Here is a 71,938-nt window from a genome sequence, read left to right as displayed (position 1 = left end):
CTTATCGTGCAAGTTCGATTGCTATTGATTTGGTAAGCATGTGACTTTATTTAAGTTTTGGTTATGGAAATTGATGAATAGATTGGGGGTTTCGTTTGTGTTGTAGTGTGTTTAAAGGGTTTTCTTTTGACCATTTTCCCTTTGTTTTGTTATTTGATAATCGGTTACGAGAGAATTACGAGTCAGTGGGTGTTTCTCCGATAGAGTGATTGTTGTGGGTCGCTGTCTTCGAGGGTAAGTGAGCCTACCAAATTCTGAGTGGCTGTGGTTGTTCGGGTTTTTCAACATGTTAAGAATATCGATGATGTTGAATTAATAATTTGAGAGTTTATGTGGTATAATTTGTTAAAGTATTGATGATTATAGGTACTGGGATCATCACCTTTGGAAGTACTTCGAAATCGAACCAGATGTGTACCCTAAACAGTAAAAATTGAGGATTTGACGAAAGCCGAAAAAGGAACTGTCGACGCTACACGGGCGTGTGCCTGATCTTGTGGCTGGCCGTGTGAATGTCGTAGGTCTGGCTGTGCGCGAGACACGACTGTGCGACTATGTGAGTGTGGCTGTGTGGGCCATACGGGCTAGGCAAGATTGGGCGTGTGGGCCTACATAGGTATGCCACACGGGCTTGTGGGCCTATACGGGTATGCCACATGGGCGTGTAGGCCTACACGAGTATGCCACACGGGCGTGTGGGTTTTAGGCCAGGCCGTGTGGGCCACACGGGCATGTGAGACTAGGATTCTGAAGTTTTCCCCTAGGGTCACACGGGTCGTTCCGATCAACTATGGGCCTACCGTAGGGTTAAGGGATAACCAAACCCTAACTCATGTGATGTGATATTCTGATAGTCTGAACTAAGTAAGACACTGATAGGTATGTCTGACTGTTCTATTTGAGTATATATGATATATGAATACGAGCATGTTAAGCATGTTAATTCTATTAATTCTGTATCTGTGTTTGGGGGTGAGATTTGCATATGTGGAAAAAGTGATTATACGGTGACCTTTCACCAATATTCTAGCAGCATGACTGCATATTATTCTATTATGTGTCGCATTGACACTATATGGTGTGTTGGGATGGGTGAGAGTTTTTAACCCCACATGGTGTGATGGAATGGTCGGAGATGGTGTGTAAAGGATTGGGGTAGGATTCGTATATCTGTTCTGTTTATCTGATTTTGATATCTGTATTTGTTATGGACCTAGGTCCTAATCAGTATCTGACTGTACATAAAATTCTGTGTATATTGCATGGCTATTTTTGTTGGGTTACACACTGAGTTTACGAAAACTCATATATGTTGTTTGTTCTGTTCAGGTAATCCACAAACATAGGTAGGTTGGTGCGACGGAGGCTCAGCGGTGACCACTTGGTGGGAACTATTATTATTAATTAATGGTTTTACAGAGATTTTCAGTTTTCGTGAGGGTTTTGTAATTTTTGGACTCTCTGGACTTTTTGGACTGTTGGTTTGAACTTTTGGGTTGATTGTGTTATGATTTTTAAACTGCGATAATTTGACAAAATACCGATTTTACGCGAACAAATGTTATTTTTTGGAAACACGAGCGTGGTTTTGTTTTAAAGGATTTTCAAACTTCCGCTGCGAAATAATTGGTTAACTTTAAAAAACAACTTGTAACGGTTTCAGTAATATATATAAATGAATATGTTTTATAAAACTTGGACGTTTTATCAATTAACTAAACATTATTTTATTAAAGTACCATCGGGTTCATAACTTTTCTTTGTAATACTCCCGGATTTGGTCATACTGTTTAGGCCAAGTTTGAGGTTTTACATTTAGTGGTATCGAAGCTAGGTTACAAAACTTCGGTTGTGAATTTTGGGTTCCAAAATTGTGTTTTGAAGAAGAACTAGTTTTCAAATAATTTGGATCATTTTGAGTAAGTATGTAGTACACCGAGTCTCCGGCGCTGATCCTGTAAGTATCTCTAAATTTAGAAAACACTGTAGTTAGTACTTTTTGAAACTGTACTGAGTTAGTTAGAGACTAAAACCTCTGAAATACTTCTAAAATTCTGATAACTTGAGCATAAAATATCTGCTAATAAACATTGGAACTGATGCATAAAATTTTATAATGTAGATAAAACTGAAAATACGATGAGAACTTGTGAAACTCGTGGTCGTGGTATTCGTGGGTGCGGCAAGCGCTGTAACAGTTCATTTTTCAGTAGTGTCAAAAACAGTGGTTTCGGGGCCACTAAATTCGATGAGTAAGTTTGTAAATATTATATTTAATATTTACGAGTTAATTTTGATTTTAAAAAGGTTTTTGATATTGTAATTTTTGTTTTATAAGCGATTTATTAAGTTCAAGTGGTGTGACCCAAATGTCAAGTGGTTTTAGAAATTGAGGTATTGAGATCTCATTTTTTATAAATCGAGCCATAAATATTTTTATAAATATTTATGGAGTGTAATTATGTGGTATTAAAGTTTCGTTGGAAAATTTTATTGTTTCGATAGTTAATTAAGAAAAAAAGGATTAAATCGTAAAAGTTAAAAAAAGTCATTTGCTGTTAGTTTAAAAGTGTTAATTGAGTAAAGAATATTAATTAGGTGGCCTTATTGTCTAAATTAGCCATCCTAAAGATAGTGGGGGTGGTTGGATGCTTTGATTTCTTTTAATTATAAAGTTTTATACGTTATTTTATTAATAAATAAATAAAAGGTTAAAAAAATAAAGAAAACATGATAGTTTTCTTCCCCAATTTGTTTTGTTCTTCACCGAACCACCATAGGAGAAGCTTCAAATTTTGGTTCTTCTTGGATGATGCATGGTAAGCCATTTCTCATCCATTTTTAATAATTTTTATGTTTTTGAGATCGTTGCAACTAGGTGCAGCTAGCCCGTACCTTCGATTTTGAAATTGTCAAAGATTTTGAAGGTTTCCATTGATGAATATTGTGATTTTTGATGTTAGATGATGAATTTGGAATGTTAATTTATATTTAAAAGTATTTTGTTAAGTGATTTTGATGAAAATTTTTTATTAGGGACAAATTTTTTAAATTAATAAAAGTACAAGGATTTAATGTGAAATTGTTGCATAAATGTGTTGTTTTGGATACCATGAACATTCAGCTAAGCTCAATTCTGGGTAAAAAAGATTAATTTGCATGTTTTGGGCTCAGGGACTAAATTGAATAAAAGTAAAACTTTAGGGGTAATTTTTTAAAAATATAAAACATGACCAATTGTATGAAATGAATATTTTATTGTGTAAATTAATATATTGAATGAAATTATTAATTTAGGTCAAGATCGGGTGGAAAATTGAGGAAAATAGAAAATTATCAAAATGCACCTAAACTTTGGTATTTCTGTAATTTAGCCAGGTAAGTTCGTATGAACTGTTCTATGCATATTTTTGATTAAATTGAATGTTATTATATGAAATTTTATTGAAAATGAATTGATATATATATATATGTTATTATATAATTTATCTTATAACGAAACGAGGAAAATTCAACGACGCACGACGACTATCGAGTCCCGTTTGAACCTTAGGAATATTTAGGATACAAATGACATGTCATTAGAGGTTACCATTTTTTTAGGTGATGGTCTCGTACGTCCTACCGATGGCTGAGTTTTTGGCATTTGTTGCAGTTACTTGACAGCTTGTGTGAGCAGCACCGTGTAGCTATGTCTTGACTGATAGCTTGTGTGAGCAGACCCATTTATGACTCGAGAGAGAGCACTGAAATGAGATATGAGATAGTAGTGGTTTCGACCACTTGTTGGCACATAGTGTACGAGATTCCTGCGTATCTGATATTATTCTAGTGGTTCAACGGGAGATGTTCTGTTACGAGACGATATGAGTTCGATACGAAATAATACAGGTATATATATGTGTGAAATACACAAAAATGATGGTACATGATATATTGATATATTGAAATGGATGATATATATGAACAAATAGTAAGAGAATAATATGTATCATGACATGTACGTATATGAATATCTTTGATATGTTGATACATGACAATTATGTAAGTGGAGACGAGTAATAAACTCAAGTATGACATGTTGAGAAAATAAGGTTATCAATGTTGAATTTAGATGAAATATGTTCAAGTAAGCTAACATGTGTTATTTTTTTATGCTTAGGCAAGTGTAAAGCTGTTGGTTGAATGGTATTCTGGTTACTTATAAGTTGCATTGAAATGGTAAGTGCTCAAATGAAAATATGCTTGTGCTCATGAAAAAGTGGTAAGGTCTAAATTATGCAATTTCTTATGAAATGACTTATCATGTGATTAATTCGAAAAGGGCTATGTTTAAATGCACTAGCTTGTGACTATGGTTGAATGATATACTTATGACTTGTGTGTTATGCATATAGAATGGGTGTGGACAGTAATAAAATGCAAATGAAAATAAAGAAATTTGGAAGAGTTTAAAGTTGTGTAAAATCCTACTATGCTAGGGATAATATGTATAAGTGATGTTGTGGATTTACTCATTTTGTGAGTTGTTGAATTTGGTTTCATGAATCGTGTGGTATCGGTATATGATTATTCTTGATATGTATAAATTTCATATTGGAAATGGATTGATCTGATTAAAGTTTATACGAGCTTACTAAGCATTCATTTCTTACGTAGTTATTTCTTTTACTTTTCAGACTATCAGAAGCTCGATTGCGTTGGAAGCTCGTCGGAGATTTATCACACTATCCAACGATTATATCGGTAGATTTTGATATCTTGGTTAAGGTTATAAGGGAATGTATAGGTATTTTGGCTAATGTTGACATATGTGTTTTGGTTGTTGATATGGTTGACTTAACTTATGGCATTTTGGTACTGTAATGAATTTAGTTTTGACATGTAAATATTAGCCTTAAAATGGTGAATGTTTGATTTGCTATGTTTGAATGATGGAAGATGAAATGAAAGTATAAATATACATATTGTAAATGTCTTGTGACATATGTATATGGGGTGAGTTGGTACCTTGTTATGAATGATTTATATGATTATTGATGCTAGTGGTTGAATGGTATACTTAGTACCATTTGGTATGTTATGGTAAGTAAATTAAATGGTATGTAATGATACAAACTTAGTTAGAAGTTAATTAATTATTTTGGCCAAATTGAGTACATGGTTATACATGTTTTAATGTTATCATTTGAGGTGCCTTTAGGAATATTGGTTGGATGTTATTGTACCATATGTGTTTGCTTGATTATGCATGATTTTGGTGCATTTTGAGGGCTTATGTATATGTGCAAAAGGGATTATAGGTACATGTTGAAAAGGGTGAGAAAAATGGCTTGTAAAATAGCCTATTTTCATCTACACGGGCAGAGACATGGGCGTGTGTCTCAGCCGTGTGTGACAACTGGTTAGGCAGCACAACCATGTGTCCTCTGTAGTTTTCAAAGGGTTGTAAGTCAGGTTTTACACGGCCTAGCACATGGCCTATCACACGGGCGTGTGAGGTTATTTCGAAGGGTACACGGCTTGGCACACGGGCGTGTGGCTTGGCCGTGTAACCCAAGTCAGTGAGTTACATGGGCACAGACACGAGCTGGGACACAACCGTGTGTCTCTATTTCGAATGACCACATGGCCTAAGACACGGGCATGTCTCTTGGCCGTGTGAGTCACATGGTTTGGCCACACGGGCGTGTGATCTCTGTAGTTTGTAATTTTTTATCTTTTCCCTAAAATTTCTATATGTTTCTAATTTAGTCTCGATTTGTTTCAAATGTGTTTTTAGTGCCTCGATGGCTCGTATAAGGGACAATATGTATGTTATTGATTGGTTTTGCTGTGATTGATGATATGAATTAAATACTTTAAAATTTTTATAGCTTTGAAATGTAAACCCCGGTAATGCTCCGTAATCTTATTTTGATGACGGATACGGGTTAGGGGTGTTACAGGCGCCGTAGAGGGGCTCGAGCTGAGTCTTCCACTCTGGGTAGTATGCCAAATTTAGACATGAGTGAGACACTGATTTCACCTGCTACGGAGACTGGATCTTAAAGATGATCGGCTGGGGATAATGCATTGTCCCAAGCTATGTTAAGAGTGTTAGAGAGGGTTACTAGACCCTTTTCTGGATCTGGGGGATATGGGTCTGTAACTATTTGAGGGTTACTGTTTGAGTGGGAGTTCTTATTGCTTCTACTAGGATTCAGCTTTTTGGTGATTGTGGTAGGCACCATCTGGGTGAGTGTTGAAAGAGATTAGGGGCTTGTCTGCAGTGTGGATCATTAGAGCACCGGATTAGAGAGTGTCCACATCATGCTGATCAGATGCAAGCTTCAGGACCAGGTTCTATTCAGCCTCAGAGGGCAGTACAGCAGCCACCTAGGGGTCGTGGACCGACTAGGGGTGGTAATGGTATGAGTCGAGGACAGAGAGCATCGTGCAGAGGTGCTAATCAGACTGAGGCAAGGCAGCCTGTATTGGTTTATGCTGCTTGATGCCAAAAGGACAGAGATGCCCTTGATGTGATCATGGGTACATTCTTTATTTTTGATGCTCCATATACTGCTTTGATAGACATAGGTTCTACACACTCCTATGTAGCTAGTTATGTTTCTAAGAACTCAGGGATTATTGTTGAGTGTACTTCTAGTGAGATCTATGTGCTGAATCTGTTAGGACAATCTGTTTGGGTAAATAGGCTTTATAGGAATGTTCTATTGGATGTACAATGAGATGTGTTTCTGGCAAATCTAATAGAGCTACCTTTCGGGGAGTTTGACTTAATTCTGGGTATGGATTGGTTAGTTGAGCACCGAGTTAGTTTGGACTACGCGACTAAGAGGGTCGTTCTGAAGATCAAGGATGATAAAGAGGTGGTTGTGATTGATTAGCATCAAGATTACCTATTTAATGTGATCTCTACTCTAGTGGTTAAGAAATTGGTTCGGAAAGGGTGTGAGGCGTATTTGGCCTACGTCAGTGTTTCAGTTTCTAGGCACTCTTCTGTAAAGGATATTAGAACAGTAAGAGAATTTCTAGATGTTTTTCCTGAGGAGTTATCGGGTTTAGCTCCGAATCGAAAAGTTGAGTCCAACATTGAGCTTCTATCGGGTACAGCTCTAGTGTCCATCGTTCCATTTCGTATGGCACCGAAAGAGCTTACAGAGCTTAAGGCTCACCTTCAAGAGCTTCTAGATCATGGTTTCATCCGTCCTAGAATGTCCCTGTGTGGGGCACCGGTTCTGTTTGTGAAGAAAAAAGATGGTACCATGAGGATGTGCATTGACTACCGGCAGTTGAATAAACTGATTGTGAAGAATAAGTACCCACTTCAGAGGATGGATGACCTGTTTGATCAGTTTCATAGGGCGGCGATATTCTTGAAAATAGATCTTCGTTCTGGATAGCATCAGCTTAGGGTTAAGGAAGCTAATATTCATAAAATAGCTTTTAGGACTCGTTATGGGCAATACGAGTTCCTAGTTATGCCATTTGGTTTGACGAACACTCTGGCTGCATTCATGGATCTGATGAACTGAGTTTTTCAGCCGTATCTGAACTAGTTTATCTTAGTCTTGATCAACGATATTCTGGTGTACTCTAAAACTGAGGATGAGCATCTTAGAGTAGTGCAATACCCCAAAAATTTTTACAGTAAGATATTATTTTTGATATAGTAAGGAAATAAGGTGACAAAAAGGAGAATTTTGAGTTATGACAACATTGGGAAGTATATTATGACATATTAATTCAAGAAAGGATTAAATTGCAAAAGTGAGAAAAGTTTTATTACCCAATAGTAAATACTCAAAATTTAAAGGGTTAAAATATAAATATGAAAAAGTTGAAGAATCAATAGTGTAAATATTTTAAGGGTGGAATAATCTAGAAACTAAGGATGAAGAATTATGATGGACTAAATCATAATTTTACCAAATTAAGTGATGACTCAAGGATGGAATTTTAGAAGATCTAAAGGGAAAAATGGTCAATTAGAAGAGAGAGAAATCTAGAAAATAATGATGATGTTGGAGATATTTTAGATTAAATAAATAAATATTAGTTTATTATATTTTGATTTCATTTTTTTCTTAATGATATTTTATTATTTTATTTAGTGTATATATATATGTGGAAAGAAAGATGGAAGCCATCATCCCACCATTTTTCCATGCATCAACGTGAGAAGGAGAGAGAAAGAAAGAAAGTTTTGCTTTCTTTACAATTTGGTCATCTCACCAAAAATTCACCATTTTCACTTAGAATTCAAAGAAATGTCCATAGCCACCAAGAGAGAAAATTGATAAGGAGACTATGGGGAGCTAGAATATCAAGTTAGATTCAAGAAATGGAGGCTGGAGGGGAGAGAAAATCAAGTTAAAGATTGAAATCAATAGAGAAAGGTAAGAACATCAAGATTTCAATATATTTTTGAGTTTGATATTATTGAAAAAGTATGAAATTGATGTTAATGTAGGGTTATATTATATAAGGTTCTATCTTCCTGATATGTTAGTGAAGAAAAATAAGAGAAAGTGATGGGAAACACTATAGAGAAAGGGAATAAGGGTGTTAAAAATTTAGTAATCAACATTTTGCACTAAAATAGTTTTGAACAACAACAGTAGGTTAACTTTGAAAAATCACCATAAATCGTGGAAATTGAATTAGAGGATGAAAAACAATATGAAATTAAATCTTATTGAGTGTAGTTTCTCAAAGAAGAAACGGTGTAATCAATGGAATTGTAAATTATGAGATATAATAAATTTTGTGAGACAGGGTCAGAATGAATTCGGGTTCCCCTGTTCTGACTTTGGAAAATCATTAAAAATTGTAAAAAAATTATTATGAGTTATAATTTATATTATTAGAATCCTTAATAAGTATATTTTTAAAAGGAACAAATGAGAACATCATCTGAATCTTGTACAAGGAGATAATTAATTTTTAGTGAAGAAGGGTCAAAATTATCATACAGCAGAATATGGATGATTTTAAAAAATAAACTGTACTTAATGGATGAACAAAAAATTATGAAAATTTTATGGTAAGAATACATATGAGTCTAGTTTCAGATAAAATTTACGGATATCAATTCAGAGTTCTGTATCTTAAGATATAATTAATTTAGTGACTATGAATCAAGTGAATAGCTTGTTATGAGTAAACAAGTAAATAGTGGTAATATATATATCAAGGATGTGGAATGGAGTGGAGGAGGAAAAATAATATATGTGAATATTCAGCTAATATGAGTTTATTTTAAAATAGCTAATTTACATGTTTTAGGTTTAGGGACTAAATTGAATAAAAGTAAAATTTTAAGGGTAATTTTGTAAAAATGTCAAAAATGACCAAATTGCATGAAATGAATTTTTTTATCATTTAAATTAATAAATTGAATGAAATATTAATTTAGATCAAGATTTGGGTGGAAACTTGATAAAAATAGAAAATTACCAAAATGTCCCTAAATTTTGATATTTCTGCAATTTAGCCCAGTAAGTTCGTGTAACTTGATTTATATTCTTAAATACTTGAAATGTTTGTTATTGATGTGAATATGATTTGAATGTTCATTATATGAAAATTAATGAAACATTGTTATATTTGATAAAAAGGGGAAGAAATTCCGGTTGAATGGAAGGAAAATTTGATGGATCTCTGAAAAGGAATTGACGGTAAAAAGGATCTAGCCCGGACGGGTGATCCTCTCCTAATATAGCTCTCCTGAAGAATATGTGGAAAATTGATTTAGCCCGGACGGGTAATCTGAATTAGGGTCTGAATTTAGCCTGGACTGGTAATTCAGATCCAAGCTCATTAGAATAATTGTCATTGCAGGGGATTTAGCCTGGACTGGTAATCCCGCTGTAAGAAATGAGGTTTGCAAGAGTGTGCTCTCTGAATTGGAAAATGTGCGCACATGACTATGAATTGACGGACCCAAATTTGTACACTAAAGTGTACCCTTGAAAATCCATCGAAATTTCGAGAAATTCAACGGGATAAAAATAGAAAATGATAAGTACTTAAAATCATGAAATTAAACTTGAAATACATAAAAATGATAATTATTTGATATAGTAAAATATGACAGGGAAAATACATGTATGTGAAACTTGTCTGATAATTATGCATATTCAAGATTATGAACTGCTACTGGAATAAATATACATTGAACTTATAAAAAAAATTATGGTACATGAAATATTTTCATAATGAATTGAATAATTTATATTTAAGAAGAAACAACAAGAAAATGATATGTATCATGACATGTAAATTTGAGACTATCTTTGATACATTGATATAAGGAAAATTATGTGTATTAAGACGAGTGATAAATTTAAGTGAGACATGGCGAGAAAATAAGTTTGTCAATATTAAAGTACGCTAATCAATGTTGTTGCTTGAAGTTTAGGCAAGTGCCAAATTACTGTTGAATGGTAATATGTTTAATTATAAGGTGCATTGGAATGGTAAGTACTTAGATGAAAATATAATTGAGCTTATGAAAGAATGGAAAGGTTTCAGTTATGCAATTTCTTATGAAAAGATTTGTTATGTGATACGCCCGTATGAACCCTGCACCTAATTCGGAAATAAAAAAATTTAAAATCTATATATATATTTAGGATTTTGCGAAAAATTCTCTATGATTTCGATTTAATCCCAGTAGGTTCCTAATAAATGTTTTGGGCTTCGAGAGCCCAATAGAGGGACATTATGATTATTTTCAGAATATGAAAAATAAATGATTCAGAATTATTGAAAATGTTTACTAAACTTCGGTAATGCCTCGTGCCCTATTCCGACAATAGATACGGGTAGGGGGTGTTACAAATAGTGCTTCAGATACTTCAAGAGAAACAACTCTACGCTAAGTTGAGCAAATGTGAATTCTAGTTGTGAGATGTAACATTTCTGGGGCAAGTGGTTTCTGCTGAGGGGATCCGAGTTGATCCTAGAAAAATTGAGGTTGTGCTTGATTGGAAACAACTGAAGAGCATATCTGAGATCCTTAATTTTTTGAGACTTGCGAGTTATTATCAGAGGTTTGTTGAGGGGTTCTCGTTGATTGTAGCTCCTTTAACTAAGCTTCTGCACAAGAGTGTTCATTTCGTCTGGAGTGATACACAACAATTGAGCTTTGAGAAGCTCAAGTCTGTTTTGACTTAGGCTCCTATTTTGATATAGCCTGAGTCTGGTAAGGAGTTTATGGTGTATAGTGATACGTCACAAGTCGATTTTGGATGTGTTCTGATGTAAGATGGTAAGTTTGTGGCTTCTGTGTCCCGAAAACTTAAGTCACACGAGGAAAATTATTCGATGCATGATCTTAAGTGGTTGCCGTGGTGTTTGCATTAAAGGTCTGGATGCACTATTTATATGGTGAGAGCTGTATTATATATACTGATCACAAGACCCTCAAGTATCTTCTTACTCAGAATAAGTTGAACCTTATGCAACGTAGATGGGTTGAGCTACTTAAGGATTATGATTGTAGATAGAGTATCATCCCGATAAGGCTAATGTGGAGGCCGATGCTCTAAGTCGTAGAGTGATGTCTGACTTGAGGGCGATGTTTGCTCATCTCAGTTTGTTTGATGATGGAGATTTGTTAGCCGAGTTGCAAGTTAAACCGACTTGGATTGATCAGATTCAAGATAAACAATTAGGGGATGATTCTCTAGTTCTGCGATTCCGTCAGGTTGAGAGCGTCAGTGGATCTGATTTTGGGTTGAATAAAGATAGGGTTCTGTGTTTCCGAAGATAAGTTTGTGTACCGAACGATTTTGATTTAAGACAGTTGATTCTATGGGAAGGGCATAATAGTCTTTATGCTATGCATCCTGGTGATAATAAAATGTATCGGGATCTTCGTAAATTGTACCAGTGGCTGGGTTTGAAATTAGAGGTAACAGATTTTGTTGCTCGTTGTTTGATGTGCTAGCAAGTTAAGGCTGAGCACCAGTGACGATGGACTTCGTTAGTGGGTTGCCCTTGACACCCACTAAGAAGGATTCTGTTTGGGTTATTGTGGATCGATTGACCAAGTTTAACCATTTTATTCCGGTTTGGACGGACTATTCTCTACAAAAGTTAGCGAAACTCTATATTTTTTATATTGTGAGACTGCATAGGGTTCCAGTTTTGATAATCTCTAGTTGAGATCCTTACTTCACTTCTCAATTGTGGAAGAAACTGCATGAAGCTTTGGTTTTGCGATTGAACTTCAGTACTGCGTTCCATACTCAGACCGATGGTTTGTCTGAAAGGGTGATTCAGATATTAGAGAATATGCTTCAGAGTTGTGTGATTGATTTTTGAGGTAGTTGGGAGGATTTTTGTGGTTAGATGAGTTCGCCTACAACAATAGTTTCCAGTCTAGCATTTAGATGGTACCTTACGAGTCTTTGTATGGTTATAAGTGTCGTATTCTGGTAAGTTGGACTGATTTGGGCGAGCGCCAGATTTTGGGTCCTGAGTTGGTTTTTGAGACTAAAGATAAGGTTAGATTGATTCGAGATCGTTTGAAGGTGGTTTTTGATAGACAGAAGTCTTATGCGAATCTGAAAATGAGAGATATCGAGTACTCTGTAGGGGACTTTGTATTTCTTAAGGTATCTCCGTGGAAGAAAGTTCTTAGGTTCGGTTGTAATGGCAAGTTAAGCCTTAATTTTATTGGGCCGTATCAGATTCTGAGAAACGTGAGACCGGTTCCTTATCAGTTGGAGCTACCTCCAGAGTTGGACCGTATCCATGACGTGTTTCACTTCTTGATGTTGATGTGGTATCAATCTGATCCATCTCACGTTGTCTTTGTTGAGGAGATTGAAGTTAGACCAGATTTGACGTTTGAGGAGGAGTCGGTTCAGATTTTGGATTGAGATATTAATGTTCTGAAGAGAAAGTTCATCCCATTGGTAAATGTTCTGTGGCGGAATCATGGCACTGAGTAAGTCACGTGGGAACTTGAGGACTTGATGCGTCAGCAATATCCTCATCTGTTTGGATCAAGTAAATTTTGAGGTTGAAATTTCTTTTAAGGGGTAGAGTTGTAACACCCTGAATAATTTAAGTCTGCTTTTGGTGAAATTTGACACAAATGTGTATCTGTTTTAGTGATTAAGTGTTCTGGGTGTGTGTATGAGGTCTGGGATTCAAGTCCCACTTTTGGAAATTTTGTTATTCGTATCATAGCCTTTATCCCTGCTGGGTAGACTTATGTGATATTGTTTATAAACTCATATCAGAATGAGCTTGCTGGTTCGAGTGGTAAGGTGTTAGCTTGCCTTGAGGTCTCATGTTTGAATTCCTATGCGAGCGTGGATTTTAATTTTTGCTCCTGTGAGCGTTTCGGTGGTATAGTAGTGGTTCGGTGGAAATGGAAGTCCGTGGTAATGAATGAGAGTAGTAGGTCAATTTTAAGGGGATTTGTTAGTTAATGGGATAATGGGGAGTTGGGATAATCGATAATGGGGAGTTGGGAAAATCCTTTTGATTATTTTATTTTGTTTTTCCTCTCTTTCCAAAAAATCAATCAGTTCTTTTCACATTCTTTTTCTTTGGGTTTTCTTTCTTTTATTTTTCTTCGACTACTTTCCTGTTCAAGTATTTCAGGTTTGGTTTGGGGAAATCCTTGTGGTGCAAGTTCGATTGCTATTGTTTTGGTAAGTATGTGATTTTATTTAAGTTTTGGTTATGGAAATTGATGAATAGATTGGGGGTTTCGTTTTTGTTGTAGTGTGTTTAAGGGGTTTTCTTTTGACCATTTTCCCTTTGGTTTATTGTTTGGTAATCGATTAGAGGGTAAGTGATTGTTGTGGGTCATTGACTTCGAAGGTAAGTGAGCCCACCAAATTCTGAGTGGTTGTGGTTGTTCGGGTTTTTCAAAATGTTAAGAACATCGATGATGTTGAATAATAATTCAAGAGTTTATGTGGTTTAATTTGTTAAAGTATTAATGATTATAGGTACTAGGATCATCACCTTTGGAAGTACTTCAAAATTGAACCAGGTGTGTACCCTAAACATGAAAAATTAAGGATTCAATGAAAGCTGAAAAAGGGCACTATCTGCGCCACACGGGCATGTGCCTGACCATGTGGCTGGCCGTGTGAATATCGTAGGTGTGGCCGTGTGTGAGACATGGCTGTGTAATGGTGTGGGTGTGGCCGTGTGGGCCTACACAGGCATGCCACACGGGCATGTGGGTTTTGGGCTAGGCCGTGTGGGTGACACGGGCAAGGCTAATTTGGGCAGGTGGGCCACACGGGCATGTGAGCCCAGGATTCTAAAATTTTCCCCTAGGGTCACGCGGTCATTCTGATCAACTCTGGGCCTATCGTAGAGTTGATAAGGGCTAACCAAACCCTAACTCATTTGATATGATATTTTGATAGTCTGAACTAAGTAGGACACTGATAGGTATGTCTAACTGTTCTATTTGAGTATATATGATATCTGAATATAAGCATGTTAAGCATGTTAATTCTGTATCTTTGTTTGGGGTGGGATTTGCATATGTGGAGGAAGTGATCTGTACGGCGATCTTTCGCCTATATTCTGGCAGCATGACTGCATATTATTCTGTTATGTGTCGCATCGACACTATATGGTGTGTTGGGATGGGTGAGAGTTTTTAACCCCACATGGTGTGATGGGATGGTCGGGGATGGTGTGTAGAGAATAGGGGTAAGATTTTGTATATCTGTTATGTTTATCTAATTTTGATATCTGTATCTATTATGGACTTAGGTCCGAATTAGTATCTAACTCTACATGAAATTTTGTGTATGTTGCATGACTATTTCTATTGGGTTACATTGTAACAACCCATTTTTCAGTGGTGTCAGAAACAGTGGTTTTGGGGCCACCAAATCCGATAAGTAAGTTTGTAAATATTATAATTAATATTTACGAGTTAATTATGATTTTAAAAGGTTTTTGATATAGTGATTTTTGTTGTATAAATGATTTATTAAGTTCAAGTGGTTTTAGAAAATGAGGTAACGGGAACTCGTTTCCATAAATTGAGCCGTAAATATTTTTATAAATATTTACGGAGTTTAATTAAGGTGGAATTAAAGTTTTTTTGGAAAATTTTATCGTTTCGATAGTTAATTAAGCAAAAATGACTAAATTGCATAAAGTGCAAAAGTTGTGTTCTATAAGCTAAATGTATTAAATAGCTATAGAACTTTAATTTGGAAGTCCTTATATGGTAAATAGGCCATTAAAAGTGTTAGTGGATGTGCATGGCTAGGCAATTGAGTAATTTTTAAAGTTAGGTAAGGGTAATTTTGTAAATAGATAAAAAGGTGATAGAATAAATAAAAATTAAATGGCTTCATCTTTATTATTTCTTCACCAACCAAAAATGCGAAGAAAAGAAGCCATGGATGCTGGAAAATTTTAGCTAGTCAAATTCATTGCGTGTAAGCCCCTAAACTATCAGTTTCTTGTAATTTTTATGTTTTTGAGATCGTTGCAACTAGGTTCAGCTATCCCGTACCTTCGATTTTGAAACTGTTAAAGGTTTTGAATGTTGACATTGATGAACCTTGTGATTTTTTATGTTAGATGATGAATTTGGAATGTTGATTTATATTTAAAAGTATTTTGTTAAGTGATTTTGATGAATTTTTCAATGAAGGACTAATTTATTAAATTAATAAAAGTACAAGGATTTAATGTTAAATTGTTACATAAATGGGCTTTTTTGGATACCATGAACATTTGGCTAAGCTCAATTTTGGGTAAAAATGGTTAATTTGCATGTTTTGGACTCATGGACTAAATTGAATGAAAGTAAAACTTTAGGGACAATTTTGTAAAAATGTCAAAAAGGATCGAATTGTATGAAATGAATTGTTTTATTGTCTAAATTAATATATTGAATGAAATTATTAATTTAGATCAAGATCGGGTGAAAATCGAGGAAAACTAAAAATTACCAAAATGCCCCTAAACTTTGGTATTTCTGCAATTTAGTCAAGTAAGTTCGTATGAGCTATACTATGTATATTGTTGATTAAATTGAATGTTATTATATGAATTTTATTGAAAATGAAACGATATATATGTTATTATACCATTTAGATTATAATGAAACGAGAAAAATTCAACGACGCACGAAGAATACCGACCCCTGTTTGAACCTTAGGAACTCGTAGGATGGAAATTACATGTCATTAGGGTTACCGATTCCAGCTCTTATGAGCTTACTGATACTCAGGTTGTATGAGCTTACCGTTATTCAGCTTAGAGGAGCTTACCGTTTATAGCTCGTATGAGCATACATGTACAGGGATTAACAAATTACAGTTCGATATACCTCATGTGTACTATCCATGTATCTAACAATATTCTAAGTGGTTCAACAGGCACAATTTTGTTACAAGACGATATGAGTTCGATACGAACTAATACAGGTATATATATAATACATGGAAATGATGGTACATGATATATTGATATATTGTAATGGATGATATATGTATATGATGAAACGGTAAGATAATGATATGTATCATGACATGTACATATATGAATATCTTTAATATGTTGATACATGATAATTATGTAAGTTGAGACGAGTAATAAACCCAAGTGTGACATTTTGGCCTGTGTTGGTAAAATGATTTATATATTATAAGGTGTATATAATTAGCCTTGTAATGTTTGATATATGACTTGTTATGGTTGAATTATGGTAGATAGAAAAGTAGATGAATGTGCATATTAGATATGACATATAACTTGTGAATTGGTGTTTTGCCATAATAAGCATATATGTATTTTGATGCTAATAATTATGTGGTACAGTTGGTACCAAATGGTATGTTTTGGTTAGTGATTTACATGTTGTGTAATGATGCAAACTTAGTTAGAAGTTAATCAATTATTTTGGCCAAATTGAATACATGGTTATACATGTTTTAATGTTGTCATTTGAGGTGCTTTTGGGCATATTGGTTGGATGTTATTGTACCATATGTGTTTGGCTTGATTATGCATGGTTTTGGTGCCTTTTGAGAGCTTAGGTATATGTGAAAAATGGATTGTAGGTACATGTTGAAAAATGTGAGAAAAATGACTTGTAAAATAGACTATTTTCGTCCACACAAGAAGAGACACAGACATGTGTCTCAGCCATGTATGACACACGGCCAGGTAACACGGCCGTGTGTCCCCTGTAGTTTTCAAAGGGTTAAAGGGTTACAAGTTAGGTTTTACACGGCCCGACACAAGGGCGGTGTGGTTTTGCCGTGTGACCCAAGTTAGTGAGTTACACAGGCATGAGCACAGACACGGGCTGGGACACGGCCGTGTGTCCTTATTTCGAATGCCTACATGGCCTAAGACACGGGCGTGTCTCTTGACCGTGTGAGTCACACGGCCATGTGACCCCTGCAGTTTGTAAAATTTCATCTTTTCCTTGAAATTTCTATATGTTTCTGATTTAGTCCTGATTTGTTTCTAATGTATTTTTAGGGCATGAGTGCTTGTATAAGGGACAATATATATGCTATTGATTGGTTTTTTTGTGTTTGATGATATGAATTAAATAAATTAAAATTTTTGATAGTTCTGAAAAGTAAACTCCGGTAATACTCCGTAACCCTATTCGAACGACGGATACAGGTTAGGGGTGTTACATACACACTGAGTTTATGAAAACTCACATCTGTTGTCTATTCTGTTCAAGTAATCCACAAACATAGGTGGGTCGGTGCAACGGAGGCTCAACAGTGATCACTTGGTGGGAACTGTTTTTATTATTATTAATTAACAATTTTACTGAGATTTTCGGTTTTCATGAGGGTTTTGTAATTTTTGGAATCTCCGGAATTTTTGGACTATTGGTTTGAACTTTTGGGTTGATTGCGTTATGATTTCTAAATTGCGATGATTTGACAAAATACTGATTTTACGCGAACAAATGTTATTTTTTGAAAACACAAACGTGGTTTTGTTTTAAAGGATTTTCAAACTTCCACTGCAAAATAATTGGTTAACTTTAAATAACAACTTGTAACGGTTTCAGTAATATATATAAATGAATATGTTTTATAAAACTTGGACGTTTTATCAATTAACTAAACAGTGCTTTATCGAAGTACCATTGGGTTCATAACCCTTCTTCGTAACACTCCCGGATTCGGTCGTACCATCTAGGCCGAGTTTGGGGTGTTACATAGGAGGTCCTTGTATTATAGGTATTGTATCAAATTAGTTCCCTATTATTAAATGAACCAATTTAATCCCTATACTATTGAAAAGAATCAAATAAGTTCAAATTATAATAGAATTTAAAAAAATGTCTTAGAAATTTTTTTTCCTGAATTGCAGTTGAAAATTTTATTCCTTCCCTCTTCACTCCTCTCCCTCACCGGTACTCTCACTGCCATGCACTCAATTTCAGATTTCCAAAATTTTCTCTATTTCTTCTCAAGATCCGGTATGGATCTATGCCATATATATTTTTATGGACACTGCTACCTACTCAAATCATCCGTTTCAAAGGTCGCCATTCTTTTTGTGAAATAGGTAATCTCTGTCGAAGCATGTGTGACCGTAAGGCTATGAATTCTGAGTTACGACATGCCTACGCTGGTTCACTTGTTTCCTTCCCTCAAGTGAGATCTCTTGTGTATTACTTCCCTCAAGGAACCAAGTTGTGGCGTTACTGTCGGGTATTGGGCCAATGGCCATGCTTCTTAAATGACTGCCATGCCATTGAAGTCCGATTTAGAAGTTGGGTGTCTGCAAAGATTATTTATTTGGCTTGATCATGGGTTGAATTAAGCGTAAGTAATGGTAGCTGGCGTTGGACTATGGACTATGTAATTTATATTAACGTTATGAGACCTTAGATGGATGGCTGCTAAACATTCAACTTTGACAACCTGCTTTGCTTTATTTTGATGTTTTAATCATTTCATGAACACATTGCAGTGGATGAGTTGCATATTGACATCTTTTAATGGATTGCATCGTTTTAGTTGGTTTCTGCCATTGCAGTCCGTATCAAACTAGAGATGCTACCGCCTTTGAGTGAATTTTGTCATGTATTTAATCAAGATAGCTTTATTCTTTTAAGCAGTTAGCAATGTCCTCTCTTACATGACTCGAGATGATTGAATATGGTGATCTGTTTTTCTTTTTCGCAAAATTTTAAGATTGTTTTGGGGTCAGTGTCGATAAGCAAAAACCTTAGTTGTTGCGTTGATTTACTGAGTCATGCTGCTTCCTTTTATGTAATCTTGATATACAAAAGATGAGATGTTAATATTTTTAGTTTACCTTTTTGTTTATATACTTAACCAACTAATGTTGTTTATTTATTGATTTAACAATCAAATAGAATATTTTAGATTAATCATGGACCAGAAATTATTTTCCAGAAAAAAAAAACTTTGAATGGGCATGCCTGCATTGGTCAACCTAGATTTTGATGCCTAATGGCACCTAAAGATTGAAATCAATGAACAATGAAGCAAGGGTTAATGTACCTTAACTTGGTATGATAATTTGAAAATTGCTAGCAGCTATTAACTACCCATTAAAATGCTAATGCGGTCCATTTTCATATACAGTTTAATTTATTAGCAACATATATTATGGTTGATTGAATATTTAATAATTTAAGTATTTAATTCACATTAATTTCAAATTCGCATATAAGTTACTAAAAAACGAAGTCCCATACCAGAAGTTGAAATTGCTATGAAAGGCTTTCCACTTATTTTATTCCATCTGCTTCCAGAAAAAAAAACCAACGGTTGCTTTATTTTATTTTCATTTTAATAATTTATGAAATTCAATTCATGATAACAATCTTTTTTTTAATAATATAGAGTTGAGCTTAATTCTTTACTTTAAAATTTTAATATATTTTATCATTTCACAAAATACTTATTAATAATGATTGCATTATTATTGATTTATTGTGCATATATAAGTGGGTCAAATTTAATGTGATTTGTGTTGGTTAGAAAAAGGAATGTAGAAATATATTGAATCATAAACTTTTACTTCTACTAAATTTTTGTCGCCTCATTAACCAATTTGTATAACAAATATATTTATTAACATTTTATATAAAATTAAAATTTTTTTTGATTCAAGTGGTAAATACAAAAGTTTTATATGATGGTTTTTAGTTCAAATTTTATTATAGAAAATTTTTATTAATTTATAAAAATATATAAAAACAAAAAATAGAAATGCCTTCATAATTACATGATTTTGTAAATAAAATAATTTTTTAGTAATTTCGTAATTAGGTTGAGACCCAATTGATAGGTCACACTAATTGAATAAGAAATTTTATAGAAAAAGTATAAATTATGAGGAAAAAAAACAAAGAAAAAAAAGATTTATATAATCTTTGGGCTAGGTTTTTGTTAATGAGAGAGACAATTGCAGGTTTTGATAAATCCTTCATTATACATTGGGAAAATGTTGTTTTTCTTTTTGAAATAATCAGAGACAAATTTTAGTCGCAACTCAAAGAGAGGGCAAAATGCAATATGACAGGTCCTTGTCCACCTGTTAGTTATACCCTTATGATGAAATTTAATAAAGTAAGAAGATCAGATTAAGTAAAAGTATCATTAAGTCTTTGTACTAGGAGTCATAATGCATTTTGTCCTCTCTACTAGAAAAATGGGCAGCCTTGTACATTAGATAAAAGAGCAAATTGGTTATTTTGTTAAAAATTTTATCCATTTTACTGTTAAAAATTGGTCACTGTATGTTAGCATGAGCTACACGCGGTATGCCATATATGGTTGTCTGGTTATTCCATCAACTACAATAGTTTTTAATGGTAAAAATGGACGAATTTTTTAAACGGAAAAAACTAATTTACTCTTTGATCTAATGTAAAATGATTTGATTTGCCCAATTTTTTTAGTAGAGGGGGATAAAGTGCAATCTAACTCTTAGTATAGGAACCCTTATGGTACTTTTACCAACCAGATTATGATAATCTCAAATTTTATGAAATAAAATAGTGAAATTCGTAATTAGATTATTGAATCACAATCATTTGTTATCAATAGTGCCTTAGTCATGTGTTTTACACGTGATTTACGTGTTTATTGTAAAAATTATTAAATAATATATATTTTAAACTAATTACATGAGAAATAATCTAATTTGTAGTAAAATTCTATTAATTTTGAAATATAATTGAGAGAATAAAATAAAGTTTTAAAAGTCAAGAAAATAAAAAAAAAGTGAAAAACTGATAACTCTAATATCTTAGAGTTATTTGTATTTTATTTTAGTAGGATTTTAGGATTTTATTTTATTTATAAGTTAATTTTAGTATATTTTAGGAATTTTATTTTATTTATGTTTTAGTTAATTATATATTATTAGTGTTAAATCGAACTTATTTTCAAGTATTCTTATCCAGTGCAAGTCCAACAAAGTATGGGAGAAGGTTAGCTTGACATAAACAATTAAGGCAGATTTTCAATCCAGTAAAAGATTTTTCCACCCCAACGAAAGTAGAAAGACAACTTTCCTTTCCACCGAAAAGATTGTCCACTAGAACGGCGCACATACCTGAATAGTTTTTATGAGTTGCAATTTTTAGGGGTCATAAAAAGGGAAAAATGAGACCATAACTCAAAAGAAATGATAGGAGAAAAAAGAGGAGAAGCCCCAAAGCCTTCACGCATCAAGAATAGATGGATTTCATCAAGAAGATTGAGTTTCTCCATTAATTTTCTTCGTGTTTCCTTTTTCTATGACTAATTTTTTCTTTTATCTGAAGATGTTTTTTAGTTTTTCCATGAACTAAGTTTTCAATCTAGGATTACATGGATTCCATGTTTAGTTAATTGAATATTTTTCTATTTCCATCCCTCTTTATTCTTAATAGAGATTTGATTATTTATTCATTCTCATTTTTTATTGATAATCATCAGCCAACTACTAGTCTGACAAAACCTAAAGAAATCGGAAAAAGATTATTCGTTTTGTTCATTTTACATTTAGAATGAATAACTTTTGGTTTAAATTAGATGGGTCAATATGCAATTATTTATTAGGATAAGAATATACCTAATTACATTGAGTAGTCATACTTGAGGTTTGTTCTTAATCAATTTGATCTAAGTTATTCGCTAAATAGTTAGATTAAATTAGTTCCTTAATTGCTTAGAAAAGAATTAAGGGAATTTTAGTATCTTAGGTTAGTAATCAACTCTATTAAAGTAAATTGGGTGGAGATAGAACATTGGATGAAATTGTAATCCTAAGTTTTTATTATTGATTGATCATTTCAGTTTAATTTATGTTGCTTATTTTTATTTATTTGAGAAAATTATATTATTGATTTATTTGGATAGGTATTAGAATGATATTTGGTGATCAACTTATAATTAGTAATAGTTTTCTGTGAGATCAATATTTTTATACTACTTGTCACGATACGTATACTTGCATGTGCGATATTCAACCAATAGAAAAATATTAAGTAATTAGTTAAAATAACTTTTCATTACAAAGAATTTGTAAAGCAACAAGTCTCACGAAAACGACCATTTACAAATTTGCCTTCAGCAGGTGCACGACACCTCGAGAAGGTTGGTCAAGAAAAGTAAAATTAACATCCATATTTAAGCTCGCCTTAGCTAAATAATTTGCCATAGAATTCCTTTGTCGAGGAACATAATTTAGACGAAAACTCCAATCCCAATTCAAAAGTTCCCTAATAACCGAGACTAGACAAAACAAAGGATGCATGACACTAATGCCTAAATCATCAAAATAGACGAAAGGGAATTTGACTCAACAAAAACATCTCTATACCCTTTATTCCATGTCATAAGAATGCCTTGATAATGCCCTTAAAGTTTAGCAAAATCGATACCACAATCCCTAGATTATGCCTAAAAACTATCAAGCCAAGTACTGTCGTTGTTCCTTAGCACACCATCAACTCCTACAAGTCGACCAACACTAGAAACAGACTCAGACAACTGACAAATTCCATCCACATTGAGCTTCATGCAACAACCACTTGGCTTCTTCTACCCTAAAAAGATTTCAGTTCTCATTTTTGGGACACTACCGGTATAAGAACTATCCCAATCATGCAAACTTCAATACAAGATAATCAGCTTATCGTCAACAGTCAACATCCTACCAATAAAACAGAACTCATTCCTCTACTTTCATAAACGCTAGCAAAAAAAAAAGAAGAAAACATGAGCCTCTTTTTACTATACGTACATAAAATAAGAAGAAACCAAGACTCATGATCACATGAAAATAATTTCATACCTGAACTGTCACCAAACAAAGCTATCCATACTTCCTTAGCCATAGGGCAGTTGTGGAGAACATGCAATGTGGTCTCAATAGCCACACCACACACAATAATGTTTTCAACAAGGGCGAGGCTCCAAAATTTACGGTTAGTATTCAACATAATTCTATCCCGCCAAGCTAACCAAAGAAAGTATTGAATGTGAGGTTGTCACTAAATTTGCCAAATAGTTTTAATAAAAGAATACTCGTTACCTTTCAATTCAATAAGAGAACCATAAGATGATTTCATAGAGAAAATCACAGTCAAGCTTTTACTCCAAATAAGTTCATTAGGCTAGGCTAAAGTAAACTAGAGGCAGCATCTGCAACCTTTCCAAAATATCCTCCGGCAACTAATTCCTTAACAATGCTATATCCCATCCAGTAGACAACCAATAATCTCCAACACATTTACTAATTTTAAATGTAAGAAGCGCTCGATCATAAAAATAAAAGGGGCCAAAATCCAATAATAGATCTATCCAAAAATCTTAAACCCTAAAATGGCTTAAAGGATAAGGTAAGTTGATCTCCAAGATTCTCCAATCAGCCAAATTTAATACCATTTAAAAAGAGATATTATCCAAGATAAATCATTATGATTATAAAGTCTTCAAGTCCAAGTAAAATAGCAAGCTTGATCCTTAAGCAAAATGATAAGGATGATGTAAGTTGATTCATCCTTCTTTTTTACCCAAATTCAACCAGCGTCATTTAGGAGAAGATAAAAAATGTTCTAAAAATCATTTGCTTATAGAGAAAACAATCATGGAGGTCCAAGTAAAAAAGCCAACAACACAAACCAACAGGCTATCTTGAAATAATGTCTAGACTTCTTTCTAAAGGGTTGTCTAGACATATGTTTGAACAAGCGAGTGAATAGACAAACCAATGAATTGTTTAAATAAAGATAAAAAACATTAACGCTCAACATCAATGGTCCTAACAGAAACAACTAAAAGAAGTCAAAATATTTGACACCTGATACCTAAAACTAGTAAATTGATAGCTAACTAGAGAAAAGAAATAAAAATAATAAAAAATAATTCTTTATTCTTCCTCCCCGCCCTCATTTTCAACAATATTGAAGTTTTGAAGTTGATAAAGTGTAACACCCCTAACCTGTCTCCGTCGTCAGATTAAGGTTACAGAGTATTACAATACATATCAAAACAATTAACATTATCAAACCATTCATTTATTAATTTAAACAACAACATTCAATTCTAAATTTCATTCATAGCATAAATACATTTACGGGCCTTAAATCGAGCTTAAGGGGCCTTAAAAGTAGTTTGGAAACAATCATAGACTAACTTGAAACAAAACATAAAATTTTAGAAATAGGGGTCACACGGTCGTATGGTCAGGGCGTGTGAAAGAGCCCAAACCATGTGGCTCAAGGACTTGACCGTGTGATAGCCCGTGTCCTAGGCTGTGTGCACCTTAAAAAGCTTTGAAAAAAAAGACAAATTTTCAACCAAACCTTACATACTAAGCTAACTCAAAATCAGCCATTTCCATACTTCAAAAACATATTCAAATAGGCTTAAAACATATTGAAACCTACAACTTAAGTGCCTAACCAATGTGCCCTCATTGACACCACAATTCAATTACCAAATCTATCCATATATCACACCAACTAAGTTGCATTCAAGTTCTTAAATCCATATATAAAAATCATGTCAAATTTACCATTTCATCAAATCCATTCACATTCAATCTTACCACTTTTCAAACACTTTCATAAGGTCTCTGTCAAATAGCCAAAACAACTTTATATGGACATGTACATACACAAAGCTCAAGGTACATACACAAACAAGCTCAACCAATCTTATATCAACCAAAGATGCAACACATGAAGTCATTATCCAAAACATACACATAACACACTTAATACATGCCATATAACCCAAAAGTGAACATGACAAGACTACCAATAAGTATCTGGACAGTGTGATCTTTAGGTTGATCTGATCGCCCGATTCCACAAAACTATATCTACAAATAAATAGGAAAATGACATGAGTAAGCTATTATAGAGCTTAATAAGTTCAATGGTTGAAACAATAAACTTATTGATAACAGGTTGGATTTGTATGTTTAACGCACCCAATTTTGGTAAATTTTTGCTACTAAGCATATAATTTTTGTTTAATTTGATCAGGTACACAATTGGAGTGTCAAAATTCGAGTTAGAAAGTAAATCAGGCTAAATTGGACCACAAGCAATAAAAGGGGGTTGAATTAAAATTTTTGAGAAATTTATGGCTGATCAGATTTTATTTGACTTTGTAAATACTAGACTTAGAAAAAAATGATAAAAATCATATTTAGTGGGTTGGTTGTTAGATGAATTAGGCTAATTTTAGTATATGGAATGTATATAAATACCATGTATGGTGGCATTTGGAAAATACATTGAAAATTAAAGGAAATACAATTTGATTTCTTCTCTCCTTTTACTATTTTAACGTGTCAGTAGAAACAAAAGCATTCTACCATTTTTTTTCCAATCTATTATTTTGGTTAAATTGCTTCCCATGTCCTTTTATCCTTTCCACCATTCATCATTACCATTTAATTCCTTCCATAAACCAACAAAGCATGATTAATTTCATGCTTAACTAATTTCCTTTTAGCTTTAGCACGGTTATCGTCCCAACAAAAAAATTGTGAGATATGAACCCGCACTAAAAAACCTTTCAACATGGTATTCGTTATCTCTTTGGTATATGGTATAGTCACAATTGCCCCTTAAAGTTAATTCAATTTCAATTCAAAAAGCATGTATTGGGTTGAATTTTTTGACATACAGTTGGGAAAACGAGACGGTCGTCTGCAAAGTTTGACTTCCCGCAAACAAATTGACGTGTTCGATTGGAAAAAGCTAGTTGGATTCCGTCAAGGGAGATAATGATTGGATTTAAACGACCCACGCGATTGAGGTCATTAATTTTGAGTTGGGCTTTCTAGATCGCAAGGCTGCCGAAATCTTAAATTAAGGCACGAGTTACATGGTTAGAAATTTCGCAAAGTTTGGTTTGCAAGTTGTACCGAAACCGACTACATAAGGAAAAGTCGGTGGTTGAGGTGTCATTGATCGCTATAACCAACTTATCTTTTAGAAGGGAAATTTCCATTTCTCAAGGATCGGTTCGAGTTCGGAGTGTACCGAGGCTGAGGCTAAGCTTTAATATTTTTAATTCACCGATTTAATTTAATTCACTTAATTTTATTTTGCAATCATAATTCTGTTATTTATTTATTATATTATATATTTGTTTATTTTATTTTTCTTTATCAACTAAATTCCCTATTTTTGTTTATTTTATAGCTCTGGACGCACAGGTCGAGGGCACGGCAGCTACCTAGACTTAGAAATCTAGTTATGAAAATAGGAAAATTAGGAATCCTGGTCCTTGTGGGATCGACCCTACTACTCTATACTACTATTTAATTAAATTAAAGCATAAGAATCTATATTTGGTGGTTTTGACGCCCATCACTTACCTTATAAACATATCAATCACACAATAATATTTAATAAACAATAATCAGGTCAACTACAACCATTGAACAGGTGAGTTTTTATGTTTATACACATATTGTATAATCTGATCAATTAACTAGATCATTCAATACCTACTTATTTTATACATTCAAAAGTTTATATATACATTTATAAGATTGAATAACTAATCATATAATCATTGTAAACATGCCCGATGAACGATATAACGGATTCAGATACGCAATTAACCATCTAGAAGACACCAAAATGCTCAAACAAGCCAACCCAACCGATAACACACCTGAGCACCAAGTGCCAAGCCCGAAGGCTTTACATCCGTCCCTGGTAACACACCAAAATCACTGTAAATATAACACGATAGTTTGCAACAAATGTTGGACTTCGATATATTCAGTGGATAGTAATAATTCAATAATCACCATCTCATCACAAGTCAAAAACGTACGCGCGCAATAAAATCTATTGGCATGCAAATTGTATCTTATCCTACGTTCATTCGGCTCAATATAACGTCGAATAACAATGTTCAAATCAATTACTTTCTCGACTCACATCAATTTATTAAAATTCAATTATATTAGAATATCCAACAATCTCAACTCGCAATTAATATAACATTTCAATTTATACAAAACTAAATCGTACGAACTTACTAAGGCTAAATTGTAGAGATAATGAAAGTTTAAGGACTATTCAATAACTTTCCATTTTCCACGGTTATCTACTTTTTCTTGATCTATAAAATAGTTTATTTCAATTATTAGCTTCAATTTAGTACATATGACTTCCTATTTAGAATTTTTCACATTTACCCCAAACTTTTACATTTTATAGAATTTAATCTCTGATATTAAAACGAGCTTATTTTAACAATTTCTTCATATACTCAATTTTTACCGAACTTTAACCATATATAAAAATTTCCTTAATTCTGAATTTTTGTCAATAAAATCCTTCCAATTTCACATATTTATCAATTTACTCCCTAAATTCAAAACTATTCAAATTTACTTTACAAAATAGTTCAAATTCCTCATTAAACTTCAAGCTTAAGCATAAACATTAAGTAAGCTTCAAAAACAACAATGATGAATTTTTAAAACTTTGACAGTTTCACAATTTAACCCCTGATTTAGCTAGATTAATCTAAAATGATCTCAAAAGTACAAAATTCATGAAAAACAGGTGACAAATGGACTTACATGCAAGGAAAAATAGCAAACCGAAGCTTCCTTCTTCTCTCCAACAATGGCATTCGGTTTCAAGCCAAAAATAAAATGAAGATTATGACAATTCTTACATTTTCTTTTGTTTAATTTTACACTAATTACAAAAATGTCATTACCAACATATTTTTAATCAAATTTTATAAACCTACCGTCCACTAAATAAAGAAATGGCTTAATTTTTATATTAAACCATCCTATTTCACATAAATACCCAATTGGCACTAAAACACTAATAACAATTGACTTTTGCACTTTTTATGATTTAGTGCTTTTTATTTAATTAACTATCTAAACGTTAAAATTTCTTAACCAAATTTTAATACAACACTAATGACCTTATAAATATTAAATAATTAATATTTACGGGATGACATGTCAGAATTGTAGTCCCAAAATTGCTGTTTCTGAAACCACTAGAAAACGAGCTGTTATATAAATATTTTGAGTCCTGTTTGAAGCGACCACCCGAAGCCAATCCTTTACATTATTTTTCTTCAAGTACTTCTTTGTCAAGTAATGTACCTAAAACAACAATACACAATTTTTAAAGATGCTTATCAACTTTAAAAATCAAATGTCTCAAACATTCAGGCAACTCATTAAAAAGGTAAAGTTATTTGAGTAATAAACAAGGTACATTACTTCATAAGATTCAATTCGAACTATTTTTAAGATTTAAGAGATGTGGTACCATTTGGAAAAGCTACGGTTTCTTGAAATGTTGATCTTGTTCTTGTTGTAGTATGTAGTGACGACGTCACTGACAATATTGGATTTGTCGCCAACTTTGACATTTTCCTACAGGAACTTTCCTAATGAGGCGATCATGATATTGTCTAGGGTTAGCTTGGCACGATAGATGGTGAATGAAACTACCTTCTTTTTTCCACCCTTGGGTATCGCTATTGCCATTAGAAGGGTGGCCCGACTTAAAGGCCCACCTGAAAAGTGAGAGGGTTTGGGTAAAAATGTAATGAACCGATTTCCAGTGGGCCAAAAACTACGATTCTGAAATGTCATTTTCCTACAATGTGTTCATAGATATTAATATTTAATATTTATGAGACTAGTATAGAAACCTATTAAAGTTAGTCTAGTAACTTAGCTTAATCGATAGTAAATTAAGGTACAAGGGTTATGATACTAAAGTCAGTGGAGTTGAAAATTACAATTCTGAGATCCTGTTTCCATAAATTGATCTCGTAAATAATATTTATAAATATTTTCAGAGTTAACCTTTTAGATATATTAAATTTTGATTAGGAAATTTCATGTACTTAGTGTTTAATTTAAGTACAGAGACTAAATTACATAAGAGGTAAAAGTGCAATTTATAAAAGGATTATAATTAGAAATTAATAAAGGGACTAAAGTGGCAATTTAACTACTAAATTAAATTTTTTAGCCATTTAGCATATATATTATATACGTGTGACCAATTAAAAAGGAAAATGAAAATGAAAAGAAACTTTATAAAATAAAAGAAAAAGGTTTACTAAATGGGGTGGGTAAAATAGAAACAAGCTGTTTCTTCACCCTCAAACCATCGACGCACGGGGAGAAAATGTTAGGGTTTTCAAAAATTCAAGCTTCAATTGGTATGCTTTAATTAGTCCGTTATTTGTAATTTTTACATTTTTAGAATCCTGATTTTATAAGCTACCTGACCCATGTATTGTTTTTCAGTACTGTTAAAGATTGAGGATATTACCATTATTGTATTCGCTAAAATGTTACAGACCGATTTGATAAATTTTTTGGTTAAGTTTGAAAGATATTTTGGTCCCAATTTTTAGGGATTTGATTGAGTAATATACAAAGGTTGTGTATTGTTAATGTGTTCTATTTGTTTAATCCGTAGTTGACGTCAACCCGGAACCTTCGAGGAAGAAGGGAAAAGACAAGATTGAAGACGAATAGCTTCGTGATTACGGTTGGTGTTTCTATGACCCGACTATTTCAATTATTGTTATTAATTATATATACATTTATATCCATATACATATCACTTGGTTGGTGAGTTTATAAGAAGAATTAGTTCTTGAAATAATTTGGTGTAATTGTCAAATAAAATTAAAACATGAGTTGGAAATGATTTCACACATATTTTTCGGTTCTACCGACCAGCGTAGGGCTCATTTATTGTCGGTTATATCGACCAGTGCTAGGCACACATATTTATTGGTTTTACCGACCAGCAGGGCGCACTTATTGTCAGTTATACCGACCAGTTTGGGCACACATATTTGTCGATTTTACCAACCAACGCACTGCACATTTTATTTTCGGTTATACCGACCAGTGCTAGGCACACATATTTGTCAGTTTTACCGACCAGCACAGGGTGCATTTATTTTCGGTTATATCGACCAGTGCTGGGCACACATATTTGTCAGTCCTACTAACCAGCGCTAGGCGCAATTCATTAATACGAATTTATTCATCAGGCACTGGTGTTAATTGGAACCGTATACATGACTAAAGTTGAGTTACGTTAATGAGGAAAATAAAGAGATGGAATGGAAATAGGGATAGAAATGAGTTTGATGAATGATATTAAATGGAACCTAGATTTGCTGATTATTCTACAATATAACTTGGTTTCATATCATAAGAATATTTTTAATTTCTTATCTAGTAAATGACTCCAATTTCTGCTATGTGTACAGATTAGGTACTATTTTGTTAGATTGTCAGTTCAACATCCAGCGGCAATCTAGGACTCAATGTTGGTGGTTTGTTTCTTTTTGGTCTTGCCATGTACCTAGATGGTTTAAGGCCTTTTGTTTAGTTATCCCTTTTGTAACGATGTAAGCATGCATATTGATAAATGAATGTGATCATTTTGTAACGTAAAAAATTTGTTGAGGTGCCAATTGTGGCATATTGGTTAGATTTAAGATAGATGATTTTGGCATGCTTCTAGTGTCCTTGGAATTGTCATAAACCATGTGAAATCTAATTTCTTTTGCAGGGGTTTTTCGTAAAATAAGCAGAAATGTTGTCAAATTTAAAAAAAAAATTTATTACTACACTACCATTTCAATAAATTGAAATAGTAAAATAGGCGTTTGAAGGTGGCATTTTATATTCGGATCCTCTAATTGGGTTGAATATAAGGTGTTACAAAAAATATAGGCCCGAAAAATAGGTTTAGACAAAAAATAAGGCCAGTTTTAAAAAAAACGGACTGGGCCTCGGGTAAGACATTTTTGGCATGGGCCAAACTCAAATTCACAAAAGGACAAAAAATTTGCTATTTTTTTGTTTGTTTTCTCCCTATTTTGCTACCATTTCAGTATTATGTTACTACTAATTTGTTGTTATTGTTTGGATATTGTATAACACTTGTTTTATTGTTAATTTTGCTATTATTTTAGAGGCACTTGCTTGTTAAGTTACATCTATCTTAGTGTTATTTAAGTATACATATTTTTGAAAATTTATTTTCAATTTGTTGGGAAATATTTATTTTAATGTTTCTAGTATTTTCTATGTATTATATATATTATATAAAAAAATAATATAAAAAATTTAATACTAGCGGGTCGTGCCTGGGTTTTAGCATTTTTATCTGGGTCGAGCTTGGGAAAAATTTTAAGCCCATTTTTCAGGCCAAGCCCGGGCCTAGGAAACAGGCCTAAATTTTTTGTTGGGTCGGGACCTATGAGCACCTCTAATTGCCATGCAGGGGAAACACTAGAAAATTTTTTAGGGGGCTGAAATTAAATTCTAATTTTTACGACAGCAAAAATGTAATTTTATCATTTTAATAGCCTATATCTTTATAGTTTTTAAAGGATTAAATCAAATTTTTTATATTTTTAAGGGGTCAAAGTGCAGTTTTACCTTTATTAATTTAAAATTTAAAAAATTTTAAAGAATCTAAATGAAAAAATTTTCATTTTAGGGGAGACCGAAGCCCCTGCCAACCCCATTAGTTTTTCCCTTGTTGCCATACTAGTCATACTCGAGCTAACTAGAGTGTTTTTCATTGAGTTAAATTGATGATAACAAATGAGGAAAAGAATAAAAACAGAAAGGGATGAAAGGATAGAAAAAATACCTTGGTTGATAATAATAATAATAATAATAATAATAATAATAATAGGTGAAGTTGGGATTGCTTTGAGGTTCAACCAAAAATAAAGGTTTTAGTTTAGGGTTGATTTTTTGGTCTTTTGGGCTTTAACACGTAAGAGAATGAAATCAAGGACGACACAAAGAGGCAAAAGGCCTTGACCACCTAAAATGATAAAAAAAATTAGCCCTTTTAAAAATTTGAATTTTTAAGTTAATATAATGATTAAATTGCATCTTGACCTCTTAAGATGGTAAATTTCTTTTGTAATCCCTTTAAACATTATGAAATAATATGTTAATATAATGATGAAATTATATTTTAACCCCTTTAAAAAATATAATTTAATCTTTACCCTTTAAATAAATTTTTAGCAGTGCAATCCCATGACTTAACAATAAAGCAAATATAAGTTCTTAAAATATTAAGAAAAGGTAAAACTGTGGATCAAATTGTAAACACAACTGAAAATGTCTTCTCTGGAAATTGGTTGTGTTTCGGAATCTAGGTCGGTCGTCGATCAGGAAATGAAAAAAGTCAGATTTAAGGAAGACGACAGTACTGCAGATGCCGAAATGATAGAGGATGTAGTCTCGCCGTCAAAGGACTTGGTTTCGCCAGCAAAGATCACTTGGAAGTAGATGCTTATTGGGAAAGGGGATCACAATCAAGGTGAAAGGCCTCAATCTACTGGTAAGGATAGAAATTGAATTTTTGGAATACAACGTTAAAAAAACTATTGTTAATGGCATCCCGGCGATAGAATTTTCAAAACGTATTCAACAGAACCTTTTAAAGGATATGGAGACTACGGTGGATTAGTAGCTTATGGCGACCATCTAGGCCATTCAATCTTATGGATATAGAGATGGCTATTTCTTAGCCAAATTTCATAGTATTGAGGATTATAATAAGGCCCTTTCGCAAGGGCCTTAGATCATATATGGCCAATACCTCACTGTTCAACCATGGACAAAGTATTTCAATCCTATGAAACCTTACTCGAGTATGGTATTAGCTTGGATTAGATTACCGGGACTCCCGGATTTCATGTATAAACGGAGAATCCTGGTAGCTATTGGAGGTTTGGTAGGAAATGTGGTCAAGCTTGACCTTAATACTGACAGCAAAACAAGATGTCGTTTTGCTAGAATGGATGTTTTTGTTGATCTTAATAAAGCCATTATATCCCAAGTTATGGTGAATGGAGAACTGTAAAATGTTGAGTATGAAGCTTTACTGACCATCTACTTTTCTTGTGGAAAATATGGTCAAGTATGAAGGTGTGTCTGCGTGAATTCTGGGGAAAGAAGAAAATAGGTGTGAATGTTGAAGGGATAGAACCGAATGGTTTTAATAATGAGACAGATGGGTTAGTTGAGCTTGTTATTGGTAATTTAAGCCAGGTTTTAGGTGAGAAAGATCCAAATTTTTTTGTTAAGATGCAAGCATTAATGCTTTTCTTGTGAACCCAAAGAGTTCGGCCACAAAGGTTAACAATGATGGGTTAGAAAAAGGAAACAGTGTTGACTTGGGCTTGCGGGCTGTGTGGCAAATTGCTAAGGACCTTGCGATCTGACAAACTAGGAAAGGTGGTCCACAAGAAATTTCAAAAGGTCTCTTTACAGATGGGTCCACTCAGTCTAAGGGCCAAACATTTACTGGGGATGGATCGTTCTAGGAGACACGTGGGTAGAGCACTGAAACAGAATTAAATGAGAACATTTTTTGCGCTAGTAAACAATTGGATTTTTCCAGTACAGATTCGGTTGAAATTGCTAACTCCTTAATTGATTCTAATTTAACTACTTCTCATTACAATCCCACTTTTTAAGGTTCGAAAAGGATTATGATTAAATTAAATGATAAATTTTTGGACCTAGTGAAACATAAGGCTGTCATTTTTAAAAATAGGATGGCTTTTGATAAAAGACAAAATATTGGAAGCGATAATAAAGTTGGGGGTAGTCCAAAAAGTCATGGATCTTTTGAGAATGTTGGAAGAAACCGTAATGGAAAAAAATTAAATAAGACTATTCGTAATCATGAGAATAGTTTTAAGTCTGTTGGGAATGCTCGGGTTACATTGTCTAATTCTATGAATACCTTGATTGAGGTTATTAATGATCAATTTGACAAATAAAATATTAAAGGATCAGAAGCCTCGGTAGGAGTACAGAATCTTGAGCCCTTGGGCTCAAACTAGTAAGTTGGTCTCCTTTTTTCTTTATTTATTAATTATGAACTCAACGGTCTTTTTATGGAATTGCTAAGGATGTGTAAGTTCAAAGTTTATACGCTCTTTTCGTCAGTACAACAGATAGCATAATCCTGATATTGTTAGCTTGCTGGAAACAAGAGTAAGTGGTTTTAAAGCAGATAATATTATTTCTAGTTTGGGTTTTCAGTGTTCTCAAGGTAGGCTATTGGATTCTCTAGAGGCATCTGGGTGGGATGGAAGGAACAACTTTCCATTGAGGTTTTATGTAATAATTTTCAATTTATTTGTATACGAGTTCTTAGAACTGATCTTGTTTTACCTATTATCATGGTTTTTGTGTATGGTAGTCCCGATACAAGCTCGTTTCAGATGTAATGACGAGTCGTAATTGATTCTCGATCAAAATTAGGCAGTGTCGACTTTAAACAATTTTAGGTCTTTGAGTTTCAAGAGTTTAATGTCTATGGAAACAAAGGTGTTTGTTGGTTGATGTTTGCTGGGTTATTCAATGAAACAAGAACGAACCCCTATTAGTAAATAAGGACCCGGGCTTAAAACGTTTCAAAGAAAAAGGAAGGAATTGAAAATAAACCGAAACCCACTATTTAGTGAAATAGGAATCTTCGGTATAATGTTTAACACCACACCAAGGGTGATAAGTTCAAAAACAAAGTCAGATTGACACCACTTGTGAAGATAAGTCAATTGAGCTTTGAAGAATAAAGAGAGTGAATTAACTCACCAAAGAAATATATTTTCGTTCAGAATTTTGGCAAAAAGTCCTTTTACAAGAAAATCAGCAACTATTTATAGCCTAATGTCTAGTAGCCGAATGGACATTTCAAAGCTTAAAAACTAAGCAAAACAATGAACTAATCTTCAGCTTGAATTCATGAATGAGCTGGTCAAGGTTCGGCTAAATGGGGGGGGACCAAAGAATAACTTCCAAACTAAGCAAATGAATTTGAGAAATTCATAGCAGCATCTACATTCGGCTGATGGCTTGAATGAGGCATTCAATAAGCAACTCTTGCTGAAAAATAACCAGAATTAAAGAGGGCACTTGAGCAGCCATTTTAGGTGTGAATAGAGGGTTTTGGAAAGCCTCATAGTATGAACAAGCTGAACCGAACAGCCATGGTGTGAACAGTTGATGTGAAAACAATTGATGCTGCGTTGGGAAAAGAATCGGCCAAGCTTTTGGAGAATTAAAGCTTGCTAACTCTTGGCTGAATGGTTGCCTTGGAGAGTGCCAAAATTAATCAGCTTCAATGCATGAATGTACCAGCTGCACATGCATCTTCACATACATTGAATCTATATGCATGCACCTAGCCAATGAATCTTCAAATTCGGTTGCACCTAAACAAAGCACATGAACTTAATTAATTTAACCCAAATCAGCTGAACTAATTTAGAACATAATGTGGACACACTAATTAACATTGTGACAACTTAAATATTAACTAAACAAGACACATGAATTCGACTGGACATAATTAATTCATGTTTTAATTTAAGACATATTTAATGAAATCAAGACACATTTAATTTAACTAAGACAAGACAAATTAAACACTTATATTAATTAAAGACAAGTTAATAAGCTGTAGTAAAACTTAATTAAATGCTTAATTTAAATGGTCCAAAAATTCCAGCAGCAAATTTATTAGCTGGAACGAAATTTAGCTTCCCAAAAATTGAAAATATTGAACTCGTTTTTGAACTCTTTGCTATCATTTTCCACTATTCGTTCCACCATTGCTGAAATAGCCTCCTTAAATTGTTTAGCTCCAGCTTGCGTTATCGGGCCAATGGGCAACTTGATAGCTTCTTTGTTCGAACTCTACTTTGTTCGCAGGCGAGCTCACATCATTCCTCTCCTCTTCAAAACAATTTGTCCTCAAATCGCAATCTGCATCAAACAGAGACAAATTAGAGACGTTAAAGGTCGCACTAACATTGTATTCACCTGGCAAGTCCAACTTATAAGAATTATCGTTAATTCGTTCAAGGACTTGAAACGGTCCATCCCCTCTCGGAAGAAGTTTAGATCGTCTTTGCATAGGAAATCTCTCCTTGCGCATTTGCACCCAAACCCAATCTCTCGGCTCGAACACAACATGCTTACGGCCTTTGTTAGCTTGTTGTTCATATTTCTTGGTCTTGGCTTCAATGTTGTCTCGAACTCGTTGGTGCAATTGCTTGACGTAATCAGCCTTGCATTTTCAATCTACATGCACAAGTTGGTTAGAAGACAATGGCATTAAATCGAGTGGTGTTAACAGATTGAAACCATAAACAACTTCAAAAGGAGAAAGTTTGGTAGCCGAGTGAACAACTCGATTATACGCAAACTCCACATGCGGTAAACAGTCTTCCCAAGCCTTCAAATTTTTCCGGATGATTGCTAAAAGCAATGTAGACAAAATTCGGTTGACCACTTTGGTTTGGCCATCCGTTTGCGGGTGGCAAGTGGTAGAAAATAGCAGCTTGGTTCTGAGTCTCCTCCATAGTATCCTCCAAAAATGGCTAAGAAATTTCGCGTCACGATCTGACACGATCGCCCTAGGCATGCCATGCAACCTAACAACTTCTATCAAAAATAAATTAGCAATATTCACAGCATCATCAGTTTTATAGCATGCTATAAAGTGTGCTATTTTAGAAAATCTATCCACAACTACAAATATCGAATCTCGGCCATTTTTACTCATTGGTAAACCTAGCACGAAATCCATAGAGATATTAGTCCAAGGGTTTTTAAGAATGGGTAATGGCTTATACAAACTGTGGGGCTTAATTCGAGACTTAGCTCGTTTGCAGGCAATGCAACAATTGTAAAACCGTTCAACGTCTCATCGCATTTTGGGCCAAAAGAAGTGTTCGTGGAGTGTAGCTAAAGTCTTGGCAACTCCGAAGTGCCCCATCAACCCACCACTATGCACTTCTTCGATCAACACCTCCCAAACGGATCCTTGTGGTATGCAAAGTTTTCCTTCTCGGAATAAGTACCCATCATGTCGATAGTACTTCTCATACGCTCCCTTTTCGCATAACCTGAAAAATTCACCAAAGTCAGCATTATCGGCATATAAATCTTTAAGAAATACAAACCCCATCAATTTAGCATCCAAAACATTTAATAAAGCATACCTCCGAGATAGTGCATCAGCCACTACATTTTCTTTACCTTTTTTATATTTTATGACGTAAGGAAAAGATTCGAGAAATTCTACCCACTTAGCGTGTCGCTTGTTCGGCTTATGTTGCCCTTTTAAATACTTCAAAAATTCGTGATCGGTGTGGATTACAAATTCTTTGGGCCAGAGATAGTGCTACCACGTTTCTAAAGCTCGAATCAACGAATATAGCTCATTGTCGTACGTTGGATAGTTTAGTACGGCACTGTTGAGTTTCTCACTAAAATACGCCATAGGGCGTCCATCTTGCATCAACACGGCTCCAATACCTAAACCTGATGCTTCACATTCTAACTCGAAAGTTTTATCAAAATTTGGCAATGCTAGTAATGGTGCATGAGTTAAACAATCTTTAATTTTCAGAAATGACTTTTCTGGTTCCTCTCCTCATATGAAATTAGAATTCTTACGGATAACCACAGTTAATGGTGCGGCCAAAATGCTAAAGTTCGGCACGAATCAACGATTGAAGCTGGTTAATCCATGGAAACTTTGAACTTGGGAGACATTCGTCGGACGGGGCCATTCTTAGATTGCCTTAACCTTCTCATTGTCAACTTCAAGGCCCTCCGAGCTAACAACAAAACCTAAAAACACAATCTTGTTAGTACAAAAATCACATTTCTTCAAGTTAGCATACAAGGTCTCTTTCTTCAAAACTTCCAAAATAGCCTTTAAATGCAATACATGGTCATCCAAAGTCTTGCTATAAATTAATATATCATCAAAATATACCACGCAAAATCTACCAATAAAAGGTCTTAAAACGTGATTCATAAGTCACATGAAGGTGCTCGGGGCGTTCGTTAAACCAAATGGCATAACGAGCCACTCGTAAAGTCCATGCTTCGTATTGAAAGATTTTCCACTCATCACCTTCGCGCATACATATTTGGTGATATCCGCTTTTGAGATCAATTTTTGAAAACAAACTTGCGCCACTCAATTCGTCAAGCATATCATCCAATCACGGTATAGGATGTCGATACTTAATGGTTATCTTGTTTATGGCGCGGCAGTCTACGCACATTCTCCACGTTCCATCCTTCTTAGGAACTAATAAAACAGGAACGGCGCAGGGACTAAGGCTTTCACGCACATAGCCCTTCTCAAGAAGTTCATTCACTTGTTTTTGTAGCTCTTTCGTCTTTTCAGGATTACTCCGGTAAGCAGGACGGTTTGGAATCGTGGCTCCCAGCACAAAGTTTATTTGATGCTCAATTCCACAAATATGTGGTAACCCACTCAGAATTTCTTCCGGGAATACGTCTCTAAATTCCTACAACACAGACAAAGCAGAAGAAGGTAACTTGTCATAAAATTCGTTAGTACCAAGCAGAATTTCCTTATATAAAAGAACCAACAATGGTTGTTTTAACAACATCGATTTCCTGACTTCTCTCTCTTTTACATACAAACTCTTTTTTTCATTCTCATCACTCGTCTCTTTTTCTTTTTCTTTTGCATCGTTCTCTTTTTTTTATCACTCAGTTTTTTGCTTTTCTTCTTTTCTACACTCTTTTCTTTATTCTTTTCATTTTTTTGCTCTCGCTCATTTTCTTTTTGATTTTTCAATAGAACTCCTCATTTTGAGCTGATCTTCATAAACTTGTTTGGGTGTTAGCGGAGCTAACGTCACTGTTCGTCCCAAATGTTTAAAGGTAAATTGGTTTGTGTATCCGTCATGAATCACACGTTTGTCAAATTGCCAGGGTCGTCCAAGAAAGAGATGCCCAGCATGCATCGGTACAACATCACACATCACTTCATCTTGATACTTTCCAATTGAAAATGAAATAAGCACTTGCTTTGTCACCTTTAGTTCTCCCCCATCGTTAAGCCATTGGAGCTTATACGGGTGAAGATGTTTGGTAGTAGCCAATCCGAGTTTCTCCACCATCAATGTACTAGCCACGTTCGTAAAACTTCCTCTATTGATTATAACACAACAAATCTTGCCTTGTACTTGACATCGTGTATGGAAGATATTTTCACGTTGTTGTTCATTTTCAACGCCTTGCAAAGTAAGACTTCTTTTCACAACTAGAATTTCTCCATTCTCTACTTGTTTGACTTCTTCCTCATCTTTAATTTGTTCAACGGCCTCATTCTCACGTTCACTTTCGGATTCAATCTCACCATCATCACGTACAAACATCGCATTCCGATTTGGACATTGTCTCTTAATGTGGCCCCTTCCAATGCATTTGAAGCACTTTATGTCTCGAGATCTACTTAGTTGGGCTTCCATCTTTCCCTTGCTGGTTTCAACATTCGGTTTGTTGAACTTTGTTGTACCACTCACTTCTTTGTTTCGTCTTGGTATGTCACGTTTGTTGGTCACTTGCCTCCACCTAGATGTTGAAGAAGTATTAGGGAAAGTTCATGACGTACCTTTTCGTTTAAGTTGTTTTTCCATCTTTATGGCCATATAGACCATATCAATGACCCCGATGTAGTGGTGTAGTTCTACAATATTTGCAATTTCACGGTTAAAGTCGGCGAGAAATCGTGCCATAGTGGCTTCTCGATCTTCTTCCACATCAGCGCGGATCATGGCCACTTCCATTTCCTTGTAACAATCCTCTACACTTCGTTGGCCTTGAGTTAAAATTTGTAGTTTTTGATACAACTCCTGGTGGTAGTAAGCCGGGATGAATCGCTTTCTCCTTATTGCCTTCATTTCTGCCCATGTAGACACAGGACGTTCACCGTTGCGTCTTCGACTCAAAGTGAGTTGATCCCACCATATAATAGCATAGTCAGAAAATTCTATAGCGGCTAGTTTAACCTTCTTGCTCTTTGAGTAATTATGACACTCGAAGACTAATTCAACCTTCTTCTCCCATTCAAGATAGGCTTCAGGATTCGACATTCCTTAGAAAGCAGGAATCGCCATCTTAATGTTCTTTAAATCATCATCAGGCCGCTCTCGATCTCTTTGTCCCTGTGCTCGTTGGCCTCGTCGCCTTTCGCTTTGTCGCGAAGCTTGTTCACTTTCAACGTCAGTTGGTTCGTATAAGTTATTTGCATGTTACCAAGGACGTTCTTGCTCTCTTCTTGGGATCGAAGGGGTGTTCGTACGTTGACTTCGTTCCTCCATTTGTTCCATTCGTTCATTGAGGGAATCGAATTGGGGTTGGAACAATCGGGAGATTTCTTGTACAATTGCTTGCACTTGAAGATCGGGCACTCCACCTCCGGGAACATTTCTTCTCGGTTGAAAGTTTACTCCTCCACCAGCGGCATTTGAAGCTCCTCCACTTACGGCTCGACGTTCAGGACTCCTTGACATGATGATTAAAATAATAAAATATCCTAACCACAAAACCTCACAAGTCTCTCACAAGAAAAGAATAAACACTCCACTCGTGTTTTACTCAAATTTTGGCTTTTAACTTGATGTAATCTCTCGTGCCTTTTACCTCTCAAATCCAACTCTCGATATTTTGAAAAGCTACCTTAGACATCCACAACTTGTGGGTCGACTTCAAAGGGATAATACAAGGGAATATGATGTGGTTTAGGGTAGGCTCGAAAGAAGAAAATTTGGTTTAAGATGTGGCGTATAGAACGGGTCACTTCTTGAAAAGAGAATCAATTGTTCGAATAATAATCAACACTGGCAATTTTTTTTATATTCGAAATACATTTTTTTCAAATATGATTATTTTTTAATTTTGTATAGATATTCTTTCTCTTATATTTTTCTATAATCAAATTTTTTTTTCAAATTTTTTTTCGAAACTACAATTACGTACCTAATTTAACTAGCTCTGATACCAACTGGTACGAGCTCGTTTTGGATGTAATGACGAGTCGTAATTGATTCCCGATCGAAATTAGGCAGTGTCAACTTTAAACAATTTTAGGTCTTTGAGTTTCAAGAGTTTAATGTCTATGGAAACAAAGGTGTTTGTTGGTTGATGTTTGCTGGGTTATTCAATGAAACAAGAACGAACCCCTATTAGCAAATAAGGACCCAGGCTTAAAACGTTTCAAAGAAAAAGGAAGGAATTGAAAATAAACCGAGACCTACTATTTAGTGAAATAGGAACCTTCGGTATAATGTTGAACGCCACACCAAGGGTGATAAGTTCGGAAACAAAGTCAGATTGACGCCACTTGTGAAGATAAGTCAATTGAGCTTTGAAGAATAAAGAGAGTGAATTAACTCACCAAAGAAATATATTTTCATTCAGAATTTTGGCAAAAAGTCCTTTTACAAGAAAATCAGCAACTATTTATAGCCTAATGTCTAGTAGCCGAATGGACATTTCAAAGCTTAAAAACTAAGCAAAACAATGAACTAATCTTCAGCTTGAATTCATGAATGAGCTGGTCAAGGTTCGACTGAATGGGGACTAAGGAATAACTTCCAAACTAAGCAAATGAATTTGAGAAATTCATAACAGCATCTACATTCGGCTGATGGCTTGAATGAGGCATTCAATAAGCAACTCCTACTGAAAAATTACCAGAATTAAAGAGGGCACTTGAGCAGCCATTTTAGGTGTGAATGGACGGTTTTGGAAACCCTCATGGTGTGAACAAGCTGAACCGAACAGCCATGGTGTGAACAGTTGATGTGAAAACAATTGATGCTGCGTTGGGAAGAGAATCGGCCAAGCTTTTGGAGAATTAAAGCTTGCTAACTCTTGGCCGAATGGTTGCCTTGGAGAGTGCCAAAATTAATCAGCTTCAATGCATGAATGTACCAGCTGCACATGCATATTCACATACATTGAATCTACATGCATACACCTAGGCAATGAATCTTCAAATTTGGCTGCACCTAAACAAAGCACATGAACTTAATTAATTTAACCCAAATCAGCTAAACTAATTTAGAACATAATGTGGACACACTAATTAACATTGTGACAACTTAAATATTAACTAAACAAGACACATGAATTCGACTGGACATAATTAATTCATGTTTTAATTTAAGACATATTTAATGAAATCAAGACACATTTAATTTAACTAAGACAAGACAAATTAAACACTTATATTAATTAAAGACAAATTAATAAGCTGTAGTAAAACTTAATTAAATGCTTAATTTAAATGGTCCAAAAATTCCAGCAGCAAATTTATTAGTTAGAACGAAATTCAGCTTCCCAAAAATTGAAAATATTGAACTCGTTTTTGAACTCTTTGCTATCATTTTCCACTATTCGTTCCACCATTGCTGAAATAGCCTCCTTAAATTGTTTAGCTCTAGTTCGCGTTATCGGACCAATGGGCAACTTGATTGCTTCTTGTTCGAACTCTACTTTGTTCGCAGGCGAGCTCACATCAGAAACTTTGGGTGGAACTTCATTTTGTCATCCCTATAGATCGTACTCCTTGGACGGTTATTGGTGATTTTAATGTTTTACTTTATTCGAGTGAAAAGAAGGGAGTGAGAACTATTGGGAAAGGATGCCCTCTCTTTAATGATTTTCTTGAAGTGTCTAATTTGCAGGATTTAGGTTTCAAGAGGCCTCCATTCACTTGGTATCGTGGTGGGCTTTCTAAGAGATTGGATAGAGCTATTAGAAATGATTCTTGGTTAAGAACTTTTCCAAATTACTCAGTCATTCATCTCTCGAAAATCAAGTCGGATCACAGACGTTTGTTTTTATCACTTAATCCGAAAGTTATCTTGCCCAAAGGTCGTCCCTTCAGGTTCATTACTAGATGGGTAGAGCATCCTAATTTTTTGGATTTCATGAAAGAAAAGTGGAGTTTTAAAGGTAACATGATTGATTCCCTGAACAGTTTTACCGATAATATTAAAGTTTGGAATAATTCTATTGATGGTATTATTGGAGTCCAAAAGAAGTATTTGATGCAGAGGTTATATAATGTCCAAAAGGCCCTAGATAGATGTTATTCTGTGAATTTAAATATGGTGGAAACTCAGATTTGGGAAGATTTGGAATGCGTCCTTCATGAGCTTCTTTGGAAATAAAAAGCTAGGTGCGGTTGGTTGCAGTTTGGCGATAGGAACACTAATTTTTTCCACTCTTGCATGGTTCTACTCCTACACGGTTCAGAGAAAGAATTGTAATAAAATTTAAACTTTAAAGAATGATGAGGGTGAATGGATTTTTGCGGATGAGTAGCTCCAAACTGAAACTGTTAGGTTTTTTCAAAATTTGTATGAGGAGGTATCGATTTGTACGAAAGCATTACCCCCTAGCTCCTTTCCAAAGCTTAGCTGTGATGATGAGGTTTTCTTGAGGACAGTTATTCTTGATGAAGAGATAAAATTGGCTATGTTTGATATGGCATCTCTAAAAGCACCTGGGAGCGATGGTTTTCACGCTCTTTTCTTTCAAAGTCAATGGGAGTTGGTTGGTAGAGCTATTTGTAATTGGGTTAGGAAAATTTTTTATGGTGAGCCAATTGATAATTATCTTAATAATACTCTTCTGGTGCTTATCCTTAAGGTCCAAAATCCTGAGGGGTTCGCACAATTTCGTCCAATAAGCTTGTGTTCAGTTCTTTACAAGCTGGTTATAAAGATTATTGCTAACAGGTTTAAAGGTTTTTCCAAGAATCATAGGTCAAGAGCAAGCTGGTTTTATTACTGGGAGGAACATTACGAATAATATTATTGTGGCCCAAGAGATTATTCATTCTATGAGGAGCAAGCATAAAAGCTATTAAGATTGACTTGGAAAAAGCCTATGATCTAGTGAGCTGGGACTTTTTTGACGCCTCCCTTCAAGTGAAATATATTCTCGATTTCCTTAGAAAAGTCATTATGTCTGCTATCACGAGTTCTACCATACAAATTCTCTGGAACAGGGTTCCCTCTCAGAAGTTTAGACCAGTTAGAGGTATCAAACAGGGGTGCCCCCTCTCTCCATATCTTTTTGTTCTTTGTATGGATTGGTTGGGTTAGAGCATCAGTTCTTCTATAAGTTCAGGCGTTTGGTCCCCCATTCGACTGTCCAGGTATGGTCCTAACCTTTCTCATCTATTTTTTGCTGACGATCTTATTATTTTTGGAAAAGTTGATATCAAACAAGCTAGGCTTATAAAGGATTTGTTGGATAACTTTTGTGGTTACTCTAGACATCGGGTGAATGCTCAAAAGACGAATATTTTTTTCTAATAATGTGGATGAAAATCTAGCGGGACATTTTTGTGTTATACTTGGTTTCTGTAGAGTCTTGAATCTGGGTTCGTATTTGGGGTTCCTCTCTTTTACGATAGGGTTACTATCAGTTCACTAAAATTTGTTGTGGACAAAGTCAAATCGAGGCTACAAAGTTGGGATGCAAGGCAATTGTCTTTAGCCGACAGGGCTACATTAGCTCAATCAGTTCTTCTTACAATCTCTACCTACTTTATGCAATCCTTAAAGATCCCGCAAGACATTTGTGATGAGATTGAGAGCATTGTCAGACAATTTATATAGGGATCGTCTAGAGGAAGTAAAAAAATGGCCCTTGTTAATTGGAATTCGATGTGTCAACCGAAAAGTTGTGGTGGGCTTGGGATACGTCAGTTGAAAGATCAAAACTCCTTATTTCTATTAAAGTTGGGCTTTAATATTCTAACGAAACCAGAGGTTTTATGAGTGTGGGTTTTGCGTACGAAGTATGGTGTTAAGAAAGGTCTTCCACTTAGTATTCTTCATAGTAATTGCTCTTTTCTCTAGAGAGCTCTTTCTAGGATATAGCCTCTACTCAGAGAAAACATTTTTTGGTCTGTGAGAGATGGTAATACTATTAGATGTTGGAGGACAGTTGATTTTAGAGGTTGAACCTTTGGTGAATTTAATTCCAACTCACACTAACTTTGTTGTTGATTATCGTCTTAAGGATATGGTTACTAAGGAAGGTTCTGAAATCTTGACCTTTTTCAAATGTGGTTACCGAATTATTTAATTAGATGTATTACTAGCATCCCTCCTCTGCATCCTTCAATAGGTCCAAACAGAATCGCTTGGAAAGGAACCTCATTAGGATGCTTCTCTATTAAAAGTGCCTATTGTAAGGTTAAGGAGCATTCGTGGAATCCTTTGGAAGAAGCTTAAAAATTTCCTTGGAAGGTTGAGGGACCTCAAAGGGTCCGAGTTTTCCTTTGGTTGGTCCTCAAACAGAGGTTGATTACTTAAGCAAAAAGGCTTACGTGTGGTGTGAGTAATGATGCAATGTGCACAGTTTGTGGTCATGGAGTTGAAAATGTGCTTCACACTATAAGGGATTGCGATGCTGCGAAGAAGGTATGGTGCCGAATTGTTCCTCCTAATAAATTAACTACTTTTTTTCAAGTAATCTGCAGGAGTGGCTTGAGGCAAATCTAAAAAACGGAATTAATATTGATTGGGGGGAGGCTGCTTGGCCTTGTTTTTTTGGCCTTCTTGCTGGGGTATTTTGAAAAACCGACATATCCATATATTCTAAGGAGTGCCATGGAGTATTGAGGAGATTATCAAAGGTGCTTACAGTTGGGCTAAACATTATGGTTCTATTCGTAAGAGAGAGAGAATTGGTAGACATACTTTAAGGGAGGACTTTGTAGGAACTAGAAAGTGAATTTGCATTAGGTTTGATGGAGTTGTTAAAGTTAATATCAGATTCGCTTCGATAGGTGGAGTTCTGAGAGACCAAAATGGTGATTGGATCCTTGGTTTTAATTGCAGAGTGGGGATCTGTTCTGTTTATGAAGCTAAATTGTGGGGCATTCTTAACGGTGTTAATTGGCACAAGGAAGCTTTCATGACAGATTATCGATTAAAACCGATAATACGGAAGTCATTGGGGACATTAAGGAAGCTTTTTTGAAAGGGTCAAATTCTGCTTTAATAAGGCGCATCACTTATCTCTTATGGAAGGAGACATTCTGGTCCATTGATTATGACCCTAGAAAAGATAATATGGAAGCTGATCAAATTTCTAAGTTGACATTTGATAAAGAGAAAAGCTTACAATTATATTGACTTAGCTTTATCCCTAATGAAATGAATGAAGAGCAAAAATAAGGGATTCTTTCACATGATTCAAAGTAAAGTCACCAACTATGACCCAATTAGTGTTATATGGCCCAAAAATATATTTTAAAATTTATTTGGTACCTTATGGATGCAGGTTTTAGACTTTGTAAGTAAGACTTTCATATATAATTGCTATAAATGTGACAATCTAATATTACCTTCTTTTTTTCTCAATAGCTAGGGTGATAATTGATAAACCCCCATTTTTTTGTTTTGCACATGTCGTAATGCTTAAATGGGATAGGTATATATAGTTCACACAGTTTGGTAACCTGTTCTAAAAATAGAATCTAAGCTCTTTGCTTCAATTTTATTATTTTTTGCAAATTTTATTATCAGTTTTTATATATAAGTTGTGGATTTAGTTTTTATATTTTAATTTAATTATTTTGATGGTCATTAAAATCAATTGTTTTCAAAATCTTATTCTATAAACAAAATATCACATATCTAATATTATGTTAGCTTGATATTTTCATGCAAATTCTCAGAAGTCATGTTATTTTAGTCAATGAATTTAATGACTATCGTTTTAAGTAATGATTGAAATTTCAAAATCTAAAAAAATATTGTAATACCAGATTTTGGCTCGGGTAAAAGGCCCAAATTAAAATGGGCCTATGAGGCCCAAAACCCGAATACAGATGCCCAAAACAGATGAAAAACCCTAGGGTTTCTAAGCTTCAACCGCCGCAACTCCAATCGTCCACACAGGCCGAATCTCCACGCGATCTTCACCTACATGACAAGGAAAGAAACAAAAATAGAAAGAAAATCAAAAGATTGAGAATCAAATCCAATAGATTTACTTTCTATGTTGCTATTTTGTTATAAAAGGTCATTAAGAATATTGTAAAAGGGGGGATTTTCGAAATCAATAAAAATACGATTATATTCACAGCAAAACAGAGTATACAAGCAGAGAATAAAAATCACAAACAGAAATTTAGAAAAAAAAGAAGAAAGGAAAATAGATTAAAAGGTAGTAATTTATTTCCTTCGTTTCCTCTTTTCTTCAATTTGATTTATTGTAATACAAAAAGTAAAGGGAAAGTAGGGGAAATACCTGGCGACGCCTTCAATCTACGCAAAATGAGTCAATAAGCCCTTTGGGGTGCGACTCCGACCACCTTCCACGGTGGGATCGCGGCAGAGGCGCGGCGGCGTAGAAGCTAGGGTTGAAACCCTAGCAGAGGAATCAAGTTTTTTTTATTTTTATTTTTCCTTTGCTGCTAATGATTTTTTTGGGGGAAAAATTTATTTAAATAGTGGTACTAAACGGTACCGTTTTAGGAGCAGTTCTCAGTGTTGAAAACGGCATCGTTTTGGCGTGGATCGACCCGAGTTCGACCCGACCCGACCTAGGATCCGCGTGTTTTTGAGCGGAGGGGTAAATTGCGCTTTTAGCCCCTCCGCCTTTTAATGTTTTTGTAATTAAGTTTTTATTTTTTTAATTTACCCTTTTATTTATTTTTATTTCAATTTGGTCTAATTTGAACGGCGTCGTTTAGAGGAGAAGGAACAATTTCCTTTCCAGCCCCTCTGCATTCTTTGCGCGTTCAGTATGGTCCTTGAGACTTCAATTATTTGCGAATTTGCCCTATTTTTTATCACATTTTAAAATTAGTCATTTTAGAATTAATTGATTTCAAAATTTTTTCTTTTTTCTTTTTTTTAAAATTTATACATGTAATTATTATTTTTATGATTTATATATTTATTACCTTATATATATGTGATTATTATTTTTATGATTTATATATTTATTACCTTATATATATATATATGAAATCATTATCTTTATGATCTATATATTTATTAACTTATATATATATGTACGTATATATATATTATACTTTCTATCCATATTTTATAATTTCTATATTTTTTTCTTTATTCTCATGAATGTATTATATATATAAATATATTTTTTATATAAATTTTATATTTTTTCCATAATTTCAATGCATATATTATGTACTTTGTTTTCTTTATTTTTTTATATGTTTGTTGATTTATGTTTTCATATATTTTTATTTTGCTCATTTATTTGATACTTTGCATGTCTTTTTTTTTTATTTTCGTATTTATTATTGTTATTTGCTATTGCGACATTTATACACGCATTCAATATAACATTACATCATTTTTTTACTCGATTTCAAACTTTTCAAAATTAAGATAATACTTGTATTTAGGATTTTCAAGGAAATTGAGCCCTAACGTATTGGGTTCCGATTTTCTTCGTTAAATCTAACAATCGAGCATTTCTCTTTAATCAAAAAATAAGAACTCATTATTGGGAATTCAACACGTTGTGTCCTAACGTATTGGATGTGACGCATTGATTTCTCGAAATGAAATTTTTTTCTAAAAAATAATAAAGGAAATATTCCGAGTTTGGGATTTTGGAGGAATTGTGCCCTAACGTATTGGGCCGCGATTTCTTAAATCTAGAATAAATGGATATTCTTTTAAATTTTTATTACACGAGTATTCTGGCCTAATTCATTTTTGAGGAAATTAGAATGCCGTGCCCTAACGCATTGGGTGTGGCATTTTCTTTCTCTGAAATGATAAGGGTCTTAATACATAATGTTTAAAGTTTTTGCTAAGGATTATATTTTTCAAATTTTCGACATTAAAACATTAATTAATTAACTAGGTACCAATTTTTTGGGAGTTATGAGGGTGCTAATCCTTCCTCATACGTAATCGACTCCCGGACCCGTTTTTCTAAAATTCGTAGACCAAAATCATTTTTAAGTGATCCAATCACACCTTAATAAAAGATTGGTGGCGACTCCCAATTTTCATCTTTTAAAGTCGACAACCTAAAATTTTTATTTTTCAAAAAAGATGATTTCGACAAATATAAAATTAAAAGTGATCAAATTAGAAAATAAATTCACTACGTACATGACTAATAGCATAATTCGATCTATCTACTTGTTATTATTTGATTTGAAATTAAAATTTGAAAATTTAAAAAATATATAAATTAAAAATAATTAAATTAATATATAAAGACTGATAATAGAGAAAGAGGAAGAATGGTCCTATGTCACATTGCGATGGCCTTTTTGGTGGGTGTTGAAAGGGTAAGAGTTAAGAAAGAGGGGGATTGGTCAATTATGGATCCACCAAACCTTGTCAAACTAAGAGCCCATTTTAAAGGAGATTGAAATTAAATTAATGACAACGTTTTGGTTTCAATTTCCCAATATATGATTTCTAGAACACATTGAACTCCTCCTTGTGTGTGTTTTGTTTTAGGAATGAGATTTAATTTAATTACATTTTTGAAAATTTTGATCCTCCCACCTGCTCTTTTGCATGAATGATTACAGCTTTAAATGGTTTATATAATTAGAAAAAAACTTTGAAGTTTGAATAGCTAATGAAATTTGATTATTATCATGAGTTTGAAAACTTTAATTATGTGAATTCAAGTAGTTTAATCATATTTTTAATCAGTGTTGAAAATTTTAAATTTTATTTAAATTTATTTAAATTTGAAGTCAAGTATTTTAATTAGGTAACCAAGTGAATTAAGTGAAAGATTGTAGGAAATTGTGATTCCACGTCATACTTATCTCTTTTCAGTAAGAGAATGACAAAACATATCATTTTTAACATTTTTAGTTAGGTTTGAATTTTTTGAGGAGAAAAAAAGCTGAAAATCAAAAAGAAAATTTGATTTGTCAAGAAAATTTGATTTGTCATCCTCCTATTGGAAATGAACAACGATGACGTGAAATCACAGTTTTATACCATCACTCCAACAAGAACTAAACTCATTTTTACTTGGCAAAGACCAAGTCCCTAAGATCTTGAGTATCTATGAGTTCCACCACATGAAAGTTATGCGTAAATTTTTTCCAAATTTAATTTTTCAAAATCTCGGATATATTATTTTTTAGTGCTTAATTATGATGATATTTATAATTATAATTATACTTCTTCCCTATCATAAAATTGCATTTTGTATAAAAGAAAAAAAAAAGTTGATACCAACAGTTAATACAAGTGGTTGCTCTTCAACGCACTTCCTTCACCTTTCTCTAAACAAAAAAAACATTGCCTTTGCAATTGCTTTGCTCTTGCTGGCTCTCATTTCTGCCTTTGCAAAATATGGTTTGAGTTATTTCTCTCTCTCTTTTGTTAAATGTTATCTTCTCTTCGGGTCCTTAATACGGAAATAAACCAAAAATCTGCTATCCACTGTGAAAAAAGAAAAAGGAAGATTTAAAGTTGTATTTTCATGAACATGGAAGTTGAATTTAAGGAGTAAATAAAACAGAAATGGCCTTTTTCTTCATTTACTGCTTATTGTTTTTGGCTATCATATATATGAATGCTTCCATTGATGAAAACGTTCATGAAACTCAGGAGAATATAAATAATTCAAGAGGAACTATGCTTTTTACTTGCAGATGGTTGCCTTCATCTTCTCCGAAGGCTCTTGTTTTCCTTTGCCATGGTACCCATCCCTCATCATTATGGTCTAATTCTAGTTTTACTCCCTCTATTATGTTAGAGTTTGAGATTCAATCTCTCTAGTTTAATTTGGCATTACTTTAACCCTTGTGTACAAGGTTTTGACGTTTCAAGAAGAAGTCTTCCAAGTATGTCTGTCAAAAGTTGATGAAGACCTCAACAGGTCCACTATTGGGTCTAGAATGTCTGTTCGGATTTATGAAGAGGTGGAAGACATTTCAAGCCCATTACTGAACCTGTTGAGAGGATCAATTGATCCTCGAGAGATGACACTTTGAAGACTTATTCTCAAGAGATCAAAATTCCCTCCACAACCCTTCTACTTTTTATAATGTTATTAGTACGTTCATATTAGAGGTGCTCATGAGCCGGGCCGGGCCCAGAAAAAATTTCGGCCTGCATCCTAAGCCCGGGCTCGGCCCGGCCCGAAATATGGGCCTGAGATTTTGTCCAGGCCCAGCCTGAGAAAAAATTCCTAAGCCCGGCCCGGCCCATTTTTTAATAAAACACTAAAAATTTGTTTTAAAAATAAAAAATTTTTAAAAAATATTTTAAAATTAAAAAAATAAAAATATATATTTATTATACTCGGGACGGGCCCGGGCCAAAAAAGTGGTGCCCGAGACCCAGCCCATTTTCTAAACGGGCCTCATTTTTTTGCCCAATGCCATATTTCCGACCTATATTTTTACCCAAACCCTTACATATTTCGGGCGGGCCGTCGGGTTGGGCCGGGCCGCCCATCCCATGAGCACCTCTAGTTCATATACTAATGATTGATGCTGTCAAAATATTTAACAATATGGGTTATTAGTTGATAACAACGTTAATAGTGTTAACAGAATCGTAAAAATCCATGCTATCACTTTAACGATAACAATTATTACTAATAGCATTATAAAAATAGATTGATGAAATTAAGTGAAATAAAAAATTAAATTTCAAATTCTAAAATTAAAATTAGAGTAGTAATTACTATATTAATTAGAAAAAGAAAAAAAGAATCGGGGTAATGGGTGTAAAATATTATGGGATTATGGGATTCAGTCATTATATAGGTGTCTGTTCACCATTTGAGGTCGAAGTTTGGGGAATCCTAGATGGGATCCTTATGTTACTTAATAAAGGATACAGACGAACCATAATTCAGACTGATAACCTTGAAGTAGTCCAAGCCTTGTCTGATATGGGATTGGAGGAGTTAGAGATTGCTGTGCTTAGAAGGACTCAATGTATCATGAAGCCGGAAGGACAGTGGAGGATCATTCACATACCGAGAGAGCAAAACTTGGTGGCAGATTGACTTGCTAAACTTAGCTTGAATTAGAAATCAACCTTACAAGTTTTTGATGAAGCACCCAAGAAAATCTTAGATTTTTTACATAAAATCAATGGTACTTTTATGTGATTGATGTAATTCATCTTTTCTTTTCACCAAAAACTATATATATATATATTAAAATTCATTAATGTGAATTGCGGGTTATGGCATGGAGTGCAGTGATTTCATGAAAGGTAACAAATACCTCTTAAATGCCTGTTTTTTCCTTTTACATATAAACTCATTTTGTCACTATTTTTTCGTCCATCCATTTTTTTTTCAATTTTTATTAAAGAAATTGTTAACTAATGTCTTTTTTTAAATATTATTATATTAAATAATATTAATAAACTTTTTTTAAAAATCCTCAGAAACACCGACAGGTTGAATTTGTAAAACTAGTTTTAATTTCAAGTTATTTTTCAAATTTTCAAACTTCTACTCTATAATATTACATAAACTAATTATATTTATTGAAATTGATCGGGATCTAAATAGTATTTACACCTAAATATAATAAATATTTAATAAAAAGGTTAAAATAAGATGTTAAGTCTATGTATTTTAAAAGTTGAAAATTTAATTTTCTTATTTTTTTTAAATTAAAAATCCTAGTCCAATCATTATTATCATTGATAGTTTCTATCAAGATTTGTTAATTTATCATGATTTTTTTCTATCGATCATATGTCCCGTCATATGAAGATAGCTTAATCAAAATTTAAAATTTGACACAAAATACTTACAATTTTAACAACTTGATTGAAATTTTTAAATAATAAATTAGGAGGACTTAATTTTTATTATAGACTAAATCTTAAATTCTATACAAATATAATCACGATAACATATTTTAACCGATAAAAAATGGTGTTAAAAGCTCCAATCTTTCAATTTCCATTCTTTTTAATTTAATTTATGCTTGACTACTTATTTAATTTTTTTATTAATGATTTAAATTTTGGTTTTGGTTGTTTAATATTTAATCTCTGCTTGATAATATCATAACATCATTAATTAATTTGGTTTAAAAACTGATGTAATTCTTTCTTAGAAAATCCCTTCCATCACAAAACAAAAATCATGTCAACATAATGAGTCTAAAATATATAATGATAGATAAATATTTAGAGTAATTAATAATAATTTATACTCATATCAAATTAAAGTATATAGAATAAATCCCACATTTGAGCATAACACAAGTACCCAAACCAAAATTTGACCTTTGTTAATCCATGATCACCAATCACATTGACAATGATTTTAAGTTCATGAAATTTTGAAGATGTGGGTCAGCTGTATATTGATTGGGTTGACACACAACTACTGGCCCCACCGAGATCTTTGTAATATTAGAGGGGACTGAGGGGGAAGCTAAGAATTACGTTACATGATCAAGACAATTAAAATTTGTAAGGGGTTAAAGTGAATTTTTAATATTAAAATGAATATTTGAGAGGGACTAAAGTCCAATTATACCATTTAACAAGGGGATTGATGAAGAAAATATGCATTTTACTTTGCCTAAATGAATCGATTGGTTAACTGATATCATGGTTTTTATAGCAGAATGTGGAACCAGGTTAGCTGCTGCGGGATATGCGGCGTTTGGGGTGGATTATTAAGGACATGGGAGGTCCAAGGGTGCTCGATGTTACATTAACAAGTTTCAGAACATCGTTAATGACTGCCGAGAATTCTTCAAGTCTGTATGTGGTATGTGTTCTTCGAGTGTTTTGACAAAATTACCAAGCCAACTTTTCTCCTTTACATGATCCTTCTTTCTGGAATGGTGCTGTTCTTGTTACACCAATGTGTAAGGTAAATGGTTGAGAAATGACCGTTTTTTTTTTTAGTTCACCAATTCATTAAGAATAATAAATAATGTCAATATAGGTTGGTTTAGTTGGTTGAGTACTTGTTAGCACTTTGATAAGTTTTAGGCTCGAGTCTCATTAATAATCTCTCATTTGATAGGTGATTTGTAAGTATCACTTTTAATTTTTTATGAAATCGATAGCATGCCCTAATTTTAGAGGTGTAATGGTAATATTAGTGCATAAAAATGATCCCTCTTTGGAGTTGTGCTGTTCTTGTTGCATTAATATTTGGGTTTGGGGGGGTTTGAAGATGTTTCAAATTAGAGGGTAGAGAGTTGTATGACCGAATGGTCTTGAAAGTGTGGCAAAAAAGATTAAGAAGCTTGTAGCATCTTAAAGGGAGAGATGAGATCTCCATGAGTCCCCAACATGGGTTTTCTTGTGAATAAGAAGAGAAAAAAGTGGGGGAGAGTTGTCTCTTGTTCTTAACCATTAAAAGTGCATATAAAAGGGGCTTTTGTTGGAGTTGTATAATGAGGTCTTATTATGTATAGGGTGACTATAAGGCAGGGTTTATATGATATGGGTAGATATTCATGTATAACCAATTCGGGCTAGTTGGTTAAGTATTTTTTAGCATTCTGACAAATATCATAATTCGTGTCTCATTAATAATTTTATTTGGTGAGTAATTTATAAGTACCATTTTTAACCTTTTACGAAATCGGGGCTACTCGTACTTGAACTTTAGTTAATCAAAATATGTATATAATCTTTAGCTTTAAAATTTTGTTATAGATATCTGAGGAAGTGAAGCCACATCCAATGGTGGTGAATATGTTGACGGAAGTGGAAGAAATTATACCAAAATGGAAGATAGTACCAACCAAAAATGTCATTGACACGGCATTCAAGGACCCTATTAAGCGAGAAACAGTTTGGACATTCAATTCCTCTTGTTCAAATCTCATGGTTGCTTGAATTGGTTTATTTGATTTTAAATGATTTAATTGCATATACAGCTCAGGGGTGTCTCTTTTAATTTATGGTTGATGCAGATAAGGAAAAATAAGTTAATATACCAAGACAAGCCTGGACTCAAAACAGCCCTGGAAATGCTCAGAACTAGCATAAGCCTTGAACGTGGTTTAAATGAGGTTAAATAATCATCTCCTCTTAATCCCCTCCCCATTGCAAAAAGCTGCCTGTATATGTTTTATGTGTTTTTGGCTCCTGTCTCATCTATGTATTAATCCCCGTATCCGACACTCATCCGAGTCGTAAGATCTTGGAATGAGTCGATTTCTTTCATTCATTTATACATTTATATGGGTTGGTTGGAATGGTTTTTTGCAGGTGACACTCCCCTTCTTTGTGTTGCACGGGGAAGCAGATATAGTAACAGATCCTGAAGTAAGCAAGGCCTTGTATGAGAAATCAAGCAGCAGTGACAAAACCATAAAACCGTATCCAGGGATGTGGCATGGCTTGACATCGGGTGAGCCCGATGAAAACATCGAGATCGTTTTCACAGATATCACAGCTTGGCTTGACAAGCAACTCCTATAAACTTTAAGCAATAAAGGGTTCGAAAAACTCACTAATACGAGCATTGAAACCTGGTTGCAGAACCCAATGGAATGGGTTCGTAGACATCACTAACCCACTTATCCTGATAGTACCATATTTGCTACTGTCTCTGTATATTTTCTCTACATTAATAGAATTAAAAGATATGAAATTGCTTCAATACTGCAATGTTTGAGGATCTGATTAATTTGTTTCATTGAAAATGCTTTGTTGTTGTTTTTATTAGGAGGAGACATTGAAGTTAAGATAGATTTATGATGATTTGCCTTTGTGTTTCACTGCCCATGAAGTTGATGGGTTCAATAAAAGGACATTTTGCCAACAATTTTAAGTTGGTTGGGAATTTGGTGTTAAGGGTCAAATTTATGAAGAATATTAACCAATGTTGGGAGGCATCTCTCAACCTGTCCAGAATTCAAGCTCTGTATGCAATCCATGATGCATTTCACATGAATGTAGTGAGCATCGGCATGATTGCAGAAATAATATAACTCATAACCCACTGCCTCATAGAAACTTTGTCTTGTTATATATTCTTGGAATCTGCAAATTTATATGTATATGAAACTTCTTAAATTTGTCTTTTAAGTCTTTCAATTTTTCTTCAAAAAATAATTAGGTTTCCCTATTTTTTTTAAAATTTCTCATTAAGACTTAAATTTTATCAAAATTTTAATTAAACCATCCAAAATTTATAAAGTTCTCTTAATTAAACCCAAAATTTAATTTCAAGCCCCCTACATAAGTCCTTGCTTGAAGAGATCAATTCATTCAATTTTGAGATTATATATATAGGGCCAATTTGTGAAGTTTATCGTAATTTATCATTATACAAAAAGTAAATTACACAGAGATAGTTACCCAATTATCAAAATTTTTTACTTTAAGCACCTAAAATAAAAAGTTTACAATTTAAGCACCCACGTTATATAGTTCGGTCATTTTGATCACTCTCGTTAAAATCACAAACAGCAAGCTGACGTAACAATTAAAAATCGATATAATAACAAATGATCATAATTTGATCATAATTCTAAAAAAATTAAAAATATAAATCAATTTAGTCATAATTTTAAAAAATTAACCCTCAAAATTTACAAATGATCTCAATTTGATCATAATTCTAAAAAATTTAAAAATATATATATATATAAAATACATAAATATTTTCAGAAAAAACAACAATAAATTTTAAAAATATATAAAAATAAATAAATATTTTTTAAAAATATATAAAAATAAATAAATATTTTTAAAAATTATAATAATAAATTTATATTTATATTTATATTTATATTTATATTTATATTTATATTTTATTAAATAAATATAATGATATTAATATCAAATAAAATAAAAATTCCCCCCACCCCACCATCGTCCCTCCCACCTTCCATCTCCGTCTTTGCTGCTACTGCTATAAATTAAGGAACATAAAAGGTTTTTTTCTTAAAATAGTTAATTACGAAAATATATTAAATTTTAATTATTTACGAAAATAAAATATTTTCAACAAGAACTTTGGGTGTCTTCTGACACATTACGGTACATGTAAATTTGATGAAAAAAAGTTAAAGTGAAAAAAATAAATTTTATGGTATCGTTAGACACATTGACGGTACAAATAAATTAAAAAAAATCTAATAAGAAAAAAAAATTGAAAAAGTGAAGAAACAAATTAGTTTATGATTCCAACACCAGACAAACCTGCATTTTAATGCATACATTTAATCCTTAAAATCATTTCTACTTCTCAAGCTTTTATTGTCTTTTTCCTAATTTCCATTTGCCAAACCAATATTTAAAGAGAGGAAATCAAGTTTTTTTTTAAAAAAAATTTAATTAAGGGGTGCCCACCAACTAAAAAATATTTTTTTTGTTTTTTCAATTTTTTTCCGGTAAAATATTTATTTTAAAGTTTATCGGTGCAGTTCATGTGTCAAGCAATATTATAAAAAAATCTCACTTTCATAAATAATCTAAATTCAATATCATTTCGTAATTATTTTTATTTTTTTTATAAAAAAAGCCACCATAAAATTATCTTATGCAAAGTACCTACAAGTCGGAACAGGAGTTTCAAAAGTCATCCCCAGTTGAAAATGACCTACTCCAAACCTTACCATTTTTTCATTGTAAATACCGATTAATAGAGTTTCCCCTGCAAAACCATCAATCATACTGCATTCACCATTAGAAAAAAAAAACATAAGCAGCAAATAAAGAACTACCAGTTGATTAGTAGCATAAAAACCTCATTATTACCACCATTGCAATTATTGTTCTCATTCCCATTGATGGTATTACTATTAGCACTTTGAGGATGATGATCTTCCTCCAAAACTTCGGGCTTTAGACAAAGCATCATTCCAAGAACACCAACAATGAAACTCTAATGAACACTCAAGATAGCAATTTTAGTTGAATGCTTCATTTTTTTTTCTTCTTATTGTACATATTGAACACATAAGAATCTAATAATTCCATCAACTAAAGACTACCTTTCAAGACAAAAAAAAAATCAACATGAAAATTATTTTTTTTCAATTGCTGTAAAGAGGTCTGAAGGAAAGAGATAGAAAATGAAGAGAGAAATGGAGTATATAGGGTGTCGGGGAGAGGGAGAGGGACGAGGGTGGGGGTGGGGGTGGGGGTGGCGGTGGCAGTGGCAGTGGGGTTTTTTTATTTTTAATATTAATATAACTATTTTTATTTAATAAGAATATTAATATTAATATAAAATTTAAATTAATTATTATATTTTTAAAAATATTTATGTGTTTTTAAAATTTATATATTATTATTATTTGTCTAACAATAATTTTTTTTATTTTATAAATTTTCAATTTTTTATTATATTTTTAAATATATTGATACATTTTTTTATATTCCTTTAAATTTTTTAAAATTAAGATCAAATTCAGAACATTTGTAAATTTTAAAAAATAATTTTTTTAATTATGACTAAATCAATATATTATATAAAAGTTGAAGACTAAATTTGATTAAATGCTAAAATTACATATTTTATGTAATTAAATTGGTTAATTTATGAGAGTGTGCCACTGATTTTTCCATGTTTATATTAAATTTTGTGCAGAGGTGCAAATTGGGGCTAAATAGAAGAAAAAGAAATAATTGGGCTAGATTGAAGAAAGGAGCAAAGAAGGCGGGCCAAAGCAGAATTTTTCCAAGATGAAATTTGATGAAATTTTATGTTGACTTAGTGGGAGATTATGTAGGGATTTTTTGTATCACGGAATATTTTATTTCTTTGATTTTCTAAGGTTAGTGGCTCTTAATTTGGCAAAGCCACTAGTATAAATAGGGGCTACTATGTTCATTCATTCATCAAGTTTTTCAATCAAGTTTTCAATCAAACCTTTTTCATCTCTTGAATACAATCTTTCTTTCCTTGCAAATTTATTTTCTGTCATAAGTTACTCATATTTTTCCATTTATTTTCAGCTTTGGAAATACTGCACCAAACCTTGCGTCACCCACACCAACCTACTTTCATTTCTTTTTCATTTATTCAACCTTCTCCAATTATGCCCAATACCAACATGCCCCAAACCTTAGTCAACTAAATCCATTTCAGCTTTAGGTTGGAGTTAGCTTCGTCAAGACCGTGAGTTACGAACCCAAGCAATTTAACTCCTAAATTCTAGTACTTATTATTTCTCCGGATTAAGAGTATGATTTTGTCAACTCACAAAGTCAAATCAACACTAAGTCAAAAAAGACGTCGTTTGAGTTAGTGTGGTTAGACGTACAGTTGGAATTCCAAAAGGATCGATTGTCTAATCGGTTTTCCGTTAACACATTGGAGTGCCAAGTGGGGATTGTTGTTTGGTTCCGTCAAGGGAAGTAGTAACCGGATTTAAATGTCCCACACGGTTGAGGGCATTGGTTCGAGTTAGGCTCTTCTAGAACGCAAAGCTGCCAGAGTTCTAAATCACGAACGTTTCGTTGGTTGTTCGATCGGTAAGGGTTAGTTATTGGACGTTCCATAACTAATTTACACAAGGAAAAGTTGGTGTCCGAGGCGTCTTTGGTTGCTATATCTAGCTTATTGGAAAAGAGGAGTTCATCTAATTTCAAGGATCAGTTCAAAGACGAGAAAAACCCGTGCCTAAAGCTGAGCTTAGTTTAATTAATTTTTCTTCAAATTTATTTAACTGTTTTTATTATTTTATTTCTAGCTTTTACTTTTCACGCATTTTTTTCCTGTTTATTTCAGGTTCCAGGTTTTTAATTTTATCCTCCTCCTAAATTTCTTGGGTATGACAACTGCCTAGACACGAATCTAGTCGAGAAAGAGAAATAATTTTCAGTAAACCCAGTCTCTGAGGGATCTATCCTACCCCCTATACTGCTTTAATTGCAAATTAGGCATAGGTTTATATTGGTGGACTCAACACCCATCAAAATTTGTTATTATACCGATTTTTTTAACTATCGTGTCAGCTGACTGTTTGTAATTTTAACGAGAATTACTAAAATAATCAAACTATGTAACGTGAGTACTTAAATTACAAATTTTTTATTTTGAGTGAATAAAATAAAAAAATTTATAATTGAATTATATGTATAGTTTACCCTTATATAAATACAGGATAATTTAATTAATTTTCATTAAAATATCAACAACATATCATTTCAAACTTAGAATGAAACAAAATCAATGCAAAAACAGAACAAAATATAATTAAAATATTAAAAAATATTAAAAAAATATTATAATTAAAATTTGTAGATTTATTTTTGTATGTGTTTGAGATAGACATAATTATAGCTTTAAGGAATGTTTGAATTTACGGTGGTATCGTAAAGTTAGGTGACCTACAAATTTCATTTGAAATGTGAGTATGGAGCCATCACCTAGGAATCCGGATCACGTTGCAACTCAATGTCCCAGTTGACGGTGATTATATAGTCTAGGGTTAAAGTGTAACCAGGGCTTCAAGTTTACAAAGGCTATACTGTTAAGGGATGAAGCATAAATGGGGTCGTAGTTGACAGTAGTTATGCAGGCACAACAACGAGTTCTTCTCATCAGAAGATAATGCTTTATAAAACTCAAACATAAATACAAGAAAGAAAAACACAGTGGCGTTTTAGTATAATCAAGTAATGTGTCTTATCCATCACCACCGAAGGTGACCCCGTTATTATGACCTATGACAGCATTGAGGTGTAAAAGATTATACTAACAAGGTTATCACCTTCGTTGGAGATGGACAACATGAATTATTTGATTATAGTGGAAGGCCCTTTGCGTTTTCCTTCCTCGCACTTATGTTTGAGTTTTATGAAGCATGCTCATCTAATGAGGAGAAACTCATTGTGGTGTCTGCATTTGCATCGTCTACTACAACCTCATTTATGCTCCATCCTTTGACAGCATAACCTTTGTAAATTTGAAGCCTTAGTTAAACTTTAACCCGAGACGATATAATCACCGTCAACTTGGACCTTGAGTTGCAAAGCAATCCTGACTTCTTGGGTGATGGCTCCATACTCACATGGTAGATGAAATTTGTAGGTTACTGAGCTCCATGACATCACCGTGACTCCAAACACAACTTAAAACTATAACTACGTCTCCCTCAAAGCGAGAGAGAAATAAATCTTGAAACCCAAAAATTTCAATACGCAAGAAAAATAAAAAAAATTCAGAGGAGACTAAGATATGGGTGAGCAAGGGTGAAGAAATAGCGTTTATATAGGGGATGGGGTAGGGTATAAAGGAAAAAAAATCTTAGGAATTCCAGATTATAAAGCTCAGAAGCAATCAAGTTAGGTGTTGAAACGCCTAGAGAGAAAACGTTCCCTATAGGGAGCATTTTCATCTGGTATGGCAGTAAAACACTTCTTGCAAGGGGCATTTTCCACTGACATTTCAAACATATAGCTTGAAAACGCGTCTTGCGAGAAGCGTTTTCACTGCTATGTTAGATGAAAACGCCACCTGCAGGGTACGTTTTCTGTATAGGCGTTTCAACCACCAAACTTGATTGCTTCTGAGCCTCTGCAACCCGGGATAAACTTCGTCAAGAAAAATATAGAAATCGCATGTGTTGAACTCGCGCACCAAAGTTAATGTTTATTGAAGTGTAGAATAACGATTTTAAAACACTAACTTATTCATATATTCATTAATTTTTTCTATAAAGTGTAAGTTAATATTAATTATTGATATAAGATATAATACAATAAGCAAGACAAGATTTTAATCTCTTTCCAAACCTTCTGAGTAATTTTTTGCTTTCTGGAAATATTGTACTTAATAAATGGACGGAGAAAAACCTAAATGAAAAAGTAAAATAAATAATTGTAAATTTTAAACTCACAATATATTTGTGTACCAATTTAATAAATTTATTTCGTATATTGTAAATAAGTGTACATTTGGGATGTGAAAAAAAAGTATACAAAAATTACAAAATTACAAAACTACAAAATAACATAATCATCGACATCCCGAATGTGTGTCACAATCGAATGGGCATCGAGTACGCTTAGGGTTCCATCGCACTATTTGGTTTGGCGGCTCCCCGTGGACATCGGTTTCATCTTGACATGCACATTGGAGTTGATTGCTGACTTCATCTCATTCCTCTGTGGTTGACTACGGCTGTACCCTAGTCACCTATCATAGATCCCCCCTGTTTGAGTTTGCGAGGATGACCCACCTCGGTAAAACAACAATGTTGAGGGTGTTTGTGACACTATCAGTGGGCCACTATATGGTGTTGCATGGCCCGATTACAGATAGAGGTGAGAATCGTCGGTAATACCAGATGTGTCGTTGTTGGCTGGATAGGCATGTAATATGGCATAGTGGGTGGCGGTTGTGCATAATATATCCCTAAAAAATGTGTTGATGTAGGGAATAATTGTATGTGCTATGGTGCTTGTGTAAAATAAACTGGTGCTGAATGTGTCGATGTAATGAATGGTTGCATGTGCTGTGGTGGTTGTGTAAAATAAACCGGAACTGAAGGTGATTATGCAGGGAATGAGTGTGCGTGTTGTGATGCTTGTGACAAAAAACTGGGTTAGAAAAAATATATATTAACCATACTGACTGGGAGGTTGCACGGAAATCGGGTCCTCCGGTGCAGATAGAGCAGATGTCAATTCCGCCGCGACATCTTCTCCTGACCTAAGATTGCTGGACCCTCGTTTTAGCATCTTGCGGCGACGTTGCCTACTCCTTTACGAAGCCAACAGTAGATACGACTTACAGTTATGTCTAAACCAATCCATGTCATCCGGAGATGTCATCAACACCGGTGTGACAATGGTTCACTCATTGGCAAGTAATTGTAACTACGCTGCCACATCTCGATATACTTATTGTGGAATGTTCGCCAATCTTTCTCAAGTCTCCTCCATAAGTCGATCTTGTGCAAGTCATCGAGCTTTTAGGGTGGCAAGGGAATATGTTGCGTACACACAAACTGTCGCATCACTCGGTCGAATTCGTGCATCTTGACCATTGCAAAAAAGACCAATGGCACTTTGACATGCCAAATGTTGCGATTGGCCAAAAATTTGGTTGAGATGCATTCTTGAATCCTTGGATCCGCATGTAACATCTATACAAACTGCAATACGAATTTATAATTTTTAGCACGTGCCTAATATTTAATTTCAAGTACTAGAATACATATTATATAACTTTGAAATTCATAAACTAATCTCCTATTCAGTTTCTTGATCTAAAGTTAGTCGGATATCCTCAAGCTCGATTGGTATACTATTGTGTCTCGCGGGGTTATTCCACCTATTCAAATAATATAATATTTCAAAATTACAACAATGAAAAATAAAAACGGTAATGATATTGTCAAATGAATTTTACCATATGACATGTGGGAATTCATAAGGGAGTTGCAATCGGGGGCGTAAAAATGGTAGTCGATGCCATTCCTATGATTGAAGGAGCATGCAATCATCAATTTTAGCTTTATTCAATATCCTCACTCAATACATTTCTCGGTACAATGTCACCAGAATCATTGATCCTCGACTAAGTCGTCCCGATTCTTTCAAGTCGACTAGTAGTAGTAGTCACCTTAAATGTACCTAATTGCAAGATTTATCTGGCATTAGAAGACCTCCAATCAACCTTAAGATAATGCGCATGCGAATTGTTCCTTTTCAACGTCACTTGTAAAAGCCTCGATTGTTTGGAAGTTGTCCTCCAACCATCTCATCTAGATCTGACTACCCCTAAACCTGTTCGACACCTTCCGTAGTTGTTGCTCGCATGTTGCACTATATAAACATAAAAAATTAATAATCTAAACAACATAATAATTAACTATTAAAAATAAATAATTTAATAAATTTTCTTACCATTTGTAATTGGACGCCAGGGATATGCTTGTCATCAAAACGATTAAGTTGATTTGCCATTTAAAAATTATAACGAAAAGAATAAAATTGAAAAGAATAAAATTAAAAAAATAATTGAGGATTGAAAATTGAAAATTGAAAATTGAAGATTTATAATAGAAAATTGGAATTTGAGGATTGATAATTTAGGAAGGAAGAATGAGTATTGAATATTTGGTTGAAAAGAACGAAGTGTAGAGGGGTTTATATAGGAATTTTTATGGTTGTTGGAGCCCTTGTAGCTGTTAGAAAAGTTATCGTAAGAATAGTTATCGTTGAAAGGAAAACGTGTCCTACAAGGCGCGTTTTCACTTCACTTATGTGTTAGTGAAAACATGCCACATGTTTTCAGGATAGAGAATAAAAACATCGTAGATCGATAAATATGTTTGAATTCAGTCTACTTTTCTATTTTTTTTTCAGCATATTTACCTAAATTAACCTAAAAAAAACATTGTTAATGACTTGAATTTTATTGAAGAATTTTAATAGTGTTAAATCCAAAAAGTAGAATGATTAAATTCTCGTGGTCAGAATATGCTCTAAGTTCCTATATTCATTGTACATTTGGAATATAATCCCTCTATTTTTCAAATTTCATAATAAAAGTCTAATTATCAACACTATTAAAATTTTTCTATTAAATTCAGGTTCATTATACCGCTAATTTTTGTTACATGGCTATCAAATTAGTATTTTTTTTATTTCAAAGCTTCAAACCAGTAAATTTAATAAAAGAATCTTCAATGTATTGACTATTAAATTTAAATTTTGAAATACAAAAAATAAAAAGAGTAAATTCTTAAAAATAAATGGAGAAACTAATGGTACAAAATAAAAAGTAAGCGACTAAATTCTATGTTAACCTAAAAGTCAGAAACAAATTTTGGGGCTTAAAAAATAAATGGGCTGAAAGCTTTAAAACTGGTTAAACCCAAACCAAGTTATTTGCCATATAAACGATAAAGAGCATAATTCCAATTTTGTGAGTGAAATTGCCCTTTCTCCAAAAACCCAGCCTTAAACCCTTCTTCTCATTCAATACTCCATTCGAACAGGTTGCGGCGTCTCCCTCCTCTGAGCCATGGCTCGTTTCCATAACGTAAGTAATAGCTCTGTTTCTTTAACTTTAGCATTGTGCGACTCTTTTCGAGTCCAAAATTAGTCTACTCAGCTTTGAATTTAGGCCTATTTTTGCACAGTTAGGGTTTTTTTGGGGTTCTTTGTTTTTTTTTGTTGGTTTGGTTTAATCATGTTCTGGTATTTGAATTTAAAAAAAAAACAGAGAAAGAAGAAGGTTTTTGTTAAGCCAATTGTGAAAAAGCAGCAGCAACAGCAACCGAATGTAGACCATATCACAGGGAATAAAATCCCGAAGAGTTTTGTGTTTTCGAGGGGGAAGCTTCCTGGTCCTCTTAGGCAACTTCAAATGGATTTGAGAAAATTGATGCTTCCTTATACTGCTCTCAAACTCAAGGTAATTCCTTTACCTCTTTTTTGTTTAAAAAAATTGAAATTTTGTTGTTTTATAAGTTGTCCCTTTAATTAGATTTATTGTTTGTTGTTGTTTAATGGTTGCAGGAGAAGAAAAGGAACAATCTGAAAGACTTTTTGAATGTTGCAGGGCCAATGGGTGTAACCCATTTCCTCATTTTATCTAAAACCGAAACTTCGCCTGTCCTTAGGGTTGCAAAGACCCCTCAAGGCCCTACTCTTACATTTAAAATACATGAATATTCATTGGCTGTTGATATATCCCAATCTCAATTGCGCCCTCGTTGCCCTCAGGATCTTTTCAAGAATCCTCCTTTGGTAATTTCTTCTACTCACACTGTCTCAGCAGTGGAACTTGTTAGGTTATTGTAATTCTTAGCTGCTTGTATAACTTAGAAATGGATGTCTTTTTATGAGCCAAATACTGTTGTGTTTTTTTGTGTTAAAACTAAAGAGAGATTGAAACCTCATGCTTTCTTTGAGTTTATGCCTTAACTTGTATGCAACCTTCATGGTAGTAATTCTGAATATATCTTTGGGCAGATTGTTCTGTCTGGTTTTGCGGCAGCAGATGAACAATTAAGGCTCACGACTACGATGTTCAAGAACATCTTTCCGGATATTGATATCAATACTGTGAGTTCACTTAGACAGTTAAATTATAGTATCTAAAGTGACCTCATTTCTTTTCTTCTTCCCTCTTTAACATTGTTTGGACATGAATGTTTCAGGTTAAACTTTCTTCTTGCCAGAGGATTCTGTTGCTTAACTACAATAAAGACACGAAGCTTATTGATTTTCGACATTATTCTATCAGACTACAGCCTGTTGGTGTCTCGCGTAGAATTCGAAAATTCGTGCAGAACCATCAAGTGCCTGATCTTCGGAATCTTCAAGATGTGAGCGACTTCGTCACTAAGTGAGTATTGTTATGAGCTATAAATATTTATTGTACTGTCCTTTTGAATGGTATACTCTTTGTGATTTGTTTGGTTCACTCCTTTGATCTATTATATGAAGAGCGGGTTATGGATCAGAAAGCGAAGTTGATGAGGAAGCTGCAACAGTTACTCTGACTAGCGATCTTAGTCGAGTTAATCGTGCCTCTACAAAAAGCGCGGTTAAGCTTCAAGAAATTGGACCTAGAATGACTCTCCAACTCACCAAAATTGAGGGTGGATTATGTGCTGGTGAAGTTATGTTCAGTGAATATGGTATGTTCATCTATCCTTGTAAATTTTATCTTTTCCTAGAAAATCAGGGAAAACAAGAGAAGAATAAGAATTTATCTCGAAAAAGAAAGAAGTCTCTTAACCTTATCATTTACATGCTAGATTATTTTGCTGAGACCTGTTCTATAATGTGCCTTTATCCAACTAGCATATTTATACAACTATTTTGTTATTTATCAGGCAATGGTGGCAATAAGAAAAAGCCAGGCAATGAGGAGGGTAATGAAAAGGAAGACGGTGAGAATGACGGCCAAATGGAGGATAGCGATGAAGATGATGAAGCTGATAACGAGGAAGATATGGAAGAAGGTGAAGAAGATTAGTGCTTTAGCAAAGTGGAAGGTGCAATACAACTTCCATTTTCTGATTAAATGACATGGCACTTGACATTAGCCATGTTCTTTACATGGGGAAGATGCTTATCTGGAGTGAGGATCTGATAAGCTTTTGTGCCAGTTAGCCTCTTATTTTTGCCTTTTTACTTCCCAGCTTTGTCTGTTTCCTCCTGAATTTTGGCTTAAATTTGTTGTAGAAGATCCATAGATTTTGATATAAGAAAGAAAAAGCCCCATTGAATTCCATATTTTCAACTTTTTTTCTCAAAATATTTGTACTAGTAAATCAATTCACGTTCCTTATGTGGTAATAATATTTTAATAGCATGAACATTGGCATGGTATCTCAGCATGTCAGAAACTCCATGCAAGCAGTAGAAGACACAATGAGAGGTTAAAAATACCTGTAGGCTTATATTTGGGAGCATACCAGATACAATAAGGTAATACATATTAAGTTGATTCTGAACCTATTCTATTGAGAAATTTAAACAACATAGATAAGAGATAGATCACTACATCACGTAATGACTAGAGGCATATGACATGGATGGTGCGGTGGAACCGGAAGGAGTTCCCACCGGCCCATCCAATGATGCGTTACTCGATTTCGAGGTCTGCTGACCCCCAAATCTACCATAATTTACAAAAATGGGCAAAGTTTGTCACTTCTTGAAGTTTCATTTTTCATGCCAGTCATAAAGTCTGATGCAAATCGTTTGAAACAAACATGGACAAACAAATTGGTAGGCATTTGCAACCAATATGTGACCGGTTCATCTATGATCAATCCCAGATCGGTTGCCAGAACCAGAGCCAGATGTAGGACGATATGCCCCCCAACCGGTGACTCTTGACATGGTTCGGAAATGAGACAAACGCTCTCTTTCCAAAGCAATATAATTATTTGGATAAGAGCTTTCTGCTTCCGGTAGGTTCTGTCCAGATGAACTTGATCGAGGGTAGATATAGAAGCCCCCAGTTTGATCAGGTTGTGGGACTGCTGGGGTCATTGGGGCCACACCTCTTATACCAGGAACTACCAGAGCAGGCACACCAGGTCGATTGAATCGCTGTTGATTGAAACGATGTTGCTGTCTATAATAGGCAAGAGATGGCCAGGTTCTATCATGGGTATGAGCACCGCTGCCTGGATGATGATGAAAAACTGAAGAGACAAACGAACTCCCGCCTCTTGAACTGGAGCTGTGAAGAGTAAACAACCATTTAGTTTTCCAATGGTCAACACCATTCGTGATAACAGCAAAATAAGGCAGGTTTTCCCACTCATGTTGGGTATTTTGAATAGAGGAATTCTTCTATGATTTTTAAGACATACTTGCCTAATATCAAGACATATAAAATGAACCATATGCTATCATACGTAGAACGGAGAGCAAATATATGTGATTATTTTCACATAAATAGAAGCGAATCACCCATGTTTCAATAATAAGTGAAAATAACAAGTATATAACCAAACTCATTTTAGCAGGCATGGCACCTTACCCATGCTCAAAGGGAAAAGGATGTCCAAACAATCTGGGTACAGTTGATGCATCAGGTTCACCATTAGAGGATCTCAGAGCTGCAGCTGGAACAGAAGCCGGATCAGTATTGCCAATATGGCTATTGGATATAGAGAAATTTGGAGAATGGCGGCCCCAACTATGGTATTGGATCCTAATGGTGGGAAAAGCATGGGGGATGAAAATCTCATTGTGTCCAGAGAGGATGTTCCAATGGCGATTAAAGTTGGGATCATCAACACTATCACTATTTCTTAGAGTAGTGGATGGAAGTGGTCCAACATATGCAACATATGAATGAGCCACAGATGAAGCAGCAGCGTGTTCAGCAAATATAGCATGGTGTCCATGTATTTCGTGATCTACATGGAGAATGATTTCATTTTTGAGTCGCATAGTTGTTGCCTCATTGAGTCACCAGAGAATAGGGAGGAAGAAAGCAACAGTAATCATAAAAAACTTACATGTAGTCGATGGAGATTCAACTTCCCTGAAATATATATAAAGAATCATGTCAGAGAGCAGCAAAGGTTTTATGAAAGGAACTGCCCGGCATTTTCAGAAAACAGACAACAAGATTCTTATACAATTGCTTTTCCTTATTGTTTTACAGTATTGTCAAGGCGAACAGGAGAAAATGAGAGATTGGCATTAATAGAAAACAACTGCAGTAGCTGAATCAAAATGGTAGTTCAAAAGATACATAAAAACTGAAAAGAAAGTTCGAAACCTGCAGAACATTCAGAGCTACTTATTATTCTTCTATTATAATTTTAAAACCTTGTATTTGGCAACCAATGTTTGTTAACCCTACTATTGCTTTAAATGACTTCATCTATCCAAGGAAAATTTATCCAAATAAGATTCTCAAAGAAAGGTAGATGTAAATCCCTTAAATTAAAAGTCAGGGATTTTAAAAATATAACAATTTCCAAAGAATGGGTAGCAATAAAACCAATAATCTATTTTCTTTAACTTAAACCAGTTCAAGGTAAGATGGAATCGCTTTAACCTGGTTAGTCTAGTTCCTCAAATTAATTAGAGAGAAATCTTTGACTAGAAACTCTACTCTGAGTGAGGAGGCCAATGTTATTTTGGGGGTAAAAAGCTCGAAAGTTAAAGAAATAAATGCCCATACCAACATCAGAAAAAAATATTCCAAATATGCAGCTAAATTGTTGTGAGCAATTATGTTAATATATTCGTCCAGTACTGAACAAACAATTCAAGAGAAAATGATTTAAAACGGTCCTGCAATTGTAGTACAAGAAAAAATGGTCAAAATGAAACCGACACCACAAAAAGAGAGATATCACTTACTCAGATGATGAACCGATTCTTGTGAATTCGCCATATGGACACCACTGTGCTCTAAATTGCTGCTATAAAAAAAGGTACTAAGACAGTGTGATCACAAAGCTCAAATGAAGAACACATTGTAAGCAAGAATTAACCAACACTTACAATAGCTAACAAAAAGTGGATTCAAAGAAGAAAAACATATGGCACCTATACAACAAGTTCTGTAACGGAAAACAACAGAAAGAAGATAAATGAATCACAGTTTTTAAACTTTTCTTTCTGTGAACACTGAAGCTTATATTTATGCATGTTAGTGAGTAGACGTGAAGGCCCTGATTGGTATGAAAGATGGAAATGAGATAGGATGGAAAACTTGTTAAGCTAATGGTTAAGCTACAAAGTAGAAAACTAATTATGAATTTTAACCTTCAGATAAATAAATTTTACATCCACACTCCTTTCCGTCCTTTGTACCGAGCAAAGCCGAAGAGTAGCATAAAGATAACACATATCACATGACAAGTCATAATTTATATCGAACTGAGAGACTACGATTTGAGGCATGCCATTAGGTGCATGTCAAGAGTTTGAAAACATAACATCACATCAAGTTAAGAAACAAGCTAATTGCAGAAGCTGATTGATGTATGCTTAATAAACAACAATACCAACAAATAGAAAACATAGGAATTTGCTTTACCATTTCAGAATAAACTGGCTCATAATAATCATCATCAAGATTCCAGTCCTCCATGGTTAGCTCAGGAAGCGATCGGTTGGATCCATTCGCATACAACCACTGACCTTTTTCTACCTGTCGGCAATTCGGGCATTGCATCGCTCCCTTCATATTAAAGGCCGAACCAATGCAATCTGCAAATATGGGTCCAGAAGCAGGAAATAACCCAAACCAACAATGACAAGAACACATAAAATCATGGTTCAAGCAGAAACAGTAAATGCATGAAGTTTGCTTCATCTGTTTAAGGCACTTTCCTTAAAGCTACACATCTTTTTGAATGGCAACCAATTATATCAAATTGACAGATTATTCAACTAGACTTCTATCATCATAATTTCATTGATAAGAAAACCCAGAAATAATTCGCATAAATGATTTTTACCAAAAAAAAAACGGATGAGATGTTAATAAGCAGCGACAGAACTTACAAAATCATTTTACCCAATTTAAAAAAAACAGCATAATTAAGAAAAAAAATGAAAATTACCTAGATGGAATTGATGACCACATAGAAGCTTAGCCCTGGATCTACCTCCAGTATCAGAGACCAAATCAAGGCAAATCGAGCAAGAGACGTCAGAAGAAGATAGGGGAACAGCACTAACATCCCCATCAGGACCGTCCATCAATTGATGATCATCATCATGATCAAGATCAAGTAGAGAGGCTTTGGAGCGCACCATACCCTTTCTTTGAACAATCAAAAAGGCATACAAAAAAGAAAGAAAGAAAACCCAAACTTGAATTTGTAGTGAAATGGGGAGGTTTGTGAATCTGCTGTGTGTTTTGGTTTGGATGTGAAGAAATCTATCCGATGTTTCGGTGTCCCACCTGTCAGATTACTTGGATGGGACGTTCAACAGTTTTATACGCTCTGTTGTCTTTTACTGGATTTTCTTGTTTTATATAAATTTTACTTTTAAAAAAAATTTTACATTAACGTTGGTATTTTTATTAAATTAAAAAAATCAGCAATTTTTGCCTTTAATCTCTATTACTAGTAAATGCTTCCTTAGCAAATAATAATAATAATAATAATAAT

At 33.9% G+C, this 71,938-nt stretch overlaps 5 protein-coding genes, 1 long non-coding RNA gene and 1 pseudogene across 9 annotated transcripts; 6 read left to right on the top strand and 1 right to left on the bottom strand.

Annotated features, from left to right (window-relative positions):
* Window positions 1–6,323: 6,323 nt before the first annotated feature.
* LOC121220347 (uncharacterized) lies at window positions 6,324–7,406 on the top strand. Its single transcript, XM_041100036.1, has 4 exons — window positions 6,324–6,461; window positions 6,504–6,689; window positions 6,891–7,238; window positions 7,335–7,406. Exons 1-4 carry the CDS (start codon window positions 6,324–6,326, stop codon window positions 7,404–7,406), a joined length of 744 nt encoding a protein of 247 aa, XP_040955970.1.
* Window positions 7,407–12,404: 4,998 nt separating this feature from the next.
* Window positions 12,405–12,896, top strand: LOC107906872 (uncharacterized). Its single transcript, XM_041100035.1, has 3 exons — window positions 12,405–12,449; window positions 12,546–12,629; window positions 12,705–12,896. Exons 1-3 carry the CDS (start codon window positions 12,405–12,407, stop codon window positions 12,894–12,896), a joined length of 321 nt encoding a protein of 106 aa, XP_040955969.1.
* Window positions 12,897–29,579: 16,683 nt separating this feature from the next.
* LOC107918204 (uncharacterized) lies at window positions 29,580–31,124 on the top strand. Its single transcript, XR_001689967.2, has 3 exons — window positions 29,580–29,711; window positions 29,975–30,046; window positions 30,783–31,124. It is a non-coding gene; the product is annotated as an uncharacterized lncRNA (long non-coding RNA).
* An 11,013-nt stretch (window positions 31,125–42,137) lies between these two features.
* Window positions 42,138–45,038, top strand: LOC107906880 (uncharacterized). Its single transcript, XM_016834020.1, has 8 exons — window positions 42,138–42,191; window positions 42,912–43,294; window positions 43,388–43,465; window positions 43,533–43,593; window positions 43,780–43,965; window positions 44,062–44,158; window positions 44,520–44,572; window positions 44,787–45,038. Exons 1-8 carry the CDS (start codon window positions 42,138–42,140, stop codon window positions 45,036–45,038), a joined length of 1,164 nt encoding a protein of 387 aa, XP_016689509.1.
* Window positions 45,039–51,014: 5,976 nt separating this feature from the next.
* On the top strand, window positions 51,015–56,341 carry LOC121219814 (caffeoylshikimate esterase-like; annotated as a pseudogene).
* Window positions 56,342–65,207: 8,866 nt separating this feature from the next.
* On the top strand, window positions 65,208–67,569 carry LOC107910134 (peter Pan-like protein). The gene is made up of 7 exons (XM_016837901.2): window positions 65,208–65,364; window positions 65,548–65,739; window positions 65,844–66,074; window positions 66,300–66,392; window positions 66,488–66,675; window positions 66,777–66,970; window positions 67,169–67,569. Exons 1-7 carry the CDS (start codon window positions 65,347–65,349, stop codon window positions 67,309–67,311), a joined length of 1,059 nt encoding a protein of 352 aa, XP_016693390.1. The 5' UTR covers window positions 65,208–65,346; the 3' UTR covers window positions 67,312–67,569.
* Window positions 67,570–67,715: 146 nt separating this feature from the next.
* LOC107910116 (E3 ubiquitin-protein ligase RFI2) lies at window positions 67,716–71,739 on the bottom strand. 4 transcript variants are annotated; one of them, XM_016837893.2, is made up of 7 exons: window positions 71,384–71,739; window positions 70,855–71,027; window positions 70,173–70,234; window positions 69,317–69,342; window positions 68,993–69,214; window positions 68,833–68,917; window positions 67,716–68,529 (listed from the first exon to the last, which is right to left on the bottom strand). In XM_016837893.2, the coding sequence occupies exons 1-7, from the start codon at window positions 71,577–71,579 to the stop codon at window positions 68,100–68,102; spliced, it is 1,194 nt and encodes a 397-aa protein (XP_016693382.1). In that variant the 5' UTR covers window positions 71,580–71,739; the 3' UTR covers window positions 67,716–68,099. The 4 variants fall into 4 exon arrangements, with proteins under 4 accessions (XP_016693382.1, XP_040954132.1, XP_016693369.1 ...); XM_041098198.1 differs by having other exon boundaries at window positions 70,173–70,231; XM_016837880.2 differs by having other exon boundaries at window positions 68,833–69,214.
* Window positions 71,740–71,938: the final 199 nt, after the last annotated feature.

The sequence above is a fragment of the Gossypium hirsutum genome, chromosome D08 (assembly GCF_007990345.1).
Source record: "Gossypium hirsutum isolate 1008001.06 chromosome D08, Gossypium_hirsutum_v2.1, whole genome shotgun sequence".
Lineage (NCBI taxonomy): Eukaryota > Viridiplantae > Streptophyta > Magnoliopsida > Malvales > Malvaceae > Gossypium > Gossypium hirsutum.
This window is presented reverse-complemented; position numbering and strand designations above follow the sequence as displayed.

Excerpts from the sequence above, each read along its gene's own strand:
- LOC107906872 (XM_041100035.1), top strand. The coding sequence starts at position 12,405 with ATGGTACCTTACGAGTCTTTGTATGGTTATAAGTGTCGTATTCTG. Across the intron at positions 12,450-12,545 it reads GTTATAAGTGTCGTATTCTG|GTGGTTTTTGATAGACAGAA; the intron begins GTAAGTTGGACT and ends GATCGTTTGAAG. Across the intron at positions 12,630-12,704 it reads GGGACTTTGTATTTCTTAAG|ATTCTGAGAAACGTGAGACC; the intron begins GTATCTCCGTGG and ends GGGCCGTATCAG.
- LOC107910116 (XM_016837880.2), bottom strand. The coding sequence starts at position 71,579 with ATGGTGCGCTCCAAAGCCTCTCTACTTGATCTTGATCATGATGATGAT. Across the intron at positions 70,235-70,854 it reads AGCCAGTTTATTCTGAAATG|CAGCAATTTAGAGCACAGTG; the intron begins GTAAAGCAAATT and ends CTTTTTTTATAG. Across the intron at positions 69,343-70,172 it reads AGAATCGGTTCATCATCTGA|GGAAGTTGAATCTCCATCGA; the intron begins GTAAGTGATATC and ends TATATATTTCAG.
- LOC121220347 (XM_041100036.1), top strand. The coding sequence starts at position 6,324 with ATGCAAGCTTCAGGACCAGGTTCTATTCAGCCTCAGAGGGCAGTACAG. Across the intron at positions 6,462-6,503 it reads GAGGTGCTAATCAGACTGAG|GACAGAGATGCCCTTGATGT; the intron begins GCAAGGCAGCCT and ends TGATGCCAAAAG. Across the intron at positions 7,239-7,334 it reads TGTCCCTGTGTGGGGCACCG|AGGATGGATGACCTGTTTGA; the intron begins GTTCTGTTTGTG and ends TACCCACTTCAG.
- LOC107910134 (XM_016837901.2), top strand. Across the intron at positions 66,393-66,487 it reads CGGATATTGATATCAATACT|GTTAAACTTTCTTCTTGCCA; the intron begins GTGAGTTCACTT and ends TGAATGTTTCAG. Across the intron at positions 66,971-67,168 it reads AGTTATGTTCAGTGAATATG|GCAATGGTGGCAATAAGAAA; the intron begins GTATGTTCATCT and ends GTTATTTATCAG.
- LOC107906880 (XM_016834020.1), top strand. The coding sequence starts at position 42,138 with ATGGACGGTTTTGGAAACCCTCATGGTGTGAACAAGCTGAACCGAACA. Across the intron at positions 43,466-43,532 it reads AAGAAGTATTTGATGCAGAG|ATTTGGGAAGATTTGGAATG; the intron begins GTTATATAATGT and ends GTGGAAACTCAG. Across the intron at positions 43,594-43,779 it reads GAAATAAAAAGCTAGGTGCG|GTATCGATTTGTACGAAAGC; the intron begins GTTGGTTGCAGT and ends TTGTATGAGGAG.